The sequence below is a fragment of the Diabrotica undecimpunctata genome, chromosome 4 (assembly GCF_040954645.1).
Source record: "Diabrotica undecimpunctata isolate CICGRU chromosome 4, icDiaUnde3, whole genome shotgun sequence".
Taxonomy (NCBI): Eukaryota; Metazoa; Arthropoda; class Insecta; order Coleoptera; family Chrysomelidae; genus Diabrotica; species Diabrotica undecimpunctata.
Genome location: NC_092806.1, coordinates 149,615,111 through 149,687,199, shown reverse-complemented (window position 1 = coordinate 149,687,199; position 72,089 = coordinate 149,615,111). Strand labels below are relative to the sequence as shown.

The 72,089-nt window shown below is 33.5% G+C and overlaps 2 protein-coding genes across 2 annotated transcripts; one reads left to right on the top strand and one right to left on the bottom strand.

Moving 5' to 3' along the window:
* Positions 1-22,044: 22,044 nt before the first annotated feature.
* On the bottom strand, positions 22,045-25,684 carry LOC140440181 (keratocan-like). Its single transcript, XM_072530501.1, has 2 exons — positions 25,295-25,684; positions 22,045-22,906 (listed from the first exon to the last, which is right to left on the bottom strand). Exons 1-2 carry the CDS (start codon positions 25,632-25,634, stop codon positions 22,143-22,145), a joined length of 1,104 nt encoding a protein of 367 aa, XP_072386602.1. The 5' UTR covers positions 25,635-25,684; the 3' UTR covers positions 22,045-22,142.
* Positions 25,685-41,409: 15,725 nt separating this feature from the next.
* LOC140438499 (uncharacterized) lies at positions 41,410-44,961 on the top strand. Its single transcript, XM_072528158.1, has 2 exons — positions 41,410-41,770; positions 44,072-44,961. The coding sequence occupies exons 1-2, from the start codon at positions 41,434-41,436 to the stop codon at positions 44,791-44,793; spliced, it is 1,059 nt and encodes a 352-aa protein (XP_072384259.1). The 5' UTR covers positions 41,410-41,433; the 3' UTR covers positions 44,794-44,961.
* Positions 44,962-72,089: the final 27,128 nt, after the last annotated feature.

The following is a 72,089-nucleotide window of genomic DNA, read 5'->3' as shown; positions in this document are numbered from 1 at the left end:
ATTCAGCACGTAGGGACTTTTATAAGAGAAAAATGTAATAATTAATAATTATGTGTAAATCTGCATGTCCTTAGTATCAAGTACTGAAAGATGTAATAGTTCTATCAGTTTGTCATGTTTGATAGTGTCGAACGCTTTTCATAGTCATTACAGCAGGCGTATACATCTTTTTGTTGATTCAGGCTTTTTTGAACCAAGACTTATATTCTCCCTCTTGTTCCAAAACCGCATCCAAAGTCAAACTATGTTTTGTCAATACTTTGTTCTAATTTTGTTCGTATTCTGGAATGGATAATGTAATAATCATTAATATATATGTTAAATAAAGTGAATGATAGACTGCCCCTTTATCTGAATCCTCTACTGATTGTGACTAATTTAGTTTTATATTTTATATTGTCGGTATTTATATTAATCACGGTATTTTTATATAGGACTTTTATTACGGCAATTTTATATCTAGGGTAACCTCTCTTTTGCATAATATTTTGCTCCGTACTAGTCCGAAAATCTAAACACATAGTTTCCAAATTGTATTCTCTACGTTTTTATGGATGCAAGATCTGCCTTTCTGAAATCATTCTGTTCTTCCAGTAACAACACGTCAGCGATTGTTTTTAATTTGCTGTTTGCAAGATTCGTTCAATAAGTGTAAGATTATAAAATCTAGTTTTAAGCCTTCATATTTTATTGATTTAACGTTTATAGAATGTGGTTATTTTAGGACCTCTTGCACTTCTTTTAATTTTATCAGATCGCTTTTGTAAGGAGTTTCACTGTAATCTGAGTCTGTTGTTGCATTTAAATTTTTTTCATGTTTGTGTTTTTCACTTACTTCTTTTTCTGTACATAATTGATGATAGTGCAGCTTCCATGTGTCTTTGTCAATTCTTAGTAGGTTTTCAGTGTCTCTTTCTTGTTTGAGAAGTTATCGCATTGGTTTATTTGCTACATTTGGTCTCCCATGTGCATTTGATGAAGAACGTTTTGGCATATAAAATTAAAAACAAAAGATATCAATACCTTAGGCTATTTTTGAATGCAGTTTCCTTGGTTGTCAAGGTATTTATTGTACAGTGGAATCAGTTTTTCGATCAGGATATCACTTCATCTTTGACTTCTACGTGGTTTCCAAACTCCTTTCCACCCAAGAATTCCTTTAGTTTCTAAAATAGATGATAATTAAAAGGTGTGAGGTTTGGGAGGATCTTGGAAAATTTCTCATTGTAAACATTGAATTCCTTGCTGAGCTCTTGCCGACGCTGGGAGCCGAGCATTGTCTTAAATCAGAAACACATTCCTCAATAACACGCCACGTCGTTTATTTTATGTCACGTATATCGTTTTTTATATTTGTTATTAGCTTATTCCATGATCTTTAATGTGCTTTCCTTACGTCAGCTTACATATTTTACTCTTGTTTTGTGTGTGTTCTTTTTTGACATCTACTTATTGTCATATATACTTATCGTCATATTTCCTTATTAATCTATTTACAAGATTTATTGAGTAGATTTTAATTTACAATACACTGATAAAAAAATGCTTAATTCTTCTTTTCACTTGATTATCAATTTACATATCGACAAAATAACTGGTAACAAAGCTACAAATAAAGTTTTTCTAAAACACCTGTTTTAAGAAAATAAGTTATTGCATCTTAACAAAATTAGAAAAAGGCTTAACAGAGTAGCGGCCGCTTTAGTAGTACATTCGACTAATTATAAAAAAGTAATTATAAATTATGTTAATTCTGTTATTAAAGTTATCGAAAGTATCTAAAGAATAAGATAAGCTTCTTAGCATGATCATCTTCTCGTTTACCAATTAATAAACAACAATAATTATAAATAATACCTCTAGTGAAATAATAAAGCCGCATTTATTTACAGGGTGTCCCATAATTAATTATATATTAGCCAATGAGACGTCTAATAATAATTCAACTGCATTTAAATTGAGAAATGCAGCAAAAAAAGTATGTACCCATGCAGCAGGTTATAGGTATAGGCTAATACAAAAGAAAAGGTAAAGTAATCACCGAACTACTAACTAATTAAATAAAGTTAGTGTTCACTGCACAATTATACCTATCCATAAAGAGAATACAAACACAGCTACCCTCAACGCGAAATAACTCAACTCTCAATATACATCCATTAACATATTAAGTTCAGTCACATTCATATTAAATAAAAAAATAAAATTTCTAAAGATAACCCTTTTATAAAAGAGAACCCTTTTAGCATCCAGGTCCTTTATTCCCTAACCACCCTTTAAAGACGACCTTCTCTGCAGGCCATCGAAACAACCACCACCCAAACATCACCAGTACCCAACGATATATCTAGTGCGAACCAAAGAACCACACCACGTCCTGAAGAGGTACCAAAAGACATCTAAAACTGGACACACACACATCTGGCTAGATGCGGCTAGGATAGAGCTGGCAAGATATTAGAACGAATAGTCTATTAAAGAATCAAAGCAGTTAAACCGCTGCTCAACAATACTAGATGTACAACTTGTCATTAACACAACTAACAAGTCAATCGCAGGGACCAAACTGACGGGGGTACAAAGATATTCTGTCTGGTGGTCACATTGGACATCAAAAGTGCTTTCAACTCCGTCAACTGAAATTGCATTATTTACGCTTCAACCGAAATGAGGGTATCGGCATATTTAAGGAGGATAGTGACAAAGTCTAGCACGAAGGAATATAAAATCACTGGAGAAGTATCACAGGGCTCTGTACTAGCCCCCCTCTTATGTAATAATATCTATGATGGGTTGCTAAAGATAGAATTACCAAGGGATGCTAGGCTCGTGGCATACGCCAATGATGTGGCTGTGGTGATCATTGCAAAACACTTTGAGGAAATAAACCTCACGTTCGACATCATCTTCGATAGAATCTTCCAGTGGATGAACAAAGTTAATTTAAACTAGCTAAGTACAAAACTGAGGCAGTGTTTATTACTAGTGGACACAGATGGAAACCGTAACACTGAGCATTTTAATAACCTTGGAAAAACATGAAATCACATTACAACTATTCCTTCTGTACTTAAGAGTGCCAATTAATGCCAGACTTTGCTTTAAGCAGCAAGTGGAACATTTTAGTGTAATAACAGCCTTGTTGAAACTAGTGCAGAATGTAGGTGGTCCGAAACAAAGCAGAATGACGTTATTGTCGTCAGAAGTCACTTCAGTATTAACAGCGGAATATCCCGTTGGGATGATTTTCTTGAAACCCAAGAATCACGGAGAAAGGTTATATAAGCATATCGTCTGACCGCTTTAAGTGTTGCCAGTATATTCCGTACAGTATCTTAGGACGCAATATACGTCATAGATGGGGTGCTACCCGTTGGAGTACTAGCTGAAAAAAGGAAGACCCTTTATCGGCGAAGATAGTCAACTAAGTCAACTACAACTACAGTGTGCGTAGATGAACTTAGAAGAAAAAAACGGCAAAACAGCATGTGTTATTGGCAATTACAGTGATATTTCACAACAACAACCAGGTGGACGCATTGTCTTACACCGCAGGTGAATGTTTGGCTGAACTGCACACATGGCGAGCTCAACTACCATCTGAAGCAAATGCTCTTAAGATATGGCTTTTAATCATATCCTTATCGCTTTAAACATGACGTTTCTCCAGTGTCTGAAGGATCTCGACTCATGTCTCGGGGTCAGTGAAGATGCGGAGCACGTTATTGGTGTGTCCTCATTTCAACTTGCTGCTCAATAGTCTATAAGCAGTTATCAAACATAAAATTTGACCAGAGACCATTGTAGAAGAAATACTTTCATCGAAAGTAGCATGGGATGCAATTAGCATATTCACTATGGAAGTCCTTTAGGACTTTGCCGCATTGAAAGGAGACAAGCCGAAAAAAGAGACGATTAGAAGGAAAGAAGCAGTGACTTCAACAATATGAAGTGAAAGCAATAGCTAGATCCTCATCCCGTGAAGTAATGCCTTATAGCACATTCGTAAGGAAAACAGAGACAGAAGAAGGCGATGTGTTTACCTTTAATTCTGAGATTGGAGGTATGTACCCAACAAAGATTTCTGATTATCTTTAGATTTTGGTTATTAATTCCTACTTCTTCTAGTAATTGCATTATCATAGCGTGCTGTATCAAACTCTTTCTCCTAATCAACCTGACATACGTATGCGTCGCAATTGACATCTCTGCATGTCTAGAATAAGACTTGTATAAAAAACAAAGCCTCTCTGGTACCAACAGCATTTATGAACCCGAACTGGTTGTGGGAAATTTGACTTTCACACAGCTTTTAAAGTCTCTCATGGATTAGTATCATTGTTATTGTTGCTATTAATTCGTTGTCCATTACTTCAATTAGTTCTCTTTAGCTGTCTTAGCTATCTTATTGCAGAATAAACTTCTTGCTGCAATATTTTTGGTCCACCATTTGCCTTCTTTTCTAGCACAACGATGTTACCTTTTTGGACTTCAAACAGTTTCTCTAGGTATTCTTTGCTTGTTCTTATTTTGATGTGTTTATCCAAGATGATGTTTTCGTCAGAATCAGTTAGATTTTCTTTTTGTTTCCATCTTAGTCCACCTGTGAGTTCTGTAACTTTCCGATGGTTATTGTGACTATCGTATTTTATCTGTAGAGTCTCAATTTCTTCTAAACTTGCTATTACTTCTTTTTCCTTCGCTTTTCTGATTTTTCTTTTTATTGTTCTATTAATCGCTTTATATCTGTCTAAATCGTACTTGGCTTTTATTCTTTTATTCGTCATCTTCAGGATCTCATCTATAATCCATGAGTTTTTATTGATTAACTTAAATCTGCCTTCAAATATTTTTTCTCGAGATTTTGAAATATTTTTTTTTGATCGTTTGTTCTTTGTTCGATTCGTCTTTTATAGCAATAATTTGCTCGTTTAACGTGGTTTCGATCTCTATTTTCCTATTAAGGTCTTTCCGTATATGTATATCGTATGATTGCGGATTGCTTTTTTGAATTTTTTTGAATGTTATTTATTTTATGATTGCTCTTATCTCGAGGACTATATTTTTAGATCTTAGAAGTTGAAGTCTTACTCTGTCAAACACTTTTGTAAGATCCATGGGGAAAAAGTGTAAGCTGTTTTGTTGAATTCAATTACCTTGCTAAAACTAAATAATTATTTTAATGTACCTTCACCGAATTTTTAGATGGTATAACGAAAATTTTAAATATGTCACTAATAACAATTAAAAATAATTACTTAGTACCGACTAATTACTTAATAATAAAGAATTTAAGCTCAACGAATTTCAGCAGAATGTTTCTCGGTTAGCAGTATAATAACTGTTTTACCTTTAACCGAGAAACGATTTGCTCAAATTTGTCTGACTTAAATTCTTTATTCTGATGTCTGCGATCATCCCTAATCTATTAATTACTGGACACCCTGTATATTATACATATGAATATTAATGTTTAAAACAACAAAAGCGGAGAGTTATGACTAAAGAAGCGGCGTATTTTGTTCCTCTTCTTCTTCTTTTTCTTTTTAGGTCAAGAGATTTTGATCTCGCCGGTCCTGTCAATTTAATTAGACGGCTTCTGTTTCGTTATTTATAACGTCTTCTTGTAATATAAAAAATGAGCGTGGGTCACAGTGGGGAGCATGACTCGTGTTTCGGAAATTATTGTGAGTTCTCTTAGAGAGCTTAAAGACTTAGACTTAATTTAGCTGAATTATGTTCTAAGATTAATAGAAAATTTAATACCTACCTAGACTTTCTAAATAAAAGTAAATGCGTCTTAAAAATCTGAAAACCGCTGAAATTAATAAAGAAATTGAATAATTTTATAAGATAAGAAATATTTTAATGGTAATTTATGCAAGGCGGATGACGGAACTTCCTGGATGCCCTATGCTCTTTGTGAAATTAGAAGAAAATAAATAATATTGACGTAAAGTGTTACTTTTTATACGAACAGAAAAACTCGGCGAAAAGCAAACAGCAGTTGTAGCAGCAATTTCCTGGGTGAAGAACAGACACGCTATATACTTAAGCGTATCTATTTAAAAAATTTTAATTATTGTGGGAGACTTAGGGGAAAAAAGAGTGACCTCATGCCATCTTAAATAAAATTTAATGTACTCTTTTAAATTTCAATAACTATTTTTTAAATCTTATTTGTAATCAATCACTTAACAAGTTATTCTTCATTGAAACAAGAAAATTTTTTGAATTTTTACTTAACATTCTTACAATTTCAATCAAGAGATACAATTTTTTAATGCGCCACAATTTTTTTTTAATTTTGCGCCACTTGGTCCCAGTTGTGTGCTCCGATCTTCTTAATATCATCAGCCCATCTCATTTGTGGTCTTCCTCTGCTTTTCTTTCCTAACCACTGTTGTATTTCGTGGTTCCAGCTCTTATCCTTCAGTCGGGCATTGTGTCTTGCGAAGCTCCATTTTAATTTGGCAGCATGTTCTCCTGCGTCTTTTACTTTGGTTTTGCTTCTAATCCATTTGTTTGTTTTTTGTCTGTAAACCTCACCCCGAGCATTGATCTTTCCATCGCTCTTTGTGCTTTTACTATTTTATCCATATTAGACTTGGTCCACTGGTAGAGTGTCCACGTCTGTAAACCGTACGTGAGTATAGGGAGGATACACTGATCGTAAATTCTGGTTTTCAAATACTGTTCTATTTTAGTGCTTTTCAAGATCCAACTCAGTTTTACAAATCCTGCCCACGCTAACCTTATTCTTCCGGTAATTTCGGCAGTTTGATCTTCTTTGTTAATTTTCATTATCTGTCCCAGGTAGATGTGTTCGCTTACTGTTTCTAAAATTTATGTCGTTCAATGTTATTTCTGGAATGTTCGGTGTATTTGTCATTATTTTTGTTTTTTCCAAGTTCGTTTAAGACCTACTTTTTCCGAAGCTTGAAATAGTTGCGTCATCATGGTCTGTAGTTCTTCGAAACTTGTAGCGAATATTACAATGTTATCAGCGTATATTAAATGACTCAGTTTTCTTCTATTAACATTTACTCCCTTATCGGCCCAGTTAATATCTTTGAACACGTCTTGTCAAGTCCAAGTGTGAATAGCTTTGGTGAGATAACATCTCCCTGGCGAACTCCTCTGTTGATTGTTATAGCTTTGGTTTTCGCATCAATTTGTATTTTCATTGTAGCTTTCTTGTAAATATTGTGTATGAGCATTCTATATCGGGAGTCTATCCTGCAGTTGTTCATAGCTCTCTCTATTGCCCAAAGTTCTATGGAGTCGAATGCCTTTCTATAATCAACGAAGCCAATATATAAGTTCAAGTGATATTCGTTGGCTTTCTCTATTAGAGTTCTGACTCTAAGAAGGTGATCCGCTGTACTGTAACCTTTTCGGAATCCTGCCTGCTCTACCGGTTGATAGCTATCTAGCTTCGACGTTAACCTGTTTATTACTTTCATATTAGTTATTAGTATTCAATTATTACTCTCATAAACAATTTGTACATTTGGGACAGCAGGGAGATTGGCCTATAGTTCTTGAGATCTCCCCTGTCTCCCTTTTTGAAGAGAAGTATTGTCAAACTTTCATTCCAACCATCTGGGACTTCTCCTCTGTAAAGACATTCGTTGAAAAGTTTTTTCAATTCTTCGAGAATAATTTCAATCCCCTCCTTCAACATTTCTACAAGTATTCCATCTGGACCCGGAGCCTTATTGTTCTTTAGTTGTGCTCTGACTTGTTTTATTTCGAAGGCTCCTATGTTAGGGAGTATTTCTGAGTTGACATTCGTTATCTTTCTCTTAAGGTCTTCCTTTGCAGTGTTATCTGGGTTTTTGTGTTCTTTTCTCTTATTTCTTTTCCATCTTTATCCTTCAATGAGATTATTATGGGCTTTCCTAAGTTTGATCTTAAGCATTGTAGGCCTCGATTCTTTTCTATTATTTTTTCTACCTTGTTTTCATTATAGATCCTTAAATCTTCTTTTACTCCCTTCTTTATTTGTTTATTCAATTCTTTAAAACCATTGGTGTTTCGCTTTCCTTCGCTTAGAAATGTGCGTCTCTTTTCCATCAACCGTTTTGTTCCTTCACTTATTTGGTTTTCTTTATTTTTCGTTTTCTTTGCAACAGTCAGTCCTGCTTTCAAGAGCTTTCGTTGCATTTCTTTATTAATTGTGTTCATATCGGAATATTCTTGTTGATAATGTTCTACAAATTCTTTTTTTAAGACTTCTCTGTACTCATCTCCCTTCTGTCGTATTTTAGTTTAATCTATCTCATTACAATAATTATGTGGCCTGTTTCTACTGGTTGAGTATCATACTTAAGTGTATTTTACAATTACAAATCTAAATTATAATTTAGTTTCTTCTTTATATTTAAATAATTTGAGTAATTGTTTTGGGGATAGCTTGTCAATTGAACTTACTATGACCTTCAGTCAATTTTCAATATATTATTCATTATGCAGACCAAGATTTATAAAAATTAATTTTAGATAGCCTTCGATAAATTTCTTATTTCATTATAAAGTTCAATTCATCAATTTTTTGACAATTTAATAATATTTATTTTTTTTGAATGACATATGTCAATTGTCACCTTCTTTAAGAAATCATTTCAAAGGCTGGTATTCGACACGGTTCGTAGACTTACTACGGTTGCCTCTTCCGCCTAACCAATGAACATTAAGCCCGAAACTGTACTCTCATGACGTAATTCTTCCCCTTCAACCAATCAACACTGCAATCGACCTGCCCTCTACATTGAGTTTCAATCGCGAATAAATGGGTTTTGTATTCTTGTGTACTCTGGTGACGTAACTCAAGCATCCCCACCCCAGTCGGAAGAGGCAACCGTAGTAAGTCTACGAACCGTGGGTATTCGATGCCCCTCATTCTATTTGCTACTTCAACTCCAACAAATGGTCGAGATGGAATATAAAAATGAATTTAAGGAAAAGTTGTGTATGATCTACTAAAATGAGATCTCTCCTATTTATAGTAGTGATACTTTTAAAAACTTGACGTAATTAAAACATTGTAAACTTTAAATTAGTTATTTTTACCAGTGTTATATTGTAGAATAGCTCTGAAGATAGCATTGTAAGTCGAAAGCGCTCAGCTAGAAAATAAATAGTGTTTACACACTTCAAACATACTTTTCTTTTTCATTCTCTGATTTGTCTTTTGCTTCCTCTTCCTCTTTATAAGCAATTCTGCTTCTTCATTGGCGGATTATTATCTCTATCGAAAGTTGTCACTCTATCTTTACGCGGTCTTCCGATACTTCTTCTCCCAATTGGTGACTTATCTCTTGCTACTTTGACAACACATGTCTCCTCCATTTTGCTTATGTGGTTAGTCCATTTTTTTTTCTATTTGGCATCCATTCGTTTATACACTGTACGTTACACATTTTCTTCTAATGTCTTTACTTCTCTTTCGATCTCTCAGTATATTTCCTGTTATTCTTCTCAGTACTCTTATCTCTGCCTTTTCAGTAGAATTTGCGTTGTAGCTGTGTTTGGTCTTATTTCTGAGGCATATGTCATTATTGGTCTTACACTGGCTTTATAAATTTTTGACTTCATCTCAGTGTTAATGTGTGTTTCGCCATAGAGTGTTATTAAGACAAAAGGTGAAAGAAATAATAAGTTAGACTTACTCACAATCAATTTAATTTAACTAATCGGACGACCGGTTTCGCTTTCTATAATATGCAAAGCATCATCAGGTCACGATACAAAGTTAAAATGCTGAAAACAATAATCCCATATTAGGGTGTTGTCTAATAAAGATAAAAAAGCATAGGTAGGTGATATAAATTATATAAATTACAGTAATTATGCCAATATTACATGTCTGTGGTTTTATAAATGAATAAAAATATTAATAATAAAATGTTTAAGCAGACAAGGTAAGACCCACAAATTGGTAACATCGTCTATTAAACTGTAATGAATCAATAAATAAATAAACAACTAAATAAACATTACTTACATGCCGGTACTCTATTAATTGATGGTTGAAAGAACATGGTTCAAACTATCTTGGATTGTTGATTGGAGAATTCAGGTTAACTATTGTAATTGTTTAACGGTAAACTGGGAAGTTCTTGAGGAGACAGATTTTATCCAATGATGTAGAGATAGGTGGAATGTATTGTTTGTTTTATGAAAGTAATGTTCTATACCATTAATTTCTTTAAAGTTATTTAAGTTTATTCTAGAGATATATTTATGAAATGTGTGTTATTTATTGAGATTTTATGTTTTGTTCTGGAAGGTGACAGTTGTAAGACAATGAATAGGAATGGATGTACAGATTGTGTGGGTGTGCAATTGTATAATCATGTAGTTATCAAAATTTCTTTGATAAAGTTGTTGAAATATCTGGCAAATTACTGCAAAGTCCAGAGATTTTTATGTTAAAATTAAATTAAGACACTTTTACACACACAGAAACACACAGAAAACACTTTAAAAAACGGGGGACGAAACAAACATTTAATTTAAAATAAAAGGAGAGGATTTCAAAAGGACTACATTTCTTACTAGGAGACAATGAGTTTTTTATGTGCTGTATATCAGAATTTGAGAGGTAAACTTGACAAATGTAGGTTAAAGTGTGACAGTTCTTCTTCTATTTTAAATGCTGTAAGTTAAGTTATCCAGTTTATGAAGCAAGCTGATATTAATAAAAATCTAAAATTTTTTAATTTTAGATATCAAAGTAATTTGATGTGTTAATATTGGCATACTTTAACAAACTTTAAAAAATTGATTTCAATGTAACAATATAAATAATTGTAATACATATTCTATGATAACTAACTCAGCTTAGTCAAAGTTACAGAACAAACTTAAGTGATTATTTGTTAATTAAATTAAATTAAAATATGTACATTTGTATTGAAAATGTATAATGTATAACTGAATTACAAACTTTCTTTGAAAATAATTGTTGGTGTGATTCATCTGTCATGGTGTGTATAAGTATTTTTAAATATTTATTCCAATTCTGATATGTTAATATGGAAATGAAATAATAAGCTAATAAACCATTGTTGATAAAATTATTGATAAATTAAAGAAAATTAAAGAAATTGACTGAAATTAAGTATTCAAAGGTTAGTTGGTAATTTTAATATCTGACAGTTGGGACCGGAAATTGGTTATACCGACAGGTAAAAGGTTCTCTATTTAAACCGGTGTAAAGTAAAATTATTCTTATTTCAATTTTCCAATACCATGAAGAGGTATCATCACACCGACACGAACATTGGTGAGTTTGTACAATAATTTCTGTGACACTTTAACAATTTTAAATTTAAAACAGTTTATAGTTAAAATATAATATTTCTATTAGAAAATGTAGATTTGCTAATTATTAGGATTAACAAAATACTATTTAATTAATACTGCCAGTCTGAACGACTTAACCATGTTGTGTTGGGAACAATCAAACCACGTGTTAATTTGAAATTAAATATTTTGTAAAATGAGTGTATGTCGCAACTGGATGGGGTGCAATAATAATTTTGGGTTAAATAAGTTGAGGTACCATACCAGTTCAATACTGATGTTTTATATAGTTTTAGGAAAATGTAGTTTAAAGTAATATGTAAATGAATCCAGTGAACAAAAAACTTAATCAATGGGGACCGTATTTTAAACTTTATGTAGAAATTCAAATAATCCGAGGAGTATATCAAATGTATTTGAATGTATATGGGATACTGGAATAAAAAGTTTGACCATGATGTTGAAGCTAATTCCAGAAAATGTGCATGAAGACAATGGATACTGTATGGAAAACCTCATACAAAAGAAGATATTGGGTAATCAATTATATAAGTATATGGATTTTGGTGTGGAAAGCAGAAATGGAGTGAGATCAGGTAAAATTATTAATATTAAGTTTATATCAATACTGAGTATACAGGTGTGTACTCTAGTTCTAACTGTGCATTTAAAGTTTCAGCTGTGTGATTTTTTAGAGATTTTAATATTAATTTTAATATTAAAATCTCTAAAAAATCACACAGCTGAAACTTTAAATGCACAGTTAGAACTAGAGTACACACCTGTATACTCAGTATTGATATAAACTTAATATTAATAATTTTACCTGATCTCACTCCATTTCTGCTTTCCACACCAAAATCCATATACTTATATAATTGATTACCCAATATCTTCTTTTGTATGAGGTTTTCCATACAGTATCCATTGTCTTCATGCACATTTTCTGGAATTAGCTTCAACATCATGGTCAAACTTTTTATTCCAGTATCCCATATACATTCAAATACATTTGATATACTCCTCGGATTATTTGAATTTCTACATAAAGTTTAAAATACGGTCCCCATTGATTAAGTTTTTTGTTCACTGGATTCATTTACATATTACTTTAAACTACATTTTCCTAAAACTATATAAAACATCAGTATTGAACTGGTATGGTACCTCAACTTATTTAACCCAAAATTATTATTGCACCCCATCCAGTTGCGACATACACTCATTTTACAAAATATTTAATTTCAAATTAACACGTGGTTTGATTGTTCCCAACACAACATGGTTAAGTCGTTCAGACTGGCAGTATTAATTAAATAGTATTTTGTTAATCCTAATAATTAGCAAATCTACATTTTCTAATAGAAATATTATATTTTAACTATAAACTGTTTTAAATTTAAAATTGTTAAAGTGTCACAGAAATTATTGTACAAACTCACCAATGTTCGTGTCGGTGTGATGATACCTCTTCATGGTATTGGAAAATTGAAATAAGAATAATTTTACTTTACACCGGTTTAAATAGAGAACCTTTTACCTGTCGGTATAACCAATTTCCGGTCCCAACTGTCAGATATTAAAATTACCAACTAACCTTTGAATACTTAATTTCAGTCAATTTCTTTAATTTTCTTTAATTTATCAATAATTTTATCAACAATGGTTTATTAGCTTATTATTTCATTTCCATATTAACATATCAGAATTGGAATAAATATTTAAAAATACTTATACACACCATGACAGATGAATCACACCAACAATTATTTTCAAAGAAAGTTTGTAATTCAGTTATACATTATACATTTTCAATACAAATGTACATATTTTAATTTAATTTAATTAACAAATAATCACTTAAGTTTGTTCTGTAACTTTGACTAAGCTGAGTTAGTTATCATAGAATATGTATTACAATTATTTATATTGTTACATTGAAATCAATTTTTTAAAGTTTGTTAAAGTATGCCAATATTAACACATCAAATTACTTTGATATCTAAAATTAAAAAATTTTAGATTTTTATTAATATCAGCTTGCTTCATAAACTGGATAACTTAACTTACAGCATTTAAAATAGAAGAAGAACTGTCACACTTTAACCTACATTTGTCAAGTTTACCTCTCAAATTCTGATATACAGCACATAAAAAACTCATTGTCTCCTAGTAAGAAATGTAGTCCTTTTGAAATCCTCTCCTTTTATTTTAAATTAAATGTTTGTTTCGTCCCCCGTTTTTTAAAGTGTTTTCTGTGTGTTTCTGTGTGTGTAAAAGTGTCTTAATTTAATTTTAACATAAAAATCTCTGGACTTTGCAGTAATTTGCCAGATATTTCAACAACTTTATCAAAGAAATTTTGATAACTACATGATTATACAATTGCACACCCACACAATCTGTACATCCATTCCTATTCATTGTCTTACAACTGTCACCTTCCAGAACAAAACATAAAATCTCAATAAATAACACACATTTCATAAATATATCTCTAGAATAAACTTAAATAACTTTAAAGAAATTAATGGTATAGAACATTACTTTCATAAAACAAACAATACATTCCACCTATCTCTACATCATTGGATAAAATCTGTCTCCTCAAGAACTTCCCAGTTTACCGTTAAACAATTACAATAGTTAACCTGAATTCTCCAATCAACAATCCAAGATAGTTTGAACCATGTTCTTTCAACCATCAATTAATAGAGTACCGGCATGTAAGTAATGTTTATTTAGTTGTTTATTTATTTATTGATTCATTACAGTTTAATAGACGATGTTACCAATTTGTGGGTCTTACCTTGTCTGCTTAAACATTTTATTATTAATATTTTTATTCATTTATAAAACCACAGACATGTAATATTGGCATAATTACTGTAATTTATATAATTTATATCACCTACCTATGCTTTTTTATCTTTATTAGACAACACCCTAATATGGGATTATTGTTTTCAGCATTTTAACTTTGTATCGTGACCTGATGATGCTTTGCATATTATAGAAAGCGAAACCGGTCGTCCGATTAGTTAAATTAAATTGATTGTGAGTAAGTCTAACTTATTATTTCTTTCACCTTTTGAAATGGACTCACACAAGCAACACATTCATGATTTGTTATTAAGACCTTTGTCCAGGTCTCTATAGCTGGACAATGTAATTCCAAGGTATTTTAGTTCCATTACTTGTTCAATACGGATCAATTTCTATTTTAAATCTGGTTAGTTATTTGCTGATTACTGTTGTTTTAGTTTTCTGAGATGAAATTGTCATATTAAATTATTTTGCTCTTATGTTAAATCTGTGGACCAGTCTTTGCAGACTATCTTCATCTTGGGCTATTAATATTGCGTCTTCTGCGTACCAGAATATTTTAACTTCTTTTTTACTCATTTCCGAGAAGAAGGGAAAACAATTTTTTATTTGGACGAGACTTGGCTAAATGAAGGTTATACTGTACCATATCTATGGGTTGATACAAATATGAAAGTTCCCGTCAGGCATTCATCGAAGGTGTATCTTCTGGAATAAACAATATTCCCGTTGGAAAAGGACGCAGACTCATAATAACCCATATTGGAAACGAATACTGTTTTGTCAATGGTGGATTATTAAGTTTTGCCTCAAAATCAACAAAAGATTACCACGAGGAAATGACTGCTGACGTTTTTGAAGAATATCTTGAGCAAATTTAATTCTGTCATAGTCATGGATAATGCTAGTTACCATTCAAGACTAGCAGAAAAATTGCCAACAACGGCATGGAAAAAAGGAGAGATAATCGAATGGTTGGATAAACACTCAATTGAGTACAAGGAGAATTCGACAAAAAAGGAATTATTACCTATTGTAAGGCAACATAAAGCAGCTTATAAAAAATATGTAATTGATGAAATGGCATTAAACCGTGATGTAAGTATTTTACGTTTACCCCCATACCACTCTGATCTGAATCCGATAGAAAATATATGGTCTCAAGTAAAGAGTGAAGTCGGACGCAACAACAAAACTTTTAAATTAAAAGACTTACAACAATTATTAGAACATTGCTTATCAAAAGTAACTCCAGAAAATTGGAAAAATGCTGTTAGTCATGCTCACAAGGAAGAAAATAAAATGTGGAATTTGGATAATATGACTGATGCAATGCTGGAACCGGTAATAATTAACATTGGAGTTGAAGATTCCTTAGATTCTGAAGAAAGCAGTGAATCTGAAATGGAATTTGATTAAAATAATATTCATTTTTTTACAAATCGGCCCCTGTTACGGCCACAAATTATTTCATATATAACCAATAAAATAAACATCTTACATTTCTTGCAAATTCATTAGTACCTGTTAATCTCCATCACTCCGACACTGGCAACTTTATTTAGGGATTAGTAACCCTCAAAACTATTGTATTCTATTCTGTTTCAACCTTTATACCTGGTAGTCATACTCAATTTAAAATTGTTTTCCTATATACTTCTGTAAACTTGTTGATAAATATCTATTTTTCATTGAGTCACCCGTATCAACAGTTTAGGGATTTGCATACATAATGTGCTATCAATATGATGGAAATGGATTATAGATATATATATATATAACTTTTTGTCGCTGTCTGGTATACTTATTAAAGGGTAGTAAAACGAGACTGTGAGAAGAAATCTTTTGTATTTAGCATTGAAAACTATTTAAAGAGAAATGAACTCGAATAATATGACTCTGTTACTGTTATAGCTATTAAATGCTTTGGGTACTCATCCGTTTGTAGTGACAAAAATTGTTTAATGTTAATAGTTGTGTGTATAATTTAAATGTTATGGGAAGTCTAGAATTATAGGTGTTTTACTGCTTAGAACCGTTTTAGATAATTTTTGCTCTTGGCGGAGTAACAAAAGATGCCGTTGTTAGTTATAAAATTTAAAATTATGAGGATTAATGATTTAGTTTATTTTAAGTTGTTTGTTAACTTTAACAAAAAATAATTCTATTTACTTTTTATTTAACACGGGGATTAGCGATGATTGAAAACATATTTCTCTAGTTGAAAAATATCACTAAAATGTTTGTAAGATCCCAAGTATGCTATAATCTATATTATAATACGAATAATTTAGAACATTCAAAGCAAATTTATTAATAAAAAAATTATCGGAGCATATGACAAGCTGATAAATTTCATTACTTCATTTCCTTTAATAAAAAATCACTTAATATGAATGGATCGATAATAAACTCACAGGAATCCAATTGTATAGCACTTCCTCGTTCTTAGTTGTAACAAAAGCAACCATCACATCAGATCTTCAGCCAGGTGGGTTTCAATAACGGATTGATTGACATTTATGTCAAGTCCATCATGTTAGTTACGGCCGTTTAGCGCGTGCCATATCTTGCTTCTTCTAGTTCTTGCGATGTTTGAAAGATTAGATGAAGATTTTTCCACCAGTGGTGTGTATTGATGAATGCAGTGGGTGATAAAATTAAAGGTATAGTCGCCTCGTATTTCGGTGAGACTGTGTAAAAATATATTTATCTGTAATAAAAGCAGACAATAAAAAATAAAATAAAAGTACTCTACCAGGAGTAGTTATTAACTGCAAAATTATCAATGACTAAGATGTATAATAATACAAAGTTTTAATATTCTCATCGATATTTACATTTAGATGAGCCTGGTAAAATATGTACAGTCGCTCAGATAAAGTTATCATCGATGCATTCTTTGCGTAAGATAACAATTTTTGCCTGAGCAACCGAAACCATAAAGTAGTTTATCCCAATAAATTTCGTTTTGACCGTCCAGTGGTTTACAATTGGGTAGGCAGGTATAATATTTTATATTATTTTAAACTATATTTTTAAACGAAATATTGTTTATTTGGATGAAACCTGGTATGGTATTCATGACACCGTGAAAAAAGTTGGACGAATAATAACAAAAAGTGTTCTAATTCATTACCGCCCAATAAAGGACAGAATTATAATTTTACACTGCGGTGTAGAAAATGGATGCATCGACGATTTATTATTAATATCTGTAAAAAAAATAAAGACGTGAATCTAGATTATCATGAGGATAGGAGGGTTCAATTTGTGAATCATGGTTTGAAAAATCTATATATATATATATATATATATATATATATATATATATACATATATATCGCACAAGAAGTTCGAGCGTCAATTATAATGCTTTCAGCTATCAATATGATGGAAATGAAGTATAAAAAAGTTCAACTCAGGAACCATAGATGTAAACGTTTAATGTTTTTTTTGAAGAAAAAAACAGAAGTTAGTTTTTATAAAACTAACTTCTGCAGCTGAAGAGCCAGCGGAACCCTCTAATCAATTGGAATATCTTTACAAAGCCGTGTAGTAAAATGTAAGCGACATTTTCAATACCTCTCTGATGATACCATCCAAACATATGCTGAAACATGTTTATGAAGAATTGTGTTCTAAATTGTCTAAATCAGAAGCAATTGTAGAAACATATTTATCAGAGTGTCCAAAGCAATCTGCTACAAGACTATAGGAGAAACATCTTACCTACATGACAGGACAGAGAATTATAATTTTACACTGCGGTGGAGAAAATAGATGGATCGATGATGTATTATTAATACCTACAAAAAAATATTAAAGGAACCTCTTCTTCCGAGATTACCTAAATATAGTGTGATTATCATGGACAACGTATCATATTATTCAAGATTAATGAGAAAATTCCAAATATTACTTGAAACAAATTACAAATTCAAGAATTTGTTTGAGAAAGATTTGTACTTTGAAGCATCATATAGTAAAAAGGAATTGTTGGAAGTTGTTGACAGTAGACAGTACCAGAAGGAATATGTTGTTGATAACTGTACTCGCAGTAATGGACATACCGTGCTTGGTATGCCCAGTATTACAATTACTTCCTCCTTACTATTGTAAATTGAACCCAATAGAGTTAATATGGACACAACTTAAAGGTAATAGAAGAAGAAGAAACGTGGCTCCTAAATTTTTGTCTACTGCTCTCCAGTTAATTAGAAGAGAAGTCACAAAGATCACAGCAACCAACTGGAAAAGTGTAATCAAACATGTAATCGCAGTGGAAAATGACTATGTTAAATATTTACCAGCATTAACCAAATGAACTATAAATATAGAAGATACAACTGATACTAGTGATAACAGTGATTATGAGTAGATTATTAAGTTCTTATTTCCAACTAGGTGTTAGTTGAAACCTTTATTTTTATTGTAATTGTACAAATTCTCGTTTTGCTTATATATCTTTGAAAATAGAGTACAAATACACTTCATGATAGAACAAAAACATACAACATAATTTAATTTAAAATAATCAAAGTACAGGTTAAGTTATTATAAAATACCTGCTAGATATATAAAAAAGATGTTCATAAAAGTTTTAGACCTATTACCCATTTTTAAATTATTGAGATACTAAGTCTTCTCTCCCACGGTGTCAAACCAAAGTTGTTAATAGAATACGCTGTATATAATTTAAAAAATTAATTCTTTATTTTTTTATTACAATAACTAAGTTATCAGGGATAAAATGTGATCATAAGTTTTAAAACTTATGAGCAGTTGTGTTATTAAAACGTTTGTATACTAAAATACTTGTACATAAAAAATTTATTTAATTGTATGTGATAATTACTTTTATTAACAATTTTTTATAGGTATTGTTATTTTACAATAAGTTCTATTTAGCCGAGTCGATTAGTGTTATCACTTCCTAGATATATCACAGAAGTTAACAACACCAATATTTTTTATTTAAACTTTATAGAAAATGAAACTTTTTCTTAAATAAAAATAAAAACTTTTATTTAATTAAAAATTAGATATCTACGCTACTGTTCAATAAAGTAGTGGTAACTCTAACAGTGTTGCCATTTTAGTAGTATTTTACTCCTCTGGTTCCTATAAATTTTCTCACGAAATTACGTGTCGACTATACTTGTGAATTTTTTTTAATAGGGTATAACTAAGTTTATATTTGAATGCTATGCTGGAAAAATTTTGTAAATCACATTTTGTCGACAAATTGAAAAAAAAACGCCTTATGAGCGTAATACAGGGTGACAATTGCGAAGAAGACGATTTTAAACTAAATGGTACACAAGAAATTTGTAGGAAAATACTATTTTATTAGCATCAAAATGAAGCTTAAATTATGCCGTTCACAATCTAATGAAGTATGGAAAATAATGACAACAAGATAGTGACCATCACGTTCGATTGCAGTTTTCGATCCTGTTTATGAAATCCTTGTTCGCATATACACGACTCTTTAAAAACCCCCATATAAAAAAAATCACAAACTGACAGGTCTGGAGACCTTGGAGGCCACGGCAAATCTCCGAAACGTGAAATGAGTTGTCCTGGGAACAGGTTGCAGAGAATATTCATTGAAGCATGGGCAGTATGTGCCGTGGTACTATCCTGCTGAAACCACACATTCCTTGGGTTTATACCTTTTCTCCCCTTTTTTTTTCTAGGGGTAGTGGCGGGAAGAAACGTTTTGAGTGATATTCAAGTGGAGAAGTAGTGGACTACTAAGGAGTAGGGGGGGGGGGGGTCAGAAGGTGGTATACCTGTGTGGGCGATGTTTCTGAAGCGCACAAGAGGAATTTGGGTGAGTTTTGCCAAGCATGCCAAGGATGTACTTTCAGGGGTTATCAGCCATACAATGGAACTGCTCTTGATCAGCGTTTTTGACCTGATCGAATGCCTTTTGGACGTCTAGGAATATGCTTATCACGTGGTTCCTTTTGTTAAGAGATTGTGAAATGAAGGTTGTTTCTTCAACCAACGCATTTTGCGTGAAATGTTCAGCACTAAATCCGAATTGGTAATCTGGAATGGCAATGTGAGCGACTGGGAATTCTACGAGTTTTTTCTTAAGGATTCTCTTTAGATAGACTTTACCTTGGGTGCTTAGTAGAGAAATAGGTTTGTACAATTCAGGGTTGGTAGGGTTTTTCCCTTGTTTGGGAATCATGGAATTGGAAAGTAGCTCAGCGTTAGAGATGCAATAATTATATTGGTGAGCAACGGGATAATATTCTCTGGATGATTTTTAAGGCACCTTCTGTGGATGCCATCAGGGCCAGGAGATGTGTTTTTTTCCAATATTACACATCTGCCTGACGGTGTCCTCAGTCACACGGGCCATCATCGGATGAGGATGTGGCCCATCGTGTGCCTGAGGGTAGTAGAATATATCTTCCACTCTCCGTTTGGCGCCTCTTTAGGATCTTTCGCTGAAGTTAGGGTTATAAGCGGAAATGAGGGCAGCCTGTAGTGTATTTTTGAAGGCTTTGGCCTTATCTTGTGGATTGTTGAGGATGATGTTGCTAACTTTGAGGTGAGATCGTGGCTGACTTTTTTGTTTCGTTAGGACTTTAAGTTTATTCCAGAATACAGCGCCATGTCGGTAGTCAAGGTTGGCTGTTACATGCATCCACTGTTTTTGCTTTAGCTGTTCACTTCCAACCTTATAACCGCCGAAAGCCTATTGTACTCTGTCTTGATGAGGGGGTCTCTGAATCTTTTATACTCTCTGATCATTATACGTTTGGATTTGATTTGTGCGATAATTTTGGGTGGTAAAGTTGGAGTATATGCATTATATCTTGTTTTTGGGATAGCCAGGGCTGAGGTTTCTTGGAGAAGTTTCTCAATTTTGGAAATCCCTGTGTCAAGTTGGTTGTGTATTGATATAATGCCTAACTCTGGGAGTTTTATATTAATGTGCTCTTGGAAGAGTTCTCAATTTGCTTTACGATAATCTGTCCTGTAAATAACAGACCCTGTAATCTGTAATCTGTCCTGTACAGGACAGTAATCTGTCCTGTAAATGACTTTTTGAGAATGTAAGGAACGCTCTTGAAGATTTCGTGGTTTTTCACGAGCCCAGTACCTGTAATTCTATTTATTAACGGTTCCGTCCAAATGGAAATAAGCTTCGTCGCTCATTCGAAGATGTTGACCTAAGTAATCCTCCGAAAAACTTGCATTCTCATAGCGAAATCCTCACGTTGTTCAACATCTCTTTCGATTAATTTCTGGACAATCTGCAATTTGTAGGGGTGAAATTTTAGGTCTTTTTGCAACATTTTTCTAAACGATTACCGATTAATGTTTAGCTCAAATGAATGTTTTCGAGCGGACCGTGTAGGGCTTCTCACGACGGCATCTCTCACTCGCTGTATGTTTATAGGAGTTTGTACTGTTCTATTTGGACTTTTTGCTTTTTTCCATGACACTGCTTATTGTTCTAAAATTCTTTATCAATCTTAAGATTGTGTTGCGAGATGGAACCGCTCCACGCCTACTAATATTAAAGTGAATGCGAAAAAGCCGCTGGGTAGTGATCACTGATTCTTGATTTTGGATAAACGTATCGTACGCAAACGTGCGATGTTCTACCATCCACTACTCCATGTATAAAATGGCACATTACTACAGAGGTAGTAACGCCGCGCTTGTCCCACTCTTATCTTGTCAAGCTTCGTACTATGCATTCCTAAAAACGGTTTGCTTTTGTTTCTAATACATAAAAATATAAGAACATACTGAACAAAGCTAGGAAAAGGTAAAAAAGGTGTGAGACATGATGAATAATATAAGATATGTTTTATAAATAATAATGGAATAAATGGATAACGATTGTGTGTGGTTAGTAAATAAATAATTAAATTGAAAATAAAATAATTGTTTATTGAAATATTTACGTTATAATACTAATCAACTACTTGTATAAAATATAACTATCTAAACTAGTACACAGATAATTATTAAATTCTGATGAATTTAATTGCTCTATCTTTAGGTTTAGTCTCAAAAACTTCTATTTCTTCTACTTCCTTCGGCACATCTCGTTCTCCTTTTAACTCTTTCAATCTTTTTTCTAGTGCTGTCATCTTAACTTTTATTCTTTGTGCTGTGCACTCCATTTCAGCGAAGGTAAAGTCCACATTCTTCTTTTTATTTGACCATTCCTTGATTCTCCCCAAGCAATCACAGTCGAACGGATTCGAATCTATGTGATTTGTTTCAGCTTTAAGTATTTTATCTAAATTACCATCTAAACATTTAATATTATTTTTGTTAAGTCTCAAATCGTTAATTTTTATTCCCGTTAAAAGGTTTTCATCGAAACTTTCTAGAACATTGTTATCTAACCACAAGTTGTTAATTCTGTTAAGATCAGAAAACGCTTTGGGATCTATCTCACTTATTTTATTATGACTAAATACCAGATTAATACTGAGGTCTATTTTTCCATACTTTTTTTCACCTGCCATATTTTTAAATGAATGAGCTGGTAGCTTTTCGATGGAATTATTCTGAACCGAGATTCTGGTCAATAGCGGTGTATTCTTGAGCCATTCTGGATTCCATTGCGTTATAAAGTTATCAGCAAGTTGAATGTTTAAGAGTTCGGGCATATTGTCAAAGGCCTGTGAATGTATGAATGATATTTGATTGAGGCTAAGGTCTAGTGTAGATATTCCTAAATGGGAAAATATGTCCTTTGCAATTGACTTTATGGCATTTCCTAAAATAAAAAAAATATATATTATATAAATATATGTATAAATATATAAAAACATATACTTAAATTAGTTAAGATAATTAGTAATTTATGCTAGATTTCATGAGATTAAGATGGCTTAATATCCCCAAGAATTCTAAACAGTACAAACTTTTCTGACAAGGTGAAAAACCTTGGTATTACCCTTTGGAAGGAAGTTAACACGAAACTCACACCTAGATGATAGAGCTAAAAGAACATATATTGTCTATGAGGAGTGTCGACAAACAATCGAACGTGCCTGAGGCCTTTCGCTTAGGGTGATCGCCTGGGTCTACCTGCCTGGGATCATTAGACCAATGCTTACTTACATAGCTATTTCTTTGGCACCAAAAGTGCTACAAGCAACAGCTAATAACAAACTAAACCATATTCCGTGGATGGCTTGCATAAATATAACAGATGCTATGAAAACAACACCAACTTCTGCAATGGAGTTGGTCATTGGTATCAACCCTCTAGACATATATCTTAAAGAGATGTCGCTGGTGACAACGATGCTACTGCGATCAGCTGGTGCAAACCTTGATGTAGGAATGGGCCAATTGAGAGCTCGTCTTAGGGAAGGAGAGCTAGATGCGCTACGTCTGCTGTAGGCAGGCCACGACTCAACTAAACCAAAGTTTGTCTTCGACAAACCCTACAAAATCGAAACAAGTTGGAATAGGAAAACAAACGTGGCAAATACGTACTGCATATACATCGATGGCTCCAAAATGCAAGAAGGCTCAGGATGCGGGTTATCAGTGTTAGTAATGAAGTGTCACGAGTCAGTAACTCAATGGTAATAACGGGTGGTAATAACATCATCCTGAGGTGGGTATAAGGACACAATAGGAATAAAGGCAACCGCATTGCTGACTAATTGGCTAGGAAGGCGGCAGGCCTAAAACTCTTAGGACATGAGAATCTTTTTGATTGGTCAACTACAACAATCACGGAAAATGTTACTCTCATACGCAAACCGTGAAAAGATAGGAAGAAGTGTATGGATGTAGACTTACTTGGGTAACACTAAGTAACCTTAAAAAGTCAGCATCAAAGAAGTACTTGGGAATGATCATGAAAAACCTACGCTTTACAATTGGTTTTTTAACTGGTCATTGTCAACTAAGCAAGCACCTCCACACACTGGGGCTAGTAAAGACACCTCTATGTAGGAAGTATGCACAAAACGACGAAACTGTAGAGCATGTCCTGTGTGAATGCCCGGAGCTATCGTTAATACGAGAGTACGCGTTCGGCGAGTTCTGGCTCACCCCGGCCCACATAAGGGAGATGTCCCCTGGTGACTTGTCCAACTTCTTAGAAATGGCAGGATGGACAATGAGCTAAGGAGGACAGCTCCCTGGGAGGATGCACAATGGGCCAATTGTGGCATACTGTGGAACTTAACTCGCCCTTCCTACTCTACAGATACAAGCAACGGGGAACCACTGTATTAAAGACTCAGAGAGTACCCCATAATATAATTAGCATGGCTATGACAAATCATTGAAAAGATATTACTGACATTACATGGAATTCGCCTTCTAGGTCGAAAACAAACGAAATCCTTGCCAATCTAGTGTAAAGAAAATCTCACGATCTGTACATGGAATGTTGGATCGTGTGGAAACGGGGTAGGTAAGACTCATAATGCAATCAAGGAGATGGATAGACTATCAATAAACATAATGGAAATAAGCTAAATAAGATTAATGAACTCTGGGCAATGTGAAATTAGTTATCATCACATACATTATTCAGGTAACCCCAACGGAAGGTACGGAAATGAAGTAGGTATAATCCTAAATCAAGCAATTGCCAGACATGTTAAAATCTTTCTAACCGTATCGGAAAGAATGCTCCTTTTTCAACTTAATACACACCCAATTACAACTAATATTATCTAGGTATATGCCCCTAGAGTTGACAAACTAGCTGACATAAGTAAAGCATTCTTTAATGAATTATCCAACACCTTAAAAAGCATTCACAAAAAGGACATACCTTTGATTATGGTTGATACAAATGACATGATTGGTAGGGGATAATTGAAACCGATTCATATTACACTTTGCGCTTGAAGAAAGAAATGAGAGAAGAGACTAGGAAGACTCCCAAACAGGTAGTATGAAAGCTGAACCTCAATATCATAAGAGCTAGGACGCTAGAATTAACAGGACCAGGTCATACAAGAAGCAAAACAAGAAAAGAAAACGTATAAATTCAGCTGATTATTAATAAGTGAACATGAACGGAGCAAAACTTAAATACAAAAGTTTGATTTAAACGCTGAATTTATTAGTCCCTCTTTGGAAGGATTAAAGAATACACTTTTATACAAACAATTCATTATCTAAAACTTACCTTTCAATGACAGTTTTCTCAGGTTAGGAACATTACTGATAGCACCAGATTCAATTTCTTCAACATCGCAGTATTCAATAACCAATTCGTCCAATTGGTCTAAGTCTGCCAACGAACCCTTAGTAAGTACAGGTATATGTTGTTCCTTCATTTCAATGGCATCATAAACAGTTCGTTCTGGCAAAAAATCTACAAGTTTGTTTCCAGATGGGATTGTTTTCTTGAACTTTTCTGTATAAACACTAAATCCTTTGAATGTGACATCCTTAAAAGTCACTTCGACACTTTTGCCGAAGCAAAAAGGAACAAATAATAACAGAAGAGTCTTATTTACGATCATTTTCACTACTATATTTTTATGAAGACTTCAGATTTATTTATATAAAATGTGTCTTATGATTCCGTGAAATATTTTGCTTGACAAGAAGTTAGGGTTATCGCATGATAACTTTTACTTATTGGTAATTTAACGCTATGAAAAATAATTTGTTTCTGGGAAGAATATGTATATTATTATATTAAGTACAATATTATTTTTCGCATAAAATAAAAATCGGGGGGTTTCTAAAAATAAATAACATTAAATATATCAAACAATTATTATATTATACAATGCGAGGCAAATGTATGGAATACTCAAATTATACCCAAAGCGGATAATTATAAAGTTTGTTTTGTAAGGATTGTGTAAAATGGGTAATAATTATATGGTATTTACGCTATTATCAGATCTTCTGTTTTCCTGATAATGTTATTTTTTTTTAAATGTTTCCATAATCATCATCATCATCATAAGTGGCTCGAAAATCCGTTGTGGATCTTAGCCTGCTCACAAAGAAGTCGCCACTCCTGTCGATTCCTGGCAACTTCCCTCCATCTTCTAACCCCTAGAATCTGTAGGTCTTCTTCCACATCATCAATCCATCTCATTCGTGGTCGTCCTCTGCTTCTTGTGCCCACTGGTTTTGAAAATGTTAATCTCTTGGTGTATTCGTGATCTGACATCCTAGCAATGTGTCCAGCCCATCTAAGTCTCTACACTTTAAGGAATTTCACAATATCTGGATCGGTGTATAACTGATATAGTTCAAAGTTGTATCTTCGACGCCATAGCCCATTTTCATTTACGGCCCCAAAAATATTTCTAAGAATTTTTATCCCAAAAATACCTTTTATCAAAAATATAAAAAAAAGTCTTTTATCATTTTGAGATAATATCCACGTTTCAGCCCCATATATCAAAACTGGTCTTATTAAGGTCCTGTATATATTAAGCTTTAGTGCACGTTATATATTTTTATTTTTTAAATGTTTCTGGAGGCCGTAAACAGTTCTGTTTGCTATTGCTATGCGTCTTTTTATTTCGTCGTTTGTCGTGTTTGTTGCGTTTACTAGCGATCCAAGATATGTAAATTCTTTGACTTGCTCAAAGGTATGGTTGTTAATTTGAATTCTTTGCTGGATATTTCGAGAGTTTTTAGAAACCAACATATATTTGATTTTTTCCTCGTTTACCGCAAGTCCTAATTCACTTGCTGCGTCCTCAATCCTTGTAAAATACTGCACCATGTCTCTCATACTTCTGCCCTCTATAACTATATCGTCAGCGAATGCGAGAATTTGCGTCGATCTATTAAAAATAGTTCCATTCATTCTAATATTTAATTGTCTGATTGCCCTTTCCAAGGCAATATTAAAGAGCAGACACGCCAACGCGTCCCCCTATCTTAGACCATTATTAATGTCAAAGAACGCAGAGTTTTCTCCTTCAATTCTAACGCATGAGCTTACGTTTTTCATTGTTAGTTGGGTCAACTTAACTAACTTATGTGGGATCCTAAAGTCTATCATTGCAAATACTTCCATAATATCAATTCTAATTTATGTGGCAGATATCTTAAGTATAATAAAATCATCATTGAAGAAATAAATAATATTATAAACAATTGTCTCATTCAGCCTTTTTTATATTTATTTTAGCTATGAGCTAGGATATTCAATAATTTGATGAAGGATGAAATACTAACACAGTCACTTTCTCTTTAGACCTTCAGAAAAACCTGTGAATACAAAAAGTATTAGACCAACAGGCATATTACAGCGACATTTTTATTTACATAATCTCACTGTCTTTCAGGGATACGCAAAGGCTGCGCTTGGTCCTCCGAAATCATTCAGCTATTTTTGGACGGGAGAACGTTAACGGATACGTTAAATCTTCCAATCACGTAGCATTTCTTGCACCTTATATGCCAAACAGATGATACATAAAAACTAACTACTACTCATAATGTGCAACATATGTGAGACGGCTGTGGTGGTTAAAATACAAACAGGATTGTGCTTGCTTACTTTACTTTATCGTGTCCGGACATGTCATTCATAAAATTTCGGCCCAGTATCGGGCTACATCGGTTCCATCTTTGTTGGGGAGCCACAAATCTTTGAGGGTACATCGATGAGGACAGTTTCTGCATGTAACGCTGCATGTAACGCTGCATGTAACGCTAAGATGCTGCACATTCTGTGCTTCTTCACATTTACATTTCAAATCATCTTGGTCGATTTTTTCCCATTTTGCCATGTTTGATTTTACTTAAGCAACCCCCGTTGTTATCCTATTCATGGTTTTCCACGTTTTAAAGTCTAGGGACGGGCCGGTCCATTGAATCTGGGGAAGAGAAAAATACTCAAGCAGTTCATCCTGCACTGTTCCAAGGAAGCTTTTCCTAGATTTTAGTCGCTTTCGCGGTGTTCGAGATTTGTATAGGATATGCCGCTCGTCCGCGATCTGTTTAATTTACTCTATGTGCTCTGCAACGCCTCTGCGTGTTGAGGTTTCTGCAAAATTCACTGCTTTATATAGATTTGAGAGTGGCGTTAGTTTCATGCATCCCGTTACTATTCTGCATGTCTCATTTAGCGCAGTATCAACTTGTTTGGTGTGGGCAAATCTGCCCCAACCGGGAGATGCATATTCAGCAGTTGAGAAACACAGTGCCTGTGCCGTTGTTCTTAAAACGCCAGGACGTGTGCCCCATTTACTTCCCGTTAGCTTTATGAATATGCTGTTCCTAGTTGTTACTTTCCCTCTCGTTTTTATGCAATGTTGTCTGTAGGTGAGGGACCGGTCCAGAGTTACTCCAAGATATATAGGTTGGTTTGTGTGTTCTAATGTATTACCATTTCACGAAATTTGGAGTTTTCGCCTGGCTTCCTTTGCGCGAATGTGGAAAGCGCAGACTTGGGTTTTAGAGGGATTGGGTCTTAGGGAATTCTGCAGGTAGTACGCTGTCATGTAGTTTCTTCTCCACCTCTTCAAAACTATTTCCTTAAGCACATATTGCAAGATCGTCAGCATAGAGGAAGTGCTTGGTTTCGGTCGGCATAGGTTGGTCGTTTGTGTATATATTGAAGAGCATTGGTGCTAAAACACTTCCCTGTGGAAGGCCATTTTTTTAAACTCTCCACCTACTTACTTTACTCTCCAGCATAACGAAAAAACGTCTGTTTTGCAGTAAGGAATATACGAACTTACCCAGATGATGGACATTAAGAGTGTCGTATAATTTGCGGAGCAATGTTTTGTGCCTTACTGTGTCATAGGCTGCTGCCAAATCTACGAAAGCAGCCCCTGTTATAAGTTTTTCTTCAAAGCCCTCTTCAATGTGTTTTGTTAGTACGAGGACTTTACCAGTGCAAGATTTGCCGGGTCCTTGTTGTGGGATGAGATGCTTTTTGTGTGTCGATATTTTTTTCTATTCTGGCGAGTATGAGTCTCTCGTATAGTTTGAAAAAGTGACACAACAGCGAGATAGGTGTGTAGCTACTGGGGTTTTCTGGGTCCTTTCCCGGTTTTAACAAGGCTATTACTTTAGATTTCCTCCATGATTTTGGAATTTCGCAGGTTTTGCAGCACGTGTTATAAAATCGCAAGATCCAGTTTTTTGCTCCTTGGCCTAGATGCTTTATTTGTTCACTGCATATATCATCCACACCTGCAGCTTTCCCGTTTTTTAACCTGTTCATACCGTCGTGGAGTTCTTTTAGTGTAAAAGGAGTACCTAGGTGGTTTGTCTCCGAATCCAATCTTCTTTTAGTGTTGGGGCCCTTATATCGTTTCGTAGTTCTTCCATTCATAAAGAGTTGAGCAGCGACTTGGTTTGCTGTAACCTTGCAAGGTGGTTTATGTTCTTTTGGATCACCGCTAAGTTTTAGCTGTTGGAGTAGTACTGCCTCGCAGTCAATCGTTTCTTGGCTAAAAGGGTCAGTGGAATAGAGGGTTTCGTATGTTCTCATTAGTTCTTTGGACTCGCTGTTCATCCCGGGAACATATTGTTGTCTACATTCTCTGGGGATAGCTTTTCTAGATACATTTTTGAGTACCTCTACAAATTTTTCATAGTTCTTTACTTTTGGTTCAAGACGTAACAGCTCAGAATCTAGCATGTCTGCATACTTTTGCCAGTTTGCCTTTTTGAAGTTAAATCTCCTTCTGAATGGAAAAGTTTGTGGTCTGATAATTGAAAAGATATTTATACCAATTGGTCTATGCTGAGTTTTTGGTATGGGGCTATACACTAAGTACTTTGGTACATCGGTCTTCGAAGTTGTTATTTGAAAAACAGATATCCGGTTTACATCCTCTTTTCCAAACTTTATTCTAAAAAGATGGTGAAAGTTTAGGATCATGCTTCTACTGCGTCTCCATTTGCGTCCGAATCTGCATAGCCCTAGAGTAAACTGTGACTGTTATTGGGTTGTGATTGGAAGTTAGTTGGGGGTGAAAATATAAAAGTTTGGTTTGGGGGCTTGTATACCGAGGTTATTTTGCATTTTCCGATCTCAGTGGTTATTATCTCTATACCGCGTACATTTGAAGTTCCCACAGATGAGACTATGGCTTGAGTTCTCACAAATTCTGATAAGATGTCTTGTTTGGCTGTAGTGATGCCCTCGGTATTTATGCTCGCTACTGTCAGTGTTGGCTCTAAGAAGAACCGTTGTGGCTTGATGTTTGCCATCTGATTTGGTTTGATCCGGTGTTGGAAGGATAAGCCGTCTACTAGTAGACGTTTCCAGGGGACGCCGTCAATAGTGTTTACTTTGTAGTTGATGTGGCACTATTGATCTCGTGGAGGCTCCTTTCTTGTCTCCCTTGTCCTTGTGCTTACAATGTGCTTCACATGGATATTCCAGCGAGCTTTAGTAATATATAAATGGAGGAAAAAATGGAGGTATTTTTATATGAAGATTTCAGAAGGCACTCATTTATCCCTTCCTATCGGATATTTCGGCTCATTGAGAAAGAAAAAATAGTTTTTGTCATAGCAAATCCTGCAGAATATATTAATAAAACGAAAGATCATCTGATATCTGATACTATCTACATTAAGGGAACAGGCTAGCGGTACTTTAAATTCACCAAATGTAAACTTTATCTGTGGCGATCAATCAAAAACCCTGGAGACCTTGGTAAGGGATGATATAAAATTACAATGTTTCAAATAGAACATTTCAAAGCTTAAGCAGGCTAAAAAAAAGGTTATCTTAGATCAACTTTAAGCCAACAGTATACATAGTCCCAGTTGGAAGAAGTTAAAAGGCGTCAAGAATTTACTTAAAATTCATATTAAAATAAATACGAAGTACTTCGCCTCTGGTTTATAATATGTTGGTGATTAGCTGTAAGATAAAAAATATGTATGTTATGTGTATAAAAAAACATAAAAAAATGAATAATTTTTACACGGAGTATAGTTGTTTTTTAAACACATTATTAATCAAAAAGCATATTTTGTGTTTAAGAACGTTATAAGCTGTATTTCAATAAGATAGTCTTTTTCATATCTTCATTTTCTATTTTCGGAACTATAGTCTACCTAGAAATTGTTTTTGGGTAACTAAAAAGTTTTAACTTTGTAAAAAAGTATTTATCCATAATTTCTTTTTACACATTGATATTAGGTTTAACTTTATAGTATATATGATTCGAATAAATATAATATTTCAATGTTTAATGTAAATATTTTTGTTATGTTTTCGAGAACCCAGACTTTGATAACCTCTCCAATTTTCTATCTTTTATAAAAATTTCTTGGATGTTTATATATCTTTTAGTTGCGATATATTCATAGAAGGGGTTTTTAACTATAAAATAAATAGACGAGTAGCCCATTTAATATAAAGATAATATCTTAGAGTGTCTTAAATATATAAAATAAAAATTATCAAGATTTCATTCTCCCACTAATTCAATCATCTCGGTTATCCGGGATAATCTGTTAGTATTCAGCCGATTTTTTCCCAAAGTTTCAGCTAGTTAAACTAACGCAATAATAAAGAGAAAGCACGTGGTGTTCGTGTGTATTAAGGTATAAAAAATGCTTATTATAAGCTTAAATTTTTTATTTTAAGAAGATCTTTTCGGAATTAAATCATTCCATCATCAGTTTACTAAAAGAGAGAGTAAAAATACCAATATTAAAAAAACAAGTAAGTTAAAATTTAAATATATAGAAGTAACACGTTGGTTTTTTACTACTAACATAAAAAGTTGTTAAAAACATTGTATGGCCACATAAAAAACTTTGGAAGGACATCCGTATTAAAATATAATCCTCATGGTATTTATCAAGGTAAATGCAATAGACTTAACTTGTTGATTATTAAAAACTGAAAATGGGGGCATCTTACATGCCCCCCCCCATGACCCTACTTCAGAGTTCAAAGTAATTCAAGTATTCGGTAAAACTCTTCCAAATTCTTTTGAAGAAATATCCCTTCAAAATTTTTATTCAAAAATAATACATCCTAGAAGAATTTCACGGTTGGTACAACTCTTTGCCAACATCGAAATCAGCTGTAGACAAAGTTCCTTCCTCAACCAACAGTGATGTAGATACTGAAGGCTGAAGGACTTTGTTAATACACGATATAATATTTTTCTTGTGTTATCCCATATTTTTTTGTTTCTTAGCATCCCTTATAAACAATAATATTATTGTGAGCAAAATATGTGTTGCCGAAATATATCAACATTCAAACTTTAATTTTTTTCAAATAATAATTAAAATAAATTAATAGTTTAGTTTTAATGAGACAGTAAAGATTAAAAGTTATTTTCTCGGAACAAACAATTAAGGATTTAACGGATTTTTGCAGTAAGCCCCCACTCTGTAGAGTGTTAAAAATGTTATACTCGGTTCGCTATTCCCAGTCCAAACTGTCTAGTGAATTTAGTAATTATTTTTTTGCGAATTAGTTACTTTTTGACAGACTAAAAGTGGCTGGAAATTACTATACAACCAAGCATACGTACTCATAGCCAATATTAATAGTAAACAAACTAAATAGTAAATAAAATAGAACTTTGCGAATTATCGACAATCAATATTTATTTATCTGCACCATATAATAAATAGTTATGTTAAATTATAACAACTAAAATATATTTTTTAAATATATACTACCCAAAATTTGATGGGTTTAGTATACAACTCCACTATTTAGAATAATTCTTCTTTTTTTAAAGAAAGAAGTCTGCAATAGTAGGATACTTGAGCTATTAATACTGAGAAGTAGGAATTGTTGTGTTGTAGGTTTCCGACAATGAATCTGTCAAAATATGCCCGAGCTAAGCGAATGGAGTATAAAAATATTAGATCAAAGCTTTCTGGGATAAATAATTTCAATTTTACAATAACTTTTAAGTGAAACTTCTTAAAATTTTTATAGTTGAGTACATGTGATATTGTCCCTTTTATCACGAGAAATAAAAGTTTTTTGTGCAATCTTAAAAAAGTTATTAATTTTTAAAAAGTCAACTTTTGAAGCCACTTTTGTAATAACTAATCAAAAATAACTTTACAACCCTCAATTTAAAGAATTTTCTATGCTTTCTTAGTAGAATTCTGTCACTTTTCCCTATAATTTACCGGCATCCATCACCTTTAGTATTTAACATTAAATAGCTATCTTTCATTTTCTATACAGTGTGTAAAAGCCAAATGGAATAAATTCATTATTTAGGTTACTGTACATATTTATAAAAAATCCCGAAACACGTCAAATTTAAATTATAACTTTACATTCTTTAACGTGAAAATGCAACCCCTACCTTCAACCCCCTTAGAATGACAGGTACAACCCCCAATTTTTAAAATATAAAGTATAGGCTTGTGATATATCGTTTGAAAGATATTTTCATTCTCCATTCAAAAATGTTGTCGCTTTCAAGTTTATTAAGATTAATTAAGATAAAATAAATTAAAATCATGTAGTTACCGAAATTCGCTAAAATATACTCAAAACTTATTTCCCGTTTAGGTCTTGATAATGAGAAAGTGAATAAAAACCATAGTAATGTGTGTAGTTATTTTAACACGCATTAGTAAATTGTTTTATTTAAGTTGTCAGTATTTTAATTTAAGTAAAAAGTTCGTTCAATTCAATTCTGAAAAATGGTTAGATTAACGGAAATGCATTAAATAACAGTTTTACAAATGATTGGTTACGGAGATAACACCCGAACACAACAGGAAGTAACTCGCCTATTTCATGAGAAATTTCCTAATTTGCCGCCTATATCCCAAGGAACAATAAGTAAAATAGAGAAGCAGTTTCGCGAGTTTGGTCATGTAAGACAGATAAAAAAAGCAGCTGCCAATGCACTGAGTGATGAACTCAAATTAGATGTGTTGCTTGAGTTTCAGGAAAATTCACATACATCGAGTAGACAGGCATCCACTACATTTAATGCTAGCCATATATCGATAGTAAACATATTAAAAGAAAATAAATTGCATCCCTATAAGATGATACCTACTCAGGAGCTCATGGAAGACGATTTTGATAGGAGAACTTTTTTTTGTCAGCAAATGATGGACATGTTGGATAACAATATTATCCAATTAGAAGACGTTATGTTTTCTGATGAGTGTACTTTTTCACTTAACGGTCATGCTAATCGGCAAAATTGCCGCTACTGGGCCACGGAAAATCCTCACTGGATGAGAGAAGAACACACTCAATACCCTCAAAGGGTTAATGTTTGGGCAGGGATTGTAGGAAACAATATCATTGGTCCCTTTTTCATTGAGGGCAACTTGAATGGCAACAATTATTTGGCACTACTTCAAAATGATGTCATTCCAACGTTGGCAAATTTATATCCTGATCCAGGAAACCCTCAAGTTCCAGCGAATACGATATGGTTTCAGCAGGATGGAGCACCACCATATTACCAACTTAATGTCCGACAGTACCTCGATACAATATTTCCCAATCGATGGATAGGGAGGCGGGGATCGATTGAATGGCCAGCGCGATCATCTGATCTTACATTATTAGATTTCTTTTTATGGGGATATGTGAAGAGCCATGTGTACAAAACTAAAACTTCTGATTTAAATGACTTAAAAGAACGAATAACGCTTGCGATTTGGTCGATCACGCCTGTTATGTTAAATAATGTTAGAAGACAGTTTTATTTGAGATTAGGATGTTGCCAAGACGTTCGCGGTGAACATTTTGAACATCTACTTCATTAATATTCATAGTTCTTTTTCGTGTTCTACATTTATTACGTTTTGCATTACATTTTAGTTTTTGATTGTATTGTAGCGAATTTCGGTAAACACATGATTTTAATTTATTTTATCTTAATTAATCTTAATAAACTTGAAAGCGACAACATTTTTGAATGGAAAATGAAAAGACCTTTCAAACGATATCACAAGCCTATACTTCCTATTTTAAAAATTGGGGGTTGTACCTGTCATTCTAAGGGGGTTGAAGGTAGGGGTTGCATTTTCACGTTAAAGAATGTCAAGTTATAATTTAACTTTGACGTGTTTCGGGATTTTTTATAAATATGTACAGTAACCTAAATAATGAATTTATTTCATTTGGCTTTTACGCACTGTATATTTTTTTATAAGTAAAAAATGACATTTAATCTTTTGCACATTTTGTTTATTACGTATTGTTATCACCAAATTTATCAAAACCAATTGTTAGATATCTGTATCAAAGAATGTGACGTAAAAGGTTTTTTATTTGATAATTTTTTTGGTCTAAACCATTTTAGCAGTTTCTGCTCCATTTTAGAATCCACTTTCTATCTTTATATTTATTAATATGAAAAATACAACTATTTTGAGATCAATTTCCGAAATATAAATCGAAACGTCAAAATAAAAGCATTTTAAACTAAAATTGTGCTCAATTTTAAATAAAAATAGTAAATCTTTTAATTTAAAAAATGTACAACTTGTTAAAAATAATAATTTCATTAGCAGTTTCAGTACTTATATTAATTTATACCCTAAGTAAAGAGATACAATATTTGGATTTCTTTAGGATTTGTAAGCATTTCCGGTCATTTTCCCATTCCACAATAGTACTGAGAGCCTAGCCGAAGTGGGCGTCTCTTTCTAAACATCGATGAAAAAAACATGATACCTTTTTTCATTCATATACTTGTACAACGCATCTTAATAATAGTTGAAGCATAATTGATTACGAGCAACGCCTACTATTGTTTTGTAACCTCTCATTATTGTCTACAATATCAGATACGAGGTTAAGATTACGAGAAGAGTACAGGGTGTTGCAAATTTAAAGAAACCACAAATGTTGCTGTGTGTTGGAAAAAGATATAATTAACATTGAAATAAGCAGTAGAAATACTAAAATATTCTTCTTTCTTTTCCTTTTTGGTGTTCCAAGATCTTACTGATGCTGTAGACCTTCTTAAAGCAGCAGAAAATACCATAATCCTCGGGGATTTTAACGTTAAAGTCGGAAAAGAAGCTGTTTGAATATTGTGGGGGATTATGGCTTGGGAAACAAAAATAAACGTGAAGATTGACTTGTCTAGTTCTGCCAAGAACACGATTTCATTATACCAAATACTCACTTCAAATTACCACCGAGAGGGCTCTACACTTGGAAATCAAATGCTGAATCAGAGAATAAAATTATTAGGAACCAAATCGACTTCATTTTAATTAAAAATCGATTAAGAAACTGAATTAAATCAGCTAAAACTTATCCAGTTGCTGACATTGGGTTTGATCACAATCCCATCGTAGCTGTAAGCAAAAATATTGATATAACCCAACTTTACAAGAAGAATGTCGTGAGAATGCCGATGAGGGCTTGAATACAATTATAACGGTTAGAAATCTGCGAAAGCAACAAAGAAATCTGTGAAAGAAATTTAAAAAGCAGCTCAAAACTAAAAAAGAAGGCTCGAATGACAAAAAACATATTGGATTTATTGGAGCAAGGGCGACTAGCAAAAAATAACGAAAAACTTTATAAAAGTATACAAAAAGCATTATAACTCAGCATTTGTTTAGTTAGGCTTAAACTGTCCTGAAATATCTCATTTCACTAGGCAGGATTCTGTAGTTACTTCCACATACATATAATAAAGTAAGTCCTGAAATATCTCATTTCACTAGGCAGGATTCTGGAGTGACTTCCACATACATTTAATAGAGTAAGTATGGTCACATAATTTTATCTTTTCTTGTCTTATTTGTTAACGGTCTGTGAATTACCTCGCATATATCCTAAAAACCGTAAATTTTTTAATGTCTCTCTTTCTAGAAACATTTTTAACACACTACAGAGTGTGAGCTTACTTCAAAAATCAGTTAAATCTGTAATTGTTTGTTCCGAGAAAATGAACTTTTAATGTTTATTGCCTATTAAAACTAAACTATTAATTTCTTATAATTATGATCTGAACAAAATTAAAGTTTAAACGTTGATATATTTCGGGAATGCATATTTTGCTCACAATAAAATTACTGTTTATAAGGGATGCTAAGAAACAAAAAAAAAATATGAGATTTTTAATAATAATAGTCTCCCGTTTTATACCGCGTTCGCGGCTTTGGGAGTATAGCAGGGTAGTCTGCTATATCTAGGGCCTACGGTATACAAGGAAGGTAACATGGCCAGTGCTACGCTTCGACCGCCTATTATTACCCCTGGTTTTACCCAAAGTACTCATTTTATTCAGGCTGAGTCGACCTGGGGCCTATAGACATTTTTAAAAATGTCTAGTTATTCTTGCCGGCGGTAGGATTCGAACTCCGGACCACTGGCATGTGAGGCAAGCATCAAGCATCCTACCGCTTGCGCTACGCAGGCCTTTGAGATTTTTGCAGAATAAAAATAGCAAAAATGTATTAAACAGTTTAATCTTAAACTAACACAAGAAGAATTTTATAGCATGTATTAACAAATTCCTTCAGTGTTCAATATCTTCATCATTATTGATTGCGGAGGGAACTTTGTCTACAGCTGATTTCAATGTTGGCAAAGATTTGTACACGTGATACGTGAAATTCTTCTATGATGTATTATTATTGAATATAAATTTTGAAGGGATATTTCTTTCTAATCACTAATAGCGATTCTAAAAATATTGGGCCAGTCCTGACTGGTATAAACAGAAACGTATTTTTTTGCTTTTTCTATAGCATTGTGCATGATGTCCACCTCCATAAAGGTGTGGCCACTTTCCAGGAACTTTTGCTCTATGATTTCTAGGCTTGAAGTTTTCACCAAATATAAAAATAGTGCTGCAATATTTTGGTTGCGGTTTTGTCCGCCAAAGGTATCAGATTAGAAACAGAGCTGCTTTATTTCAGGTATCATTTGGTTAATATAGTTAAGTAAGCAGCTACCTATTTCTGAACTGCCTCTTTTTCATTGTAACTCTGCCAATCCATAGCAAAATGCATCATCTGGTTCACGTAACTCATAAATGGTAAAATTATACATGTATACTTTAAAATTGTAATACATAGAACTTACGTCACTCGAAGGTATTTGTAACACTGATTGCAAATCAAAGGTACAACACATAAATGCCTTATGATTCGGACATTTCTCCTTATCAGCTGCTTTCGAATTCATACACTTATTCTTCCGTATAATGTGTTGTACATAGTCATTTTCAACAGGTGCTTCTCCTTTTTAGGGAATTATATTTAGTGCAAAGCTGCCATTGATCTTTTTTTGTCTTATAGAAAGACAAGTTGTAATCGGTACAAAAAATCCTCGTATAAGTAATTTCGCTTACATGTTTTAAATATTCATTTAAACATTCTTGTTTATATAAATTGTACCTTTTCTTAATACTAAGTTGGGGGTCGAGGTACAAACGTTTAGTTTCTTTTCTGAAATAATAAGATTCCATGGTAGAAAACTTTTCTATAGAATTTTTCACTCTTTTTATACTTTCTTGGGCTGTCTTGTTGTGTGGAGTCTTCTTACCCCTATTGTCTTGTCCAACAAACATTTTTCTTTCTTCTTTGTCTTTATATGCAGTAAATTTTTGTATCTATTCTTGATTTCCTTGAACTCCCTGTTCGCACCGGTATCCTTAAAGTTGGTATACTTTCTGTTGTTTTAAGATGAAACCCTTTTTGCTTCAAATATTCACTATGCCAAAAGTTGGCAAAGTAATTTTCTAAGTTTAACTTTTTGTTTTTTCTTTAAATTTCTTTTTCATTTTAAAGGATCAGCTTTCTTCCATTGGCATCTTTATTTCTTAATTTCTGTATCTGTTAATTGTTTATTCAATAAATTTTCTTCCACACCTACCTCAGTACTTAAGACATTTTCTTTATCAGTACTTTCACTGTGTGGTAAGGGTTCGTAATGTGGATCTTGAATTAAACAATTCGAGTCAAAATCTTGTACTTCAGAAATATTCGTGATATCTTTAGTGAGCACTGGGGAAATCGAACAACTTGCACCAGCAATAATGTTTAGATTATCTTTTGTTGTTGAAGTAGAACCAGAACAAGGGGATTTGTCTGAAACAACAGAATTATAAATTTAACATCCTACAAGTTCCAAAATTATACTATTTAAACATTACCTAACCTTTTACATATTTAGCTTCTAGCTAAAGTAATGACGTACTAACTTGGTTGGTATTCATTGATAATAATAATTAGTTGTAAATATCAGCTAGAAAACATTATGTACTCCGTTTAATAGATCTTTTAAAATAAAAATACATAATTTTCACCAAACATAACCACACTTTTAGGAAAAGTAAAAATAATATTATAATTCATTATTAAAAACATACCCAAATTATTGTTCTCCTCTTCTAAGGCCTTAACATTAATTTTTCACATCTACTTTTGCCATTTGCCATCATTTTATTGACTAAAAAACTGTAAAACTTAGCAAAGTAATAGGTGAGGTTTATTCATTACAATGAGCAGTTAACACAAAATAGTCTGCCAAAACAAGTTAGGTGTAGAGATAGTGCAAGCACTCCTGACCACGGCGCAGTAGACGAAATTTGGTTTAGTCCCCACTTCCATGCGAAACACATTGTACTATGCACTGTATAATTCCACTTACAATAGAACCTTTCTGCCTTTACGTGAATTTGACTCCGCCTTCGCGCAGCTCCATGGTCAGGAGTGTTTGAACTATCTCTACTTATCTGATTTTTGCTGTATAAGCTACTCCCCGAAAATCATTGTGATAAACAGCAGGAATCGTTTAAAGGTGGGTACACATTTGCGAGCCGAACTGTTTGCGAACTGCTCGTGAGCTGTTCGCGAAGAGTTCGTTGAAAATATGTTTATGTTCAGGCTATCCAATACCCTAAGTATCTAATAACAAACCGAGAATTAATTTACTTCGTTATTCTAAACATTTCGGTATTTTGTTTAGATTATCTGTTATTGATTTCTCTCGTTACTTTTGAATAAGCCGCGCTCGTTCAGCAATTTTGTTTAACCGAATGATCTCATCGCACACTTAGCAGAAACAATTTATAGACACAATTTATAGTTCTGCGAACATTCTTTGTGTTCGTCCCAAAAACCGACAGGCTGTGGTTCCTGATGAGCAACGAACGAACAGCTCGCAAGCGGTTCGTCCCATCGTACAAATTAACGAATATAGCGTTCACAAACGGTTCGCGAACAGTTCTGCTCGCATATGTGTACCCGCCTTAATACACCTTAACGGTTTTTAGCTGTACTGCATTGCATCATTTTGTTAAATACATTTCTGCAAGATCGGCTATGTGCTCTTAACTGATTTTTGTAGTAGCTTTTGCATTCTATATCGCTATTATTTTACAATTGAAACCATTTAAATAAACATAAAGGACTTTTGTAGAAGAAATTTGTTTTTGTGTATAAAAAATAATAAAAGTTAGATCTGTTTAAAGCAACTGAAACTATTTTGCTTGTATAAGATTGTGTTAAAGGGAGTTAGTATATTTTGGTCACATTTAGTATTAACGTTTAGATAAGTGCTTTCACTCAACCGGTTTTACCAATCGATAATTTCTCTCTTTCTAATACCTTCTATGAACATACCCAAATAATGACCAAACATGGACTTAACGCAGTTTTGCAGTAAGCCCACGATATATAACCGAAAATACTTACTTGTTTTAGAGGAAGATAGTAATTATTTTGTTCTTGTAGGGTATTTGCCAAGTTCACCAATGTCCATCCCAAGCTCGAGTGAGAAATGAGGAGATTGAATGGTAATTGGACGGATCTTGGTAACAGGAGCAATGTCAAGTAGCTGCTGTAATCGAAGGCCAAGAAATGCCATAGTCAATATATATTTATGACTATAACTCCAACTGTGATAGCTAATATGAGTAAGGACATGTGGCCAGTGCCTTAAATCTGGACTAACCCCATTGGTTAAACTTCTTTTTATGGTCTTCATTCAAAGGGTTGCCATCTTAGTAAGGTCCGTCTTTTCAAATCATTATGACTATCTGTATTCTGTTTACTGCTGATCTAAAAATCTGATTAGAGAAGCAATTGAGATTACGCAGCCATGACCAAGATACATGAATGAAGGTAAAGAAAATTTAAAGGTTTAAAGGAATTACAAATACGAACACAAATGCATTTAAAACCGATTTTAACACCACTACATACAATATTTCAAGATAATGATATTCAAGTAATGTCAATGGCAAGACCGAAATATCTTTTATTTTCTTTGGAAGTATTGGTACGCTACTGTCTTTCTAAAACAAAAATAACAAGATAGCGCTTATCGTTTTTTTGTGGTAATTAACACTTATAAATAATATTCAATTCTTAGTAATTAAAATGGCGCTAATTTTATTATTCCTCGTGCTATTTGTTCACATTTCATCTGAAAATTTAGTTGATATTACATTTAGAAATGTCACATTTAATGGATATTTCGTGTTTACCCCCAGATTCAAACCTACCATCTTACTTGGAAATAACTTGAAGGATTTTATACCGAATATCAATTTTGATAATATAGAATTTATTGATCAGAAGATACCAATTTTTTACAAAGATGCTATTGCTGATATAGATAGACTAACGGAGCTGAACGTAGTAAATTGTGCAGTGGAAGAAATCAGGCCAGGAACTTTCAGAAATGTATCGAACTTAAGCAAGTTATCTTTTAAATGTAAGTTACAATAAAATGCTTCCCAAATCGTTTGTATCTACTTCATATCAGTTTATGCATTACCTTGTCTTATTTTCAATATACTTATGCCTTTGTTCTCTATGTCATTACAACCATGCTTTTCTTCTGTATATGTTTAATTTCATCTCATTAATAATTTGTTCCCGTTTAGGCTTCTTATATATGTTTTACACTTTTCGAGTGAAAGTTTCTTCCACTTTATCAGTGGTTTATTTTTTTAATTAATAATTAAATAATTTTTAATTTTAATTGCTAGTTTTTTGGACTTGTTTTTATTATTAATTACTATTTAAATGGGAATAAGCCACAATTAAAGGTTAAAATACGTTTATTGACGTTTCAATTTCCACTTCGGAAATCGTTCTCAAAATACAAACATTAGTAAATTAAACAAATTTTGTTTTTTGTTACTTAGTAAAAAATTCTTCTAATAATTTAATTTTATCTGAGTCATCTATATTGACAATTCAGACATACCTTATACATTTTAAAGTAGACGACTTTAAAATGATGTTGCCAATATTGTTGATTTGCGTTCCTGGGACGTCTTTACTTATAAGATAGTTCATTCGATTACATGAAATCAACTTTAACTTGAGAATATCCGTCAGAAAAGATCATAACATGTAATTCGTCCTTAAAAAGACAAATACATGTCACGATGACAGTAAAATTCTCCTGTTAGTGATTCCATAGTAAATTATAAGGGAAAAACCAGGAAAAAAACCTCATAATACTATCCCGACATGGTAAGTATTTGATCGTGCATTTAGTTTACCTTCAATAAACACCAAATTCCGATTTTATATGTTTGTTATTTAAAAAAACATAAATGATGTATTCTCTATATGTTACTGACTTACCAATACTGGTATTTTCCTTTTAATAACTTCCTCTTTCAATATGGGTAACCAGATCCTACTACATTCTGCCGAGGAATTCGCGACACAATTGGTCTCATTTAGCATAATTAGAGCTGCTTCTTTGATTTTTCTCTTTTTACCATCCGTTTCTTTTAGGACTATATTTGAATCATTCCATTGAACCCTATGTTTATTATCCCATGCGTGTTTACAGATTTGAGATCTATCAAATTCTCTATTTTTAATATAGGATTGATGTTCACTTATTCTAACATTTAATCATCTTGATGTTTCACCTAAATAAAACTAATCGCATTCACAAGGTATTTTATAAATGCAATTCTTTGTCCTTTCTTGTTCATTGTTAGGTTTGGTTTTGGACAAAATAGATCTCAACGTGTTTGTTGTTTTGAATGTTGTTGAAATGTTGAATTTATTTCCTATCCTTTTAAGCTTTTCCGATAATCCTTTTATGTATGGTATTGTTATTTTCCTCGTATTATTCCTTGCATATGCTGTAGGGTTTGAACAAAAAAAACATATGAACCCTATGTTCATATATATGAACATAGGGTTCAACGGAATAATTCAAATATAGTCCTAAAAGAAACGGATGGTAAAAAGAGAAAAATCAAAGAAGCGGCTCTAATTATGCTAAATGAGACCAATTGTGTCGCGAATTCCTCGGCAGAATGTAGTAGGATCTGGTTACCCATATTGAAAGAGGAAGTTATTAAAAGGAAAATACCAGTATTGGTAAGTCAGTAACATATAGAGAATACATCATTTATGTTTTTTAAATAACAAATATATAAAATCGGAATTTGGTGTTTATTGAAGGTAAACTAAATGCACGATCAAATACTTACCATGTCGGGAGAGTATTATGAGGTTTTTTTCCTGGTTTTTCCCTCATAATTTACTATGGAATTACTAACAGGAGAATTTTACTGTCATCATGACATGTATTTGTCTTTTTAAGAACGAATTACATGTTATGATCTTTTCTGACGGATATTCTCAAGTTAAAGTTGATTTCATGTAATCGAATGAACTATCTTATAAGTAAAGTCGTCCTAGGAACGCAACTCAACAATATTGGCAATATCATTATAAAGTCGTCTACTTTAAAATGTATAAGGTATGTCTGAATTGTCAATATAGATGAGTCAGATAAAATTAAATTATTACAAGAATTTTTCGCTAAGTAACAAAAAACAACATTTGTTTAATTTACTAATGTTTGTATTTTGAGAACGATTTAGGAAGTGGAAATTGAAACGTCAATAAACGTATTTTAACCTTTAATTGTGGCTTATTCCCATTTAAATAGTAATTAATTTAAAATGCCACAAGAAAATAGCTTCAGAACAATATTGTTTTTATTATTTAACAAAATTTAACACTTATCTTTTAGATAACAAGATTCGCCTAATAGAAAATGGAGTATTTAATCATCTTAATTTAACCACGTTGGATTTAAGCTCAAACGAAATAAGTGTTATATATTCCGAAGCATTCAATCACATGCATGAATTGTTTCACATCAACCTTGCCTACAACTTGATACCTACGTGGAATACCAAATGGTTTAAAGATACACCAAATTTATACATGCTATATTTCAAAGACAATCTTATAGAGGAATTACCCGCTTACAGTTTTAAAAATTTAAAGCGAAGTAAATTGGCGGTTCTTGAGCTGATTTTCTCAAATAATAAAATATCCAGAATAGATCCTGAAGCTTTTTCAGAAGTACGTCAAATAAACTTGCTTTCTTTAAGTAACAATCAATTAGAATCTTTTGATAAAAATTTACTTAAAAACGTTGTAGTTTGGGATTTAAGACTTAACAATAATAGCATCAGTTGTTTTGATGGAGATCTAGATGAGGTATTTAAAGCGCCTTACAACTATATAGAGTATAACCCTTTCACATGTCGTTGTCTACATCGTCTAAAGCATTGGTCTAATAAAAGAGGCAAAGAGCTGGGTATTGCTGATTCAAAGTGTGCTAATGGTGAGGATAAAGACGATCATGTTATCGAAATGGAAGAAGTGTTTGAGGTAGGTAAAGATGTCTATGCCATCCAAAAAATTACTTTGGTATTGCCAAAGAACTCCAAAATAAAAAACTAAAATTAAAAGAAACAGTAGTTGGAAATAATTTGTAGCTTTAGTAAAAAATAACTTTTATTTAAATTTATAGTATTGTTATAAATGGTTGTTGCTATTTTTATTTATATTAATATAATTATGTAATATTGAGCTTATACGTAATAATAAATAATTTTTTTTCAAGTCATACTTACTTTTTTTTATTGATAACTACTTATTTATTTATTTTATTTCCAATTTGTTCTTAAGTAAGTGGCCTTACAACTTAATGAATGAATACGAAGTTGAGGTCATAAATTAATGGGTAGCTAGTTAAAATATTATCTAACTTCTTACGGAAGGGACAATGGAAACACTGGGCTATTATATGATTTCATAATATCCTCCTGAGACTTGAACTGATCTTTTTTGTTTTCATTTTTGATTAAATAATAAAATTCATATGATTTTTAGTATAAAAACAAATGTAAATTTCTCTAAACTTTTATTGGTTTACTAAATGCAAGAAACATGTCCATTCAAAAGGACAACAGGATCGCATCAATACAAAATTATTGTAAATGAAATTGTTTAAAGCAATTGTAGTTTCTTGTTAAACATAAAAATATGTCACATGATTCACAATAAACTTTTGTTTTATCATTACAACTAAAAGCTTACATCTAACAGAATTTTGTAACTCGGATGCTATTGCAGGAATGTGTTGTATCTTTCTCTTAGTAGACGTTGGAAGTGATGTTCTAGGGTTGTAACTGTTTGAAGTTACCAGTGAAATGTTTCCAAAATCAAAATTTTCAGAAATGTTATCTTTAAGGAGCAACTCACAAATAGCTATTTTAAACTCCAGGAACTTCATAACGGTTTTATTAGCATCCATAAGTTGCTTATGATCATCTCTATATAGAATCCAAGAATCGGCAATCGCAAGGTCAAATAAGTGAAAAATGGTTTTAACTATCCATTTCTTACTTCTAGCTCCCATTCGATAATAACGGATTATCCTGTCAATTAAATCTATTCCACCTATGGATTCGTTGTACTTTTTAACAATGTTTGGTCTAGGTACCTCAACATATGGGGAGTCCTTTTTTGACCATCGCTTAAATTCGTCTGAAGGTTCTATTTGCAACGCAGTTGATGCTAGCATAACTGATTTCATATCATACCGTTGGACTATGTCAATTTTTCTATCAGATCATACATCTTGCTCTAAAGAACCACGACCTAATCGACTCATTACCTTATCCGATGTTACATGAACTTCTTTGGGTATTCTGGATCTCATTATTGTACCAGTTAAACAAAAGATTTTGTTAAACATGTACTCGAGTAAAGGTAAGGTGGTGAAATATCTATTAATGAATACATATGTGTTCCTTCTAATGATGTTGTGGATAACTGCGGATGGACCAACACCTAACTTCTTAACATCATCATCATTCTGCAGAAATGTATTTTTCGCTTGATAAGTATCTTCTTCTTTTTCTTCGGCTTTTCCCATTATGAGTTCGCCGTTTTCGTCCTCCACAGCACTCTATTCTCCCAGTCACCTTCTCTCAGGTCTCTATCTATTATAGCATTTCCGACGTATGTTTTCCATCTTGTAGCAGGTCTTCCTCTCCGTCTTCTTCCCGCGTCTTCTTCTTCCTAGTTTAATATTCTTTTCGGCCACCTATGCTCTGGCATTCTTTGTAAATGCCCGTACCACTGCAGGGCTCTGTTTTCCAACTTTTTTGTAATTGAGCATTTTACTTCCATTCTGTTCCATATTTTCTCCGTTCTTATTCTATCCGCTCTTGTCATTTGTAGACATCTTCTCATAAGGTTCAGTTCAACTGTTCTTATTTTATTTCGTATTGTTGTTGTCATTGGCCATACTTCCGCTCCATATAAAGTAATATTCATCACTATGCTTTGAAATATCCTCTTTTTGTTTTCTTTGGTTAGAGTATTGTTCCATATCACTCCATGAAGTGCTCTTGTGGCTTGTTTTCCCCGTGCTATTTTCATTTCTATATCTTTGATATAAGTACCATCTTGGCTAATCATTGACCCTAAATACTTAAAAGCCTTACAACTCTTAATAGTCACTTCTTCTAAACTTAAGTTTAAATCTTCAACCTCGGATCCAATACATAAGTATTCGGTCTTGCACATATTTATCTTGAGTCCCCAAAGTTCATATTCTTCCTTTAATTTCCTTATCATATATTCCATATCCTCCCTGTTTTGTGCAAAAATGACTTGATCATTTGCGAAAAGTAGTGAATGTAATATATTCTCTTGTACTGGTATGCCCATTGTTCGGCATTTTCTATACCATCTTTTCAAAGCCTTTGTGTTATATTCACCCATTTCTCTTTAACGCGCATTCTTCTCATTGCTTCCCATAATTGCTTCCTGGGTACGCTATCGTATACTTTCTCTAAGTCGATAAAGGTCATATGTGTTTCAATGTTTTTTTCTTTGTTCTTTTCAATCACCTTTCTCATAATGAATATATTATCTAAACATGATCTGACTTTTCGGAACCCGGCTTGTTCTTCGCTATAATGGTCCATGTGTTGTTCTAGTTTTTCTTTTATCGAATAATATCGAAGTCTAATAATAATCCTTTGTGAGTGGCGCAGACAAAATGTTTTAATCCCTCTGGATTAGGTTTTCTTCTTCTTGATGTGCCTATCCGTTACGAATGTTGGCGATCATCATGGCAATCTTTATCTTATCTACAGCAGCGCAGAAAAGCTGCACAGATGTTGTATTAAACCAGATTTTCAGGTTCTTTCACCAAGATGTTCTTCTTCTTTCTGGTCCTTGTTTTCCAAATATTTTTCCTTGCAGAATGGCTTAAAGGAGAGCATATCTGGATTCATTTCGCATAATATGTCCGAAAAATTATAACTTTCGAGATTTGATAGTGGTCAGTACCTCTTAGTTCTTATTCATTCTTCTGAGGACCTCCTCAGTTGTGACTCGGTTAGTCCACGGGATCTTAAGTATTCTCCGATATAGACACATCTCAAATACTTCCAGTTTTCTGCACATATCTTCGTTATAAGTCCACAATTCAACACCTTAAAAAAGGACAGAGAAGACGTAGCATCGCAGCATTCTTACTTTTGTATCAAGAGAGAGGTTGTGACTCTTGAAGAAGGCCCTCATCCGATTGAAGGTGAATCTAGCTTTTCCGATGTGTGCCCTAATCTCCTGGTTGTTGGTCCATTCTTCATTTATTATGGTGCCGAGGTAGTTGTGGTGCGTCACTCATGCGGATTAGGTTTCTTTCTTTATGTGCCGTTTTCTACCGAAGGTTGGCGACCATCAAACGATAGGTTTCTCTGTTTTGTGCCGCATGTATTATGTTCGCATCTTCTGTTATTTGAAACCATTCTCTCAAGTTTCTCAGCCAGGATTTCTTCTTTCTGCCCAAACATCTTCTACCTTTAATCTTGCCTTCCACGATAAGCTGTAGCACACTGTACTTATCATTACGGAACACATGACCCAGGTATGACGCTTTCCTCCTTTTAACAGTTGTTAACAATTCCACCTCTTTACCCATTCGTCTTAATACCTCTGTGTTGGTCACTCTGTCTGTCCAAGGTATTCTCAGTATGCGTCGATACAGCCACATTTCTAGAGCCGCTAACTTCTTTATAGTTGCTGCTGCTGTTAACGTCCACCCTTCAACTCCGTAAACTAGCGTAGAGTGTACGTAGCATTTTGTGGCGCGCCATCGGAGGTTAACGCTTAGGTGGCGGTTGCTTAAGAGCTTTCTCATTTTGATGAATTTGGATCTTGCTATTTCAATTCTCTTGGCGCCCAAGAGAAGACAAACGCAGCAGAGGACGACCACCAACACGCTGGATGGACAACATTGAACGAATATCCAAGAAATGGCAACAAGAAGCACAGAACCGTGAAGAGTGCCGAAAAATGGGAGATACCTAAGTCCAGCAGTGGACAGAAGAGGTTGCATGATCATGATGATTTCAATTCGGATCTTAATCTCTACATCTGGGTCCCACTTATCATTTACTGTATATCCCAGATGTTTAAATCGGTGTACTCTTTCAATACGTTCGGCTTCAATATTCAGGTCGATATGTTGAATGTTCTTTTTACTGATCACCATAAATTTAGTTTTTTTTTTTATTGATCTTCAATCCAAATTGGTTGCCAGTTGTATTTACTCTATTAAGCATCATCTATAAATCTTCGATGTTATCGGCCAGTATAACAGTATCATCTGCATATCGAAAATTACTTATTGGTACGTCATTAATCTTGATGCCCTCGTTGTACTCTTCCAGTGCCTCTAGAAATATTTGTTCGGTATACAGGTTGAAAAGCAGTGGCGAAAGAATACAGCCCTGTCTAACCCCTCTCGAAATGGTTACGTTTTCACTCACCATATGTCCATTCTTCATGTGGGCTGCTTGATTCCAATATAGATTTTTTATAATCTGGATGTCCTTAGTGTCAAGTCCTGTAAGATGAAATAGTTCTATGAGTTTGTCATGTTTGATAGTATTGAATGCTTTCTCATAGTCGATAAAACAGGCGTAAACATCTTTCTGTTGATCCAGACATTTTTGAATCAAGACTTGTATTGCAAAGAGCGGCTCTTGAGTTCCAAAACCGCATCTAAAACCGAACTGTGTTTTACTTATGCTGTGTTCTAATTTTGCTCGTATTCTGAAATGGATAATACGCAAGAATACTTTAAGGGTGTGACTCATTAAACTTATAAGGCGATATTCACTACACGTCTTAGAATTCGATTTCTTGGGAAGGGGAACAAATGTAGATTTCAACCAGTCCGATGGAATTTGACCAGTATCGTATATCTTATTAAACAGTTCTAATACTACATTCAGGTTGTTCTCGTTAAAAACTTTTAAAAATTCGACTAGTATTTCATCGCATCCTGTTGCTTTCCCATCTTTCGTTTAATCTATAGCTTTTATCACCTCACTTTTCAATATTTTTTGTCCATTCAGATCAAGAGTGTTCGTAGAAATATGACGATAATCCGTAAACAAATCTTTTATGTAATTTGCTTAAGTCTGTAACTGTTCTTCTTTATCTACAATAAGCTTGTTGTTCTCGTCTATTAACCTACCAAACTGTTTTTTCTTGTAAGTATAAGTAAACTCCTTGATTTTATTATGCATATTAAAACTATAGTGTGTTCGTTCTAGCTCTTCTATCTCTTGACATTTTTCTTGTAACCATTTCTCTTTGGATTCTTTTATATTTCTGCTGACAGTTCTATCCAGTTCTTCATATTGTTCGGGATTATTCTTATTTTCCCTCCTTCTGTCCATAAGGTCTTATATTTCATCTGTCATCCATCATCCATTGCGGATTAGGTTTACCTCGAGCAAATTGTTCTATGTTACACATGCCCGTAAAAGGTATCATCAGCCTCACTGTATCTTGAAAGTGTCAAGAAACATCTTCGTATTCTTTTAACTAAAGGCCGGATCTTAAATAATTTGTCAACGTGTCTTTGATCTTGAAGCACATCAGCGTCAATAACTACTTTTAAATTGCTTCTGATTTGAAAATATCTATCACGTGTCATGGCTTGTGCAATACTGTCGACTTTTATTGTCTTAGCCCACAGCATTCTAATTTGTGGATACTTTAGACAGGACATTAGAATAGACATTCCAAAAAAATTTCACCTCAGTTAGACTAACGTTCAAAGGTTTTCCTTTTACAAATATTCTCAAAATCTGAATCATCAAAATACATACCGACGTAGTTGTTAACTTTCCAATTCTGTCTCTCGTGGACTGTATCGACAATTACAATAAAGACTACAGGCTTAGAGACAAAAAAATCCATTTAGACACCTAAAACAAAAGAGTCTAATATAATATTTTATATAATTTACTGTTTTATTTGAGAATTAAAGCTACAATTGTAGCTTTCAATTTTTATATTGACGTTTCATGCATAATAATACATAATATTTTATGTATGTAACTCAAAATGGTTTGCTAAGAAAACTACATCACATAAATATATTTATAATATCGTATGTTATTAAACTAAGCAAGATTTAGATTAATAATCTAATAAAATTAATTCAATTGTTTTTCTACATTTGCCCGCCATGTTTGTTACTTGCGATTTACAGGTTAACTAGTTAAAATGTGCTCTCAACAATACAGCGCTGTTGTAGGTTCACTAGCATGTACATTAGGATGAACCATAGGACTTCTTCTTCTGGTTCCTATCCGTTTCGGATGTTGGAAATCATATTGGCAATCATGACCTTGCTCGCTGCTGCTCGAAACAGCTCCGTTGAGGTTTTCTTAAACCATGTTCTTAAATTCCGCAGCCATGATATTCTCCTTTTACCGGGTCCTCGCTTACCTTTGACTTTACTTTGCAATATAGACTGCAGCAGGGAGTAACGGTGCTGATTTCTCATAACGTTCTACTTTAGTAAATATAATGTATGACAATATTTGAGAGAAAGGCACATTTACATTTCTGGTACTGCTAGAGTTAATGGTTCCAGAAGCCACCAGTTTTGTCAGATGAAGAGGAAAGGTAGAGGATCATACCAGGAATTCATAACTGGTGATGGAGAGGTCATTATGACAATAAACTTGTTACAATGGCATCCAACTATATGAGCATTAGCAAAAAAGATGAATGCACACGGTGGGACAATATTCACAAAGAATATGCTCAAGTACATACATTGATACCAGAGGTTATCAAAAGCTAAAATACACACATGAGAGGCGTATACCTTATAATGCTGTACAGAATTTCTATTATAACAAAGGAACTGGAAGCTAAAAATATTTGTCCATGCAATTAATTTACCATGTGCCAACGATTGGCTAGAGTATGAAAAAAGGATGCTGTTTTAGGGGTTTGGAAAAAAAAAGAATTCTAGATTTTTTAGATTTTAGAGCATATGTTTCAGAAGTTCTGTTAAAAAGCATAAAAACGCCTACAAGAAAAACAGGCTGTCTGCCTCTGTGTGCTGTCGTTAAAAGTCAACCTGCCCTGTCAAGGAAGTACGACTAAACCCTATTCATTTTACAAATTCCCAATTGTCAATAGAAGCACGTGAAAGCCAAACAGGGTCGTACTGATGTGTATCATATGATTTTTTAAAATATTTACTTTTGAAACTCTTAGTGTAAGAATTTCTTGAAATTTAATCATTATATCACAATTAAACTAAACTCTAAAAAATAACACGACCAGTAAATAACTTAACAATAACTAATAACATAAATATAACACAATATATTAACTTAAAAATCAACACGATACAATTTGAATTTAAATTGCTGGCAAGTTTGGATCTGTAACATGAGAATATGTCTGGCTTAAGGTAATAAATTATATTTAATAGCCTCTTGACGAATGAGACGGCGAATATCAACACGTGCTCATATTTACTGATGGGAATTTTTTAAATGAATGTACTTTAGATGGATGTTATCATAGATCAGTACAAGATGATGAACCTAATGCATCCAGATGTAAAATGCCTGGTGTATGGACAAATCACGAATGACATGCGACAAATGCTGTGTTCATCTTTACTTTTTGAATAAAATTCATGAGACTTTTGATTTTCTGTCAGTATTTAAAAAAAAAATTATCCAATATTTTTACTCCATTTTCTCATAATGTCTTCAAATAAGGGCATCTTGTAGTGCCTAAGCTGTGAATTTTGAAACTCTGAGGCTAGTATTAAAAATTCACAAAAAATCATTCTGTTGCAAATGTTGCAAATTTCAATTAAAAACATTTAATTCGTAAACAAAAGGGTTAAATTAAGTTTTTCTCTATGAATGTATATTATTATTTAGAAATATTAGTAACACGAGATATTTAACGGTATTGAAAGTAAGTTGTTCAATACAATACCGGTCCACTATAGTCGTTACAGTGTTACATCATTTACAGCGTTAAATTAGCGTGATAACAATTCTGTTTTGTAAAACGATGAAAACGCCGTGTTGCTGTAATAAGATCCTAGATAACGAAAAAATGAAAATCTGCAATGTACAAAAAAGAAATAACATGGTAGCAGTCACGAAAACATCGCCAACGTGGTGGATTTCATCTAGAGTCCGAAGAAATCGAAGAAAGGCGAATTTATGTTGAAGACTCGACCTGAGGTGCCCGGCAGCAATCGTACAACCGTTTGCTAGACAACTCAGAATGTATTGCTTACAAGACTTTAACAAAAGAAAATATGTTTACCTGGGGTATTGCATAGTTAATGACTTTTATTGTCTTGTAACCAAATAGTGCTTAACAAATGTTTTGTAGAAATAGATTTACTACAAGTAGAATGTTCTTGATATGATTTGTTTGTAAGTTTTTTTCTAGTCAAAAATGTACGAATTATCTTTTGATATCTATTCGATCACTATATAGATCATTGCTTAATGTATCTAATTTACTCTAATTTTTAATGTCAAATATAGCGTTTATACAGTCTAATTTTGCAAAATACCACCGATTTGCCTATTAAACATTTAGATTTAGGTTCTACTTATCATCTTGTTTAATATCAAAATATTAACCAGATATTTGTAAAGTGCCTCATGTCTTTAGTGTTATATTTGTTTATAATAATATAATATTTGTCCACGTTTGTCCTACTATAAGACACGAAAGTGTTTAGATATTAGCTTTGCAATACATATCAACGCGTGGAGGATGACCTCAAAAGGAAAGACATAAATTTAGCAGCAGAACGTTGAAAAAGAGGGTGGTAAATAAATCATGTACTAGTAACTAATTTTAAACGTATTGTTACTCCTTCTTCTTTACGTGCCATCTCCGCGACGGAGGTTGGCAATCATCATGGCTATTCTGATCTTAGATGCTGCCGCTCTGAATAGTTCCATTCATGTGCATCCGTACCATTCCCTCAAGTTACGCAACCATAAGATTCTTCTCCTTCCTACACTTCTCTTGCCCTGGATTTTTCCTTGTATAATTATTTGAAATATGTTGTATCTTTCATTATGCATAACATGCCCCAGATATTGCAGCTTACGTGTCTTGATGGTTTCCAATATTTCCATTCTTTTGTTGACTCTTCTCATGACTTCGTTGTTTGTTACATGCTCGGTCCATAATATCTTCAGGATTCTTCTATACACCCAGAGTTCAAATGCTTCCAAATTTTTAGTAGTCAACGCGTTAAGTGTCCATGCTTCTGTCCCGTAAAGTAGAGTTGAGAAAATATAACAACTTGCTACCCAAACTCTCATGTCTAATTTTAGTTCTCTTGCACAAAGTACCTTTCTCATTTTATTAAAGTTTATTTTTGCTTACTCTATTCGAACTTTAATATCTTTGGAGTAATCGTTTATGTGATTAATTATTGTGCCAAGATAATTGTAGTTTTCAACAGTTTTCCCAATTATCTTGTTCATTAGCTTTTGGAGGCCTTGGAGGTTGTCTGCTATCATGATAATATCGCCCGCATATATAATGTTGTTAATTGGTGTTCCATTGACATTTATTCCTGCTGTTTCTCCCTCAAGAGCTCTTTTCATAATTTCTTCAGATTAGGCATTGAATAGTAGTGGTGACAGTACACACTCCTGTTGCACTTCTCTTTTAATTCTGAACCCTTCTGATGAGTGTTCAATAATACGTATGTGTGCCTGCTGTTTATAATATCTCTCTTTGTCAACCATTTTCCATCCACTCCTGAATGTAGGTCTCTCCCAATTGCTTCCATCTTTCTCTATCTTGCGCCAATCTAATCCACTGTTTGCCTGCCACTGTTCTTATGTCATCTACCCATCTTTTTTGAGGTCTTCCCGTGCTTCTTGTTGTCGTCCTTGGTCTCCATTCTAGAATTCTCCGTGTCCACCTGTTGTCATTATATCGGGCTACGTGACCTGCCCAGCGCCATTTCATTTTTGCAATTTCTTCCACAATATCCCTAATCTTCGTTCTACGTCTTATCTCGGTGTTTCTAATCTTGTCTCTTAGTGATATTCCAAGCATGATTCGTTCCATTGCTCTTTGCGTTGTTTCTAATTTTTTAGCAGATTTTTTGGTAAAGGCTACTGTCTCCAAGCGGTAAGTACAAACTGGTAGTATGCATGTGTTACACACCTTTTTCTTTAAGTTTACATGAATGGAGGTGTTTTTCAAGATATATGCTAATTTGCCGAAAGCGCCCCATGCCAGTTGTGTTCTTCTTTTAATTTCAGCATCTTGATGTGGTTTTCCTAGTTTGATAACATGACCTAGATATACATAATGTTCAACATTTTCTATGGTATGATTTTGTATTGTTATATTTGTCTGGTCTCGGCTCAGTATTTTTGTTTTGTTGTAGTTCATTTTTAAGCCTACCGCTCCTGAAACTGCATTTAATTGTTGTAACATATCATTTAGTTCTTGGATATTATCGGCTATTAAAACTATGTCATCTGCGAATCGCAAGTGGTTTAAGTATGATCCGTCGACGTTGATACCCTTATTGTTCCATTCTAGTTTCTTAAAAATGTCTTCTAGAGCAAGGGTAAATAGTTTGGGAGAGATGGTGTCTCCTTGTCTTACTCCCCGTTGTAGTCTTATGGGATTAGTTTTTGTGCTTTCGTCCAGCTTTATCTGCATGGTGGCATTTTCATATATGTTTTTAATTATGTTAGTGTATCTTGAATCTATACGTGCATTTTCTAGAGATTCAAGCACTGCCCATAATTCGATGGAATCGAATGCTTTATGGAAATCGACGAACGCCATATGAATTGGAACATTATACTCGGTGCATTTTTCTATCAGTGTTCTTACGGTGTGCAAGTGGTCTATGGTACTAAAATGTTTTCTGAATCCAGCCTGCTCGATAGGTTGATAGAAATCGAGCTTATGTGTTAGGCGGTTGGTTATGATTTTAGTTAGTAATTTATACAGATGTGAGAGCAAGGATATTGGTCGGTAATTCTCGATGTTTGCTTTGTCCCCTTTCTTGAATAGTAAAATGACTTCGGAGTTGTACCATTCTTGAGGAATCTTTCCTTCATCAATTATTTTATTAAATAAAATATTTAATACCTGTTCTATTTTTCTTCCACCGATTTTCAACATTTCGACTGTAATTTTATCCTCTCCCGGACATTTATTCGTTTTTAGTTGATTTAGGGCCATTCTTATTTCATAGTCGGTTATGTCCGGTATTTCTTCTGAGCCGGTTTATAATATAGATTTGTTATAATTCGAAGGTCATTGTATTGTAATTGTTTGCTTTAATTTTATTAATTAGTTTTGCGTAAATTACCTCTTTGTGACGGACTTTATCGAAAGCCTTGTTGTAATCTATGAAACAGACGCACATATCTTGGTTCATATCCGGTTTATATCATATCCAACTGGATTAGTACGTTGAATGCAAAGAGGGCTTTACGGGTACCTTCGCCTCTACGGAATCCAAATTGGTTTTCTTCAATATCCATATCAAGTATTTGGTAAATGCGTTTATGGAGGATATTTAAAAACATTTTAAGTGTGTGAGACATCAGGCTTATGATGTGGTGGACGGTGCATTCTCCAGCATTTTTATTTTTTGGGAGACAAATAAATGTTGAGGTCAACCATTCATTGGGTATGTCACCTGACTGATAAATTTCAATAAAGAGCTTAAAGAAGACATCCATGTACTTATTTTCTATTATTTTAAGGATATCAATAGGCAGTTGATCTGGCCCCGGACTTTTTCCGTTTCTGGTGTTCTTTAGTGCATACAATATTTTCTTTCTTTGTAACTTCTATACTTGTTTCTCTGTCCGCGAAAGATATGTCTTGTAGATTTCCTCTTTCGTCGTCGAAGAGCTCTTCCATATATTCTTTCCATCGTTTTAGCTTTTCGTCAGTCGTTATCATAGTATTTCCATTTGTATCTAAAAAAGTTGTATTGTGGTTTCTTTTTGGAGCCCTGTCATTTCTTTAACCTTTTTATGTAGGTTGAATAGCTCGTATTTGTTCTAAAGATCTTCTATCTCTTTACATTTTTCCTTATAGTAAGTTTGTTTTGCCTCTCTTATCATTTTTCTGATTTCATTGTTATTGATTTTGTAATTGTGACTGTCTTTATTTTTGGCTTGGTTTCTTTGGTCCACCCTGCCGAGTCTTTCGTCGGTAATCCAGTTGTCTCTCTTTCTTATCGGTTCTTTCATTGTACTTCGGATAGTGTCAATATTTGTCTTTGGGATGTGGTGAGTTTTATTAAACAAACAATACCTAGCAACCCTTGCAGGTAAGCCAATTAGACGATTGAGCCCGCAGTTACCTTCAAGTAACCTTATAGAAAAAATAAATGTACAGTACACGGGCTATCGAAGAAGCAAAAGCTCCAGGGGGTGAAACTATTCCTGATCCTAAGCATAATCATCCTGCCCGATCTTATACACCTCTACTTCAAATTTAACTCTGTGTTGGGGGTTGTGTTTTATTTTTTATAGATGAAATCTACCCCTATTCAAAAATAATTCTAGAATTTTATTTTTTTTCTTCTTCTTGCAGTACTCTGTCCGATTATCGAACGTTGGGCATCATATTGGCAATAAAAACTTTGCTTGCGATAGCTCGAAATAGATTAGCGAATATCTTTTGATACTATTCTCGAAGACTTTGGTGACCGTATATTCTTTTTCAACTAGGGCCTCTTATTCCGACGATATTGCCGTGTATTATGGGGTGTGGAAGATTATACTTCTCTAGATGTCTCAATAGATGGCCAAATATTGTAACTTTCAAAATTTTATTGTTTGTGTAGTCTGTATATCTGAGATTGTTAGCAATAATTCCGGTAATTTCATTGCCTGCTTCTTCATCTAAGGCTTCTTTGAAGATAAATTCGGAGTAGATAAAATACACCCGTCTCATTCAACGTCGTATCTCCACACTGCTTTCATCGTGTTCTGGCCAACTCTTATATTTGCACATTAATGCCAATACAAATTTTGGATAATAAGTAGGTCTTCATCATTAATGCCTACCTGTTGCAAGACACCCATCAGTGTGTCGTGAGGGATCGGGTCAAAGGCATTCTTGAAGTCGACAAAACACATACACACCGATTGTTCTATATCTTTACATCTTTGAACCATGACCTGCAAACTAAATAATGCCTCTTTGGTTCTTCTTAATCTTTTGCCACATGCAGTAATTGTTCTGCATTTGATATCTGAGTCTATTCACAAATGTTTTTTGACAAAGAAACGGCCTTCTATTTTACCTTAAAGGATCAGTTTCGGTTCTTTATTATATTTAAATTACAGCTAAATTTAATAAATTTAATAGCATCAAATTACAGTACAGGATATAATTTATGACTCATTTAATGATTTCGCTCCTAAAAGCCACATCCAAGAATAGTCATAATAAATTTAAAGAATATCTTAAATTTCACGAATTTATTTTAATTGAAAATTCGGATATATATTGTACTTCTAGGATTTTATCAATATATAGCAATATATATACCAATTTTGTTTTATTTTCTGAGTATGGAGATGCTGGTCCATACCTCGACCCCTTTCAGAGAGACCAGGTTATTTTTAAGAAATGGACTGTTAAAGTTGTGAGAGCTATAAAAAGCCTATATGAGGGAGTGGACAAAATCAACCCCAATAATATACCTAAGCACGCCATGACCCACTTTCGTTCCTAAAAAAGAGACTAAGAAAGCAATAATTAGAAATGCCTAAGGAAACAATATCAAAATCTTAAAACGAAAGACTGGTTATTAAAATAAAAAAATCAGGGAGAACGGAGAAATCCGAGTATATTCAATCGATAAGGTCTCTTAAAAGTATTCACTGCAAATCATTTCGCGGCATATGTAGAGCATTGGAAAGGTATTCTTTAATATCATCAGATGCCCGGAAGGCTCCAATTAAAATCCTATAGACAAACTTCTAATACAGTAAGAGCTTTGGTAAAACTTATTGTAGCTATAAGAACCTTGAGTTTATCAGAGCCAAATACGAGGTTTATCGATTATTCTTCTTCTTCAGTGCCTTATCCGGTTCGGATGTTGGCGATCATTAAGGCTATCATGGTTTTGTTGACTGCTCTGCGAAACAGCTTCGCTGAGGTCATCCCAAACCATTGTCGGAGATTTTTCAACCACGAGATACGACGGCGTCCCGGTCCTCTTCTGCCAAATACTTTACCCTGCATAACGAGTTGAAGAACTCGATATTTTTCTTCGTTCCGCATCACGTGGCCGGGGTACTCAAGCTTACGTTGTTTAATTAAATTAAGCTTCTTTTTCTTTTGTCATGCGCTGTAGGACCTCAACGTTGGTGACATGGTCCACATAAGATATTTTTATTATCCTTCTCTATATCCACATCTCGAAGGCTTCGATTCGTTTTTCAGTGGCTTGCGTCAGTGTCCAGGCTTCAACTCCATATAGTAACACTGGAAGAACGTAGCACCTCACTATCCGCATCTTGGTTCCCAAACTGAGATCACTGCAGCACAGCAAGGATCTCAACTTAATAAATGTAGACCGTGCCATTTCAATTCTAAATCTAACCTCTTGAGCGTAGTCCCATTGTACGTTGAGGGTAGTTCCGAGGTAAGTGAATCTGTCGACTCTCTGGATCTCTTCGCTACCTGCCATTAGTGCCCCGGGATCTAAATTTGTACGGCTGACAACCATGAATTTAGTTTTCTTAATATTAAGGTTCAGTCCGTATGTTACGCTCACAGTTCGCACTCGGTCTAGTAAGGCCTGCAAATCGTTTAGGCTGGTTGCTAGTAACTCATCGGTGTAGCGGATATTATTGATGTATTCACCGTTCACTCAGATTCCCATGTCTAGGTTTGTGAGGGCTTCATTAAAAATCTCCTCAGATTGAAAAGAGTCGGCGATAGCACACATCCTTGCCTTACTCCTCGCATGATCTTCACTTGGTCGGTCAGCTGGTCTTCGACCTTGACTTGAGCACGCTGGTTCCAGTATAAATTCATGATGATCCGAATGTCCTTCTCATCCAATCCTACTCTTTGCAGTGCGGTGACCATCTTCTGGTGCTGACAACGGTCAAATGCCTTGGCGTAGTCAATAAAACAAATATAGACATTACAACTGACATCACGGCATCTCTGAAGTAGGACTTGTAAGGTGAAAAGTGCTTCACGTGTACCCATGGAATTGCGGAATCCGAATTGCATTTCACCGACATTTTCTTCGCCTTCTTTCGCCTTCTTTCTTCATCTATCGATTATTGGTGGATAACTAATATACAATCTGCCATTTTGACCAGCACAGTGAGATGTTTACGTATATGTGTATGTATATTTTGTGTGTGTATGTGTATGTGTATTTAAGTGTACATTTTTGTTTTATGTTATTGTGTTATTGTTAAATTAAAAAATCTACACTACTTAATGACATAGCTGCGGTTCGTGTCATGTTCTCAGTTGATTAGCGGGTGTTTAATTGGTTATACCTTATTCACATCTGTCTGATCATCATATCTGTTTTGTGAAAGTTTATTTTACGCCACAAATCAAAAATATTGCTTGGATTCTTCCTTTGAAGGCATGGCAAATCAAAAAGTAATGTGTCTAGTACAGCTACTCTAAACTTAGTCGTTCAGATTCAACGTTATGCTGTAGGTGTACCTATATGTGTGGACACTGAATGATAAACAACACAAATACATGCAGAAAAGTTGCCTATGTCCAAATTTTGGTACAGCACATTAAGAAGAGAAAATTGTTCAGTTGTATGTAAACAATAGCAACCTATATTTTATATTTCCTAATACAGTTTTGGAATTAACCAAATAAAAAGTAGGTGTACAACCTACGGTATTTAAACCGAGCTTATTCTGCTCTAAGCACGAACTTATCGCCCTACCCCCATAAACTAAAAGTACGAGACATCAATATATTCGCGATAGTCGATCTCCTGTCACATATTTGCTTAAACGGTCTCGATCTTTCAGCCCAAGAGCCAGCCAGCGCTGGCGTAATATGGTAGCCTTCACATAATTCTGCTGATAAAGGGACTGGAAGTGAAAAACACGAAAGTAAAGTGTCCGTATCTGTTGAGGATCAGATAGATCTTTTCACTCGTTGGAGGCAAATAGGAAAAAATGACTCTCGCTGGTGTGCCTTGACAAATTCTGAGATGGCCGATTAGAAGTGCTGAAATAAAATAAGCACTACATAAACAAAGGTAATATACATGGTGAGTTATAATTATTGGGTGACAGCAAGGATTGGGTTACTTGGACCGAAATATGGCCATGGAACCAAACATTACTTTATAAATAAAATTTATGTTTGAAAAAGTTGTATGTAAAAATGGTAAGATAGATTTAATTAAGTTCTAATGAAGATATAATAATTATCCAGTGGAAGGATCATGCCATCGTTCACGTGGCTTTAAATTGTTATCGCCTTCAACCTACAAAATCGGTATTTGTAAAATTAATGTACATCCTATTAACTGTTTCAAATCTTCTGAAAACAATATATAGATCCTCTCAAAATGTTAACATTTTTTTATTAATAAATGTTTAAGTTTAAATTGACGTTGTTGATTTTTTATTACATTTATATGGCCATGTTCCAAAATTGGTACAAAAAAATTTTTACACACAGGGCTATTGTGAACAGTTTTAGAATTTTTTGAATATTTTTCTATAAGTTCAGAACATAAAATTGAAATGTAGGCGCTATGAAATTTAAAAAATTAAGTTTGGCAGCAAATGGGTTATTATTTAATTTATGAATGCAACTTATTTGAGAAATGCAAACTGTTCCTAAGAGAAAATAAATCTTGGAGCACTTATCAATTGCCAACAAGTGCTGTTTTGGACTCAAAGATTTTGACTCTAATAAAAAGCAATGAAAACAGTTAACAATCAATGATAAAAGAAAAGAATACAAATCAAAGTGAAAACAACATAAACATAATGCATAAAAATTTGCTAACTAAATATGATAAAAGGATTTAAACCTGGAATGAAGAAAAAGATCAGTGCAAGAATATTTGAAAAGATCACTAGTGGGACAATAATTCTGGAGGGAAATTAAAAATTACGGAATTTCGGCCTCGCTACTAGAAGAACTAAGTCATTTAGAACATTTAGCCAAATAAAAAAGGTACAAGCTAACTCCTTCTCGTAAATGACAGCATAATAAGCGCACTGTGTGCTTCTCGAGTAATTAATCTCCTATATCGAAATCTTTAAACGTTTATACAAAATACTCCAACACAACTTTACATTACGCTTTTTTGTCGTATTTAAATTTGTTTAATCTATCATTAACCACTGAAGGATGAGAAAAATTACACGTCACTCATTTGTTGTCATTTAAGTTGGTGTTGTGTGACAAATTATAACAAATGGATAGAAGCGGTCCGTTGGTGGTAACAAAAAGTATCATCATATTTGGTTAACAAAATGGTAAGAGATTTACTTTTAACATCTTGATAAATTGTTGTTCCTTTAAAAGTTATGTATGATGTCATATTTAACAAAGTTCACTCTAAAATCTGTGATAAAAGATTGAGTGTTTTAAGAGTTTACGGATATGTCGTAATTTCTGATTTTCTATTGGCTACTAGCAAAAACGATAATTTTGATATATATATATATATATATATATATATATATATATATATATATATATATATATATATATATATATAGATATATATATTGTTCTGAAGCTATTTTCTTGTGTCATGTTAGAGTAATTATTATTTAAATGGAAATTAGCCACAATTAAAGGTTAAAGTACGTTTATTGAAGTTTCAATTTCCACTTCGGAAATCGTTCTCAAAATACAAACAGTAGTAAATTTAATTTACTAATGTTTGTACTTTTATTACAATTCCTTAAATGTATAATCCATAGCTATAGTGAATAGTTGGAGGGACGATGTTATCGCTGGAGGGATGATGTCGACTTATCGACAAGCCCCACAATATTCAGTGAAATTTGTGACAAACGATTTTATAGATAATAATACAAAAATGTTGAGAACCAAAGTAATTACTTATTAATAATGATTCTGAACTTCTTCTTCTCACCGATACAAAACACAAGCGACCATGTAAAATGGATGCGCAAGAGTGGACAGTTCAGATATCGTGTCTACTGGCGACATCTGTTACACATCAGAGGAACTAGAAGGAATTAGTAAACTAATCCCATAAGTCAAGTAGCCCCGGTCTTTTCTACTTATATTTTATATACCTCATTGAAATGACATGTATTTTATGTTTACGTTTACTAAATATGGTTTAGAATAAAAATAATTATTCTTATCTTAGAAAATCTAGAAAATTACGCGTAAAATTAAAAAATGTATGGGGTAAACATCCAAGTGGGGTCCAATAGATCCCCACTTGGATTTGATTTGATTTGATTCAAAATAAATTTTATAGTGTTGTCTAGTCTAGCATTTATATACACTACAGTTGCATTAGATTCACACAAATCATAGTATTCAACGGTTTAAATATCATTAGTTATCAGCAGTTATCAATAAGGTAAAATATTTTACTACTTAACACGCTTAATATATTTTACTATCATTTTAATTTCTGCCATGTCCAAGTATCGCAGCATGACCAACGCAAACCACCACACTTATAAAGAGATATATCCCGGAGTATGTCACCTTTCACGTACAATACGTCTTTTCTATGGTACAACCGTGCAGGAGACATACGTTGATAAGATAAAGAGCAAACTGTTGTATTAAGCCCTAACAAGAGAAAGATATCTCGCTACGTAAATCATCCATACACGACCATATACGGAGCAGATGTGAAACGTGTCCCCCGATGCTCTGAATTTAAAATAGTTTAGTAATGGCACTCCTTTTGAGTTATAGAGGGCAATTCAACAAAATCGGACCATTTTTTAAAGTAGGTATTGCTGCTGTTTATATTTGCATCCATTTAACTTCGTTTATGTTTTTAAGCAATACACAAAATTCGAACACCTACAATTAAAAAAGTTGTTGCCAAAACTCAAAATCGGAATTTAATATTGTATGTCTTGAAGATTGGGCTTTAATAGTGGAATTTCCGTAGCGGCCAATCAAAAAAAGCGATACATTTGATGTCATAAGAATCGTAAAAAATGGAGACCTATTTTAACAGACGAAGATAAATTTTTGCTAGATACAAAGAAACATTAAATGTTATCTCCTTGTTTACAGAAATGTAAAGATACGCAATGAAAAGATTTTTCTGATGAAGATCGAAAAAAAAATATGGAAAGATTATTGGCACACTAACTATGGCCAGCGACGAGTATGGCTCTCGAAACATTTGCCCAAAGGCGATGGAAACACTGTTAAAGTTTGTTGTAATTTTTTATTACGCATTTTGGGTTATACAAATGATTCAGGTATTACCGAATTGCTCCTTTGGGCACAGAAGTGTACAGTGCAATGAAACGTGCTCCTTTGGGTACAGCTGTAAAAGAAAATAGACGCAAGCATTGATTATAAACCACACCATGTGTGGTTTATAATCAATGACGCAAGTATCAAAAAAAGATATTAGACCGAGATATAATTAAAGCACACATTAAAAGCTTTCATTCAATTGTAAGTCATTATAGACGACATAACGCACCGAACATTTATTTAAAGGTATTTACCCAGAGACTTATCAATTACTTTAATATTTTCAAACTTTCTAGAAAAACATCCTGGCTATTGTTCGATATAAATGTATAGGTTTACCATTAAGGAAATGCACATTTCTTTAAAAACGCCAAAATCGGACAAATGTCTAGAGTGTGAAGTTTTCAAAAACTTAGAAAAGGAAGCAGACAAGGAAAATAAAGAAATACCTCCGAAAAGTCTAGACAATTATAAAATTCACATTGATAAAGCAAAAAAGGCCAACGAATTCTATAAATCCGATGTAGTTCTTGCAAAAACCTCAACAGCACATGTAAAGTTAACATTAAAGATGCTTTTCTGCCAGAAGATTAGTATGTTATAACGAAACATTTGCTCCTAACTATAAGGAGTCTGGGTTAAGTAGCTACTGCGTAGTTTGGCACGAAGGAATGGCTAGTCGAAAGACACCCAATATCGTTCATTTTTACAGTTATAAATAGAGAACGTGATTTTACAAAATTCATTTTTTGGGCAGACAATTGTACTGCCCAAAACAAAAATTGGACGATTTTTTCTGCATTGACTGTATTTCTCAACTGTCCAGATTTATCAGTAAACGAAATAAGTATAAAATATTTAACTAAAGGTCACACCCATATCTCAGCAGATGGGTTTCATAAAAATATTGAAAAGAAAATACATAAAGTTGGAAACGTATACGATTTTAATGATTTGAAATATGTTATCAAATCTTTAAGAAAGGATCGTTTCAAAATACAATTCAGATTTCTGCCTTAATCTGAGCCTTCTAAAAATTGCAAGGCAAAGCAGACGTTGATAAAGATGTTAATAGAGACATGGGGAATTTAAAATTTGCATTCCACGACATGTCTCCTCAACTAAGCAGAAATCATTAGCGAATTGGTTTCTTGTACTCATACAGAGTATATCCGAATAAATGAAAAAGACAGACAAGACTTGATTTCACGTACAAAGCGTATATGTATCTGTTTATACGTATTTCGCCTTAATAAGGCTCATCAGAACAGCTATTATTCATATGCGTTCTCAACGTAAAAAATAAATCTTTCCTGTCTTTAAGAAGCAACACTAAAATGGCTTCAAAACGGACGCAATAGCGACATCTGATAATAAATTCGTAAAATAGTTTCGAAACACAATTCAGATTTCTGCCTTAATCTGAGCCTTCTAAAAATTGCAAGGCAAAGCAGACGTTGATAAAGATGTTAATAGAGACATGGGGAATTTAAAATTTGCATTCCACGACATGTCTCCTCAACTAAGCAGAAATCATTAGCGAATTGGTTTCTTGTAGTCATACAGAGTAGATCCGAATAAAATGAAAAAGACAGTCAAGATTTGATTTCACGTCCAAAGTGTCTATGTATCTGTTTATACGTATTTCGCCCTAATAGGGCTCATCAGAACAGCTATTCATAGGCTTTCTCAACGTGAAAAATAAATCTTTTCTGTCTTTAAGAAGCAACAATAAAATGGCTTCGTTATGGACGCAATAGCGACATCTGATAATAAATCCGTAAAATAGTTTCGAAACACAATTCAGATTTCTTCTTTAATCTGAGCCTTCTAAAAATTGCAAGGCGAAACAGACGTTGATAAAGATGTTAATAGAGACATGGGGAATCTAAAATTTGCATTCCACGACATGTCTCCTCAACTAAGAAGAAATCCCTAGCGAATTGGTTTCTTGTACTCATACAGAGTAGATCCGAATAAAATGAAAAAGACGGTCAAGATTTGATTTCACGTCCAAAGTGTCTATGTATCTGTTTATACGTATTTCGCCCTAATAGGGCTCGTCAGAACAGCTATTCATAGGCTTTCTCATCCTATCCTTAAGGCCTAAGCCTATCCTTAAGGCTGTAGTTCCTGTAATGCCGCTCAATCCAAGATGTTTTTGGGAAAATATTTCTGTAAATAATGATTCATTAGAGTTAATAACGTCTTTTAAAGAAGATTAACTACTAAGAACGATAATATAATTTTTTTTTGAAAATAAAAGTTTTTCTAAATATATACTGTGGTTTTGTACTATTTTTTTAAATATGAATTTAACCTCCGGTAAAATGTAAAACACAGTATCTGCTTTAAACTTGGTTAAACTACGAATTTGTAAAAACGGCAACCTCACAAAATATTTTAAACGCATTTACAGTTAAATAAACAATACTTCACTTAAATAGTGTTTATAGATAAGTACGGCGAAACTTTTAAAGTTAATTGCGTTTTTCTCGAAAAGTATATGTCTGCAGATATTGTGTTTTACATTGGGGCAGCGGAACAGTATCCCCATATCACCTCAATCTGTAAGTATGGATCTAAAAAGCTAAAAAGCTATTTAATAAAGCACCTGTTTACACCTGTAACATTTTTTTTAATTAATATATTAAATTAATTTTAATTCCTTTTACCCATGTGGATGATACGTTGATGGTCGTGTTTACGATCAGAAATTTTTATTGGGAAACTACCGAAATATGACTGAAGAATCTACCTAAGTATTTATTTAAAGACGCCGGTCTGGCGAATCCTTAGTTAATCCTTTTCCGCGTTCTTTGTCATAAATTCGGTAATTGTCGTCGAACGCCCGTTGTAATGTTTTTCGGGAAAAACCTAATCTAGGAGATTTGATATTTCATCACGTTGGTAGGTAGAAGTATAGCGTTATGTTCAATGTTAGTTAAAACTTTTTACCTTCTCAGAAATACATACAACTGGCCTATGATTTTTGAGTGGAAGATACCCTCACCTTTTCTTGGATAGTTTGGTAAAATTTTAGAGGAACCAAGTTACTTACCGGTGGGCATTCGTCGAGTTAAGACGCTTAACTCACATTATCGTATCTGCTACCTTACCGTCTCTGTGCATACACTTGTTTATTAGAGTTTTTTTTACCTTACACTATATTAGATTAAGTATAGTTGTAAAGCACCTTTAAGGGTAATTAAATTCAGTGTTTAATACCAGTATAGTATTAACTTCAGTGACTTAAAGCAGCAGTCGTCAGGAATTACCGTAAGTTACTATAATCTAAGTATCTCCACTTATCTTGGCGAGTAACATGGTATAGCACCATATCATCTTCCATTACCTAGACGTATCTAACGATCATACATGTCTTCAAATGTAGTTGAGAGTAACTACTGAATTTTGCATTAAATTTAAAGAACAGTCAGTATTTTGTTACGAATCAAATAATCGACTTATCCAAGTGCGGTTTGGTTAAATTTTTATGTTTTCACTTTAGTAACTTTTTTGTATTTTTGTAAATTTAAATTTTATTAATTTTTGTTATCTTTGGTTTTTGTTATAATTTTTTATTCATTTTTTTGCTGTAATATCTCGAGATACGCCAAAACTTTATTTGTGCATGCTTGTATTATACTTATATCTTTGTAAAGGTATTTTCTAATTATATTTCTACCTATTTTTATATGTATACCTACCACCACTTCATAGTTGTTTGTGTATTTTTATTACTTGTGTTGCATTCAGCAGCGTCATAATTTTGTTGTTGAATATATTGTTATTGTTTTATGTATGTATTTTATTTGTCGACTCCTAACAAAGTTCCCTGATATAACCATAACTCTAAATATTTGCTTTTTACCTTTAAATATAACTATACCTTTGACCAGTAGAAAGATCAGGCTGATTAAGTTTCGTAGGTAAGTAAGTGTAATACCTTATATATTTATTTTTTGTTATGGAGAGTGTTAACCAAATTTATTTAATAATTAAAAGTTGATATTTTTTCTTGGGTTTGATCTCTGAACCTAAATATCTTTCCTTATCTCTTTTCTTTTCTAAGGTTTCTTATTTTCTCCTTAAACCTAAAAAAATTAAGTGGCGCCCTGTTCCCTATCTTATCTTATCTTTGGTAATTATACCCATCTATCTTTTTGTTTATTTCTGTATCTTTTTCTAATATCTCCTATCGTATCTTTACTTATTTCGTCCGTTGGACCCATTCCTGGTTCCAAAAAGCTAGTTTCGAACCCACGACTCGCTCTCCACCAACCATCTGGCTGCCGTCCGCAGTGTCTCCATTGGTGACCTTTCTAGCACCATCCAAAAAAGGTTTCCGAGGTTACACTGTTCGAGAACTGGAACAATAAATGGAAATCCACACCATCAAAGCTTCAGGAGATGAAAAATAAGATTGGACCATGGCAACCAACCGAGGTATCCAGACGAAAGCAAATAATTATCTTCCATTTACGACTTGGACATACCCAATTTTCTCATGAAGATTTGTTTAGGAACGAACAACGCCCAATTTGTGATGAGTGCGGTTCGCCCCTTACGGTAAAACATGTGCTAGTGGAAAAGTGCGAAAAGTTCAATCGTACCAGAGTTATATACCATTTACCAACCTTAAAGATACCTATTTTAAATTTAGAAACACTATAGATAACCTACTTTTGTTTTTAAAAGACTTTAATTTAACTGTTACCGTTTCGCTAATAACCTTATTAAGTTGAAGCGGGTTTTTGCAAATAAAAAAAATTGTCAGAGTAAAAATCTAAGTAAATTTTGTTAAGCTGGTTATTGAGAAAAGAAGCAGTAAAGTATTAATAAAGTACTACTCGGTATGAAAATAAATGAAGGTATTTTCGTTTGAAGAACATACTAAGACAATACTGAAGTATTGTCAGATACACAAAGTTACTTAACAAACCATACACCGTCAAGCTTCCTCAACTCTGTAGAAATTTAATGCAGCAATACAATATAATATGTGAAACAAACCAAACTATTTAAATAAACAATACAACTAACCGACAGCTAACCAATACATTGTATCAATAATTAAAATACGTAATGACTAAATGACTACTCCTGTAGGTTGTTTACTAACAATTCCGCCACTAAATCTACAACTTTAGAAATTCGCTCAAACTAATTGGCTAACAAATTACAATTCACGCGTGAATGATCTGACAGTGTATGTTCGAGAGAAAACAATTATAATCTAACAGTTGACAATAAACATTCCAAGGAAAATGACTTTGACTTAATCACGGCAAAAATTTGTTAGTGTATACTGAATGTCTTTGTTTGTTTGGGAATTTATTGCTCTGTGACACCACTCTGTTTGGAAAAAGCTGCCACTCGTTTTAACGTAGAAACGTATTCATAAGTGTTGATGAATTTCAAGAAAAATATCTGATTGTTTGCTTCAGGACAGTTTAAGTCAATAACATAAGTTAAGATTACGTTTTTTTATTAAAAAAATATATATTAAAAAAAATTAACATCTATGAGCTTCTAATCAACTGTAGTCTATTATATAGTGCAGAAAATTGACGATTAACAGAGAGAAACAAAAAAAAATTGATCTACTGGATATAGATGCAATTAGATTACTACGGATATCCAAAAAATCAAGTCGTGACAAAATTGAAAAAGCTTCTTCTTCTTAAAGTTCCATATAAGTTGGATATCATAACGGCTATGGTCACTTTGTTGGCTGCTGCTCTGAAAAGTTGTAGTGAACTACAGTTAAACCATTCTCTAAGGTTCTTCAGCCAGGAGATGCGTCTTCTTCCTATGCTTCTTCCTCCTTGGGTCCTTCCTTGCATAATAATTCCCAGCAGCTCATATTTTTCTCCTCTGGTTATGTGACCCAAATACTCTAGTTTTCTTCTTTTTATGCTGTTCATAATTTCTAACTCCTTATTTAGACGTCGTAGTACCTCAGCATTGGTAATCCTTTAAACCCACTGAATTTTTAATCTTCTTTGTCAACCATTTTCCATCCACTCCTGAATGTAGGTCTCTCCCAATTGCTTTCATCTTTCTCTATCTTGCGCCCATCTAATCCACTGTTTGCCTGCCACTGTTCTTATGTCATCTACCCATCTTTTTTGAGGTCTTCCCGTGCTTCTTGTTGTCGTCCTTGGTCTCCATTCTAGAATTCTCCGTGTCCACCTGTTGTCATTATATCGGGCTACGTGACCTGCCCAGCGCCATTTAATTTTTGCAATTTCTTCCACAATATCCCTAATGTTCGTTCTACGTCTTATCTCGGTGTTTCTAATCTTGTCTCTTAGTGATATTCCAAGCATGATTCGTTCCATTGCTCTTTGCGTTGTTTCTAATTTTTTAGCAGATTTTTTGGTAAGGGCTACTGTCTCCAAGCCGTAAGTACAAACTGGTAGTATGTGTTATACACCTTTTTCTTTAAGTTTACAGGAATGGAGGTGTTTTTCAAGATATATGCTAATTTGCCGAAAGCGCCCCATGCCAGTTGTGTTCTTCTTTTAATTTCAGCATCTTGATTTGGTTTTCCTAGTTTGATAACATGACCTAGATATACATAATGTTCAACATTTTTTATGGTATGATTTTGTATTGTTATATTTGTCTGGTCTCGGCTCAGTATTTTTGTTTTGCTGTAGTTCATTTTTAAGCCTACCGCTCCTGAAACTGCATTTAATTGTTGTAACATATCATTTAGTTCTTGGATATTGTCGGCTATTAAAACTATGTCATCTGCGAATCGCAAGTGGTTTAAGTATGATCCGTCGACGTTGATACCCTTATTGTTCCATTCTAGTTTCTTAAAAATGTCTTCTAGAGCAAGGGTAAATAGTTTGGGAGAGATGGTGTCTCTTTGTCTTACTCCCCGTTGTAGTCTTATGGGATTAGTTTTTGTGCTTTCGTCCAGCTTTATCTGCGTGGTGGCATTTTCATATATGTTTTTAATTATGTTAGTGTATCTTGAATCTATACGTGCATTTTCTAGAGATTCAAGCACTGCCCATAATTCGATGGAATCGAATGCTTTATGGAAATCGACGAACGCCATATGAATTGGAACATTATACTCGGTGCATTTTTCTATCAGTGTTCTTACGGTGTGCAAGTGGTTTATGGTACTAAAATGTTTTCTAAATCCAGCCTGCTCGATAGGTTGATAGAAATCGAGCTTATGTGTTAGGCGGTTGGTTATGATTTTAGTTAGTAATTTATACAGATGTGAGAGCAAGGATATTGGTCGGTAATTCTCGATGTTTGCTTTGTCTCCTTTCTTGAATAGTAAAATGACTTCGGAGTTGTACCATTCTTGAGGAATCTTTCCTTCATCAATTACTTTATTAAATAAAATATTTAATACCTGTTCTATTTTTCTTCCACCGATTTTCAACATTTCGACTGTAATTTTATCCTCTCCCGGACATTTATTCGTTTTTAGTTGATTTAGGGCCATTCTTATTTCATAGTCGGTTATGTCCGGTATTTCTTCTGAGCCGGTGTTAATTATTGTTCGTTCAGTACGTCGTTGTTGTGGTTGTGTATTTGCCGAGTATAATTTAGTGTAGAATTTTTCAATGGCGTCGCTTATTTCCTTTCTGTCTCGGACGGTGACGTTTTTCTCATTTTTTATTTCTATGATTTTTCTTGTGCCGTTTGAGTTTTTTGCTTTGAGTACTTTCATATTGCAGTTATCTTGTATTATATTTTTTATTAGATTGTTAGTATAGTTTCTATGATCGTTCCTAATTTCTTTCTTCACGTTTTTGTTTAAACTTTTGAAGCTGTCCGAAGTTCGATCTGTTCTCTTTCGTCTTTCTTTTAGTAATTTAATTGTATTAGGTTGAAGTTTAGATGTTTTGACTGTTTTTGTGTTT

Bases quoted from the DNA above. Each gene is read 5' to 3' on its own strand.
- LOC140440181 (XM_072530501.1), bottom strand. From the start codon at position 25,634: ATGATCGTAAATAAGACTCTTCTGTTATTATTTGTTCCTTTTTGCTTC. The intron at 22,907-25,294 runs GTAAGTTTTAGA...TTTTTATTTTAG, and splicing joins GAGAAAACTGTCATTGAAAG to GAAATGCCATAAAGTCAATT.
- LOC140438499 (XM_072528158.1), top strand. From the start codon at position 41,434: ATGGCGCTAATTTTATTATTCCTCGTGCTATTTGTTCACATTTCATCT. The intron at 41,771-44,071 runs GTAAGTTACAAT...CTTATCTTTTAG, and splicing joins AAGCAAGTTATCTTTTAAAT to ATAACAAGATTCGCCTAATA.